The sequence below is a fragment of the Myotis myotis genome, unplaced genomic scaffold (assembly GCF_014108235.1).
Source record: "Myotis myotis isolate mMyoMyo1 unplaced genomic scaffold, mMyoMyo1.p scaffold_m19_p_6, whole genome shotgun sequence".
Lineage (NCBI taxonomy): Eukaryota > Metazoa > Chordata > Mammalia > Chiroptera > Vespertilionidae > Myotis > Myotis myotis.
In genome coordinates, this window is record NW_023416368.1 from 32,642,705 (window position 1) to 32,712,938 (window position 70,234).

Genomic DNA, 70,234 nt, shown 5'->3' on the forward strand with positions numbered 1-70,234 from the left:
GGAACTGGTAGTTCAAGGTCGATAAGAGATATGTCAGAAAATGAATCAGAACCACAGATTGAAGTGAGTGCTGCCTCGGAGAGCCCGATGGTCCCTAGCTTTAAAAACACCTCTGTCGCCATTTCCTTCTCTCCACCTACCGAATCCAATTGTAATTAGATGCTAAAATCTAGGGAGTGGGGGCCATAGCCCACAGAACACTAACTTATCCAGAGATTCAATTTGCTAACCTATTAGCAACAGAATGGCAGTTGTGGCCTGCACGTTAAAGAAGGTTTGGGGGAGGGTTGGCTAAGGAGGTGTTTAAAGGAAAACTCACCCAGATCCACGTGAAAGCTGGCCGTTTGCTCTACATGCCCATCAGCATGTTATCTTCTGTAGCCTATACCCTGTCCCTGCAGGGCTGGGGAGGGGAGTGGGCACCTTGGGAATTAGCATCGCCACCCGAGCTCATAGAAGGCTGAGGGCCCTTCGCTCAGCTGCCTAAAGCAGCGGTTCTCAACCTGTGGGTCGCGACCCCTTTGGCGGTCAAACGACCCTTTCACAGGGGTCGCCTAAGACCTTCCTGCATATCAGATATTTACATTACAATTCATAACAGTAGCAACATTATAGTTATGAGGTAGCAATGAAAATAATTTTATGGTTGGGTCACAACATGAGGAACTGTATTAAAGGGCCAGAAGTTTGAGAACCACTGGAACATGTTTCTACCATCAACAGCATGTGGTCCTAAGGGCTTAATATATACCGGTTCATTGCGTGGCTACCTTGCAGACATGTCAGGTTTATCACCCTCACTTTAGAGAGGAGGAAACTGAGGCTCGGCAAGGTTAACTAATTTTCCTAAGGCTACATCTGTACTAACGAAAGGATAATGTGCTAGTTAGACCGGAAGACGTCCTTCTGGACAAAGCCATGGTGGTGGGGACCGAGATAGAGGCGGTTAGGGGTGATCAGGCTGGTAGGGGAGGGCAGTTAGGGCAATTGGGCCAGCAGGGGAGCAGTTAGGGGCATCAGGCTGGCAGGCAGAGGCGGTTAGGGGTGATCAGGCAGACAGGCAGGTGAGTAGTTAGGATCCAGCAATCCTGAATTGTGAGAGGGATGTCCAACTGCGGGATCGGGCCTAAACCAGCAGTTGGACATCCCCCGAGGGGTCCCAGATTGGAGAGGGTGTAGGCCGGGCTGAGGGACCCATCCCCCTGTGCACAAATTTCGTGCACTGGGCTTCTAGTATTTAATAAGTGGCAAAGCTGAGATTTGAATTCTGGTCAACGTGACCCCAAGGCCCTGCCCTTCACCACTGTGCTATAAATGACCTTGAGAGGACAACCCAAAAGGACAGTAACAAAATTGTTGGCCTCAAAGAGTCCAAGAAAAGGTTTTCCCTAATAAAGATATTTAGGAGCATTTGATAGGGGTGTGTGTTTGTGTCCTGAAATCCTACCACAAAGTCAGCCACCTGCGTGTCTACACAAAATGCTAGACCTGGGCTTCCCCATCCACTTGCTCTGTGTCTCAAGCTCCCTGCTGCTTGCCCAGCTTCTCCCCAAAGAACCCCCGCCCCTCAGCAGGTTCTGGGCAGGGCAGTTCCTGGGCTGCTGGGTTCCATACTGCTATAACCACTCCGTCTTTGTTCACTTTTATCCCCACAGAATTTTTCCTGTGAACAACCGTGCAACCAAACCACCACAGGCAACACACTGACGTTTCTCAGCAGCCTCCTGGGAGTTTTCCAGAAAGAAAGGATGAGAGGCAGAGCATAAAGATAAAAAATAGTATTTATTCTATTTATTGAATTTTAAAAGCCTTCTCTTTAAGTTGTTGCAGTTTAAAAATTAAGTAAGCCACGCTAAATCAAAATCAATTGTTATTTTTTTTATAATTAAAAATATATATTTGTTTAGATTTTTATATCTTTATTTTGGAATAAATATATATGAAAAAAAGAACACATCTGGTCTCCAGGTGCTTATTCCCACCTTGCTGCTCAGAACAAAGAGCAACAAGCTCTGCCCAAGGGCTGAATGGCTGCCGGGGGCTGAGGCTGTGGGAGGAGCTGAGGGGTGCTACTGGGGGACAAGGGCATGTCTGAGGCGCCCCAGCTGTGGGTACTGGGGGAGGCAGGGTCAGGCATCGCCAAGAGTTTGGGGCCCTGAGAGACTAATGGTGGGAGAAGGCAGCAGCTTGGCAAGCCCAGAAGTGGGGAAAGCACTCAAGAATGTGGATATGTTTATGCACAGAAAGTGCTGGGGCTGAGCCAGGAGCAAGTTGTGGAGCAGGCCCTGGGTCAGAACACAAACCAGAGGAACCCTGGGATCCCTGCAGCCAGCCAGCACCTCCACTAGCACCACCACGGCCGCACAGTGCCTGGCTGGGTGCAGAGGAATTGGGGTGGTATGACCATCAGAATGGCCCCCTCCCCTGCAGCCCGAAGGCTTCAAGCTTGGGGAGAGCTTAGAGGCACCTAGGATGGGGACTGTTTTTCTGGGTACAGTCAGAAATAGAAGTGCTTCCCCTGCCTATTGGGCTAGGCTTCCTGGGTACTTCCGACCACAACGATATGGGACGTTTAGAGCATCAGGAGACAGAATTTCTCCAAGGGCTTTGCTCAGCTTTTATTTTCGACCAACTACAACCTCAACAACAGCCCATGTGACCTGCACTGCCAACAGCCCTTGGCCAAAGTGAGGTTCTCTGATGAGCCCAGTGGCCGGGCCCCTGGGGCTGTGCAGCTCCTTTAGCGAGGGGGCAGGCACAAGTGCGCCCCCCACCTCTCCTGCAGCCCAGCCCCTTCCACAGAGGAGAAGGAGGAGGAGGAGTTTTCGCAAAGGAGGCCCACGTCAGGGACAGAAATTGTGGGTCCATGATGATACTCAATCATACTTTTTAAAATCTTAGTTTGGACTGAAAGATAAATTTCTCAGCGATTAGTTTGCAGGGATGTGTGTATCACAGGATTTCTAAGTCTAGAGGCACCCCTGGGTTAGCCTTCGTCCTCCCTCAGCGCTAAAGGCCACCAAGCATTTTGCAGGGGACACAGACCTTCAGACAAACAGATAATCGTCACAGTTTGTTGATCCACCTGCTTCTCTCGAGAGGTGACAACGTGGTGTGGCAGTGGTGGGTGACTGGGGGTGGGACGCAAGCTCCAGCACGGTTTCCTGGGTGTGAGGATTTGTGTTGACTAGCCTCTCCCAGCATCTGCTACATGGTTTCTTCCCTGAGACTCTGGGCACTGCCCTCAGCGCCCTCCCTCTTCACCACAGTGACTCCTGCACGTAGTACCCAGAGGGCTGTCCTGCCTGTCTCCCTAGCTTGGTTGTGGATTCCCACGGACAAACTGAGAAAAAGGCCTATCAAACTATACACTTGTTATTATTCATTAATATTGGCATGTCCTATTAAGCACTTACTCTAAGCATGCCTCCTCCCACTCAGTCCCCCCGTGGCCACGGGGCGGGAAACAGAGGCTCAGAAAGGCGGAATGATTCCCGGGGCCCAGCTGGTGGGAGTTAGATAGGACGGGCCCCAGCTGTCTCTGATGCAAAACCCTTGCATTTCCCTTCTGCCCTTATTCCGTGAATACCAGCTGACCGTGTTGTGCTCACTGACTGCAGAGGGTAAAAGAGATTTAAAATAATAGGAACCCACACACCCATAACCAGAGACCTGGGCCCGGTCGTCTTCAGCCGGCAGTCCCTGTAGCGGTTTAGGAAGGAAATCCACAGTGCACACGTCCTATGTTACATAACACCCAGGGCAGGGCCGGGGCAGGATTCCGTCATTAAAGCCATTAATATTCTGCAGCCAACACAGGAGCCACCACATGAGGTGATCAGGTTTGGCAGCCAAATGCGTCTCCACAAACGCTGGGCTCTGGGAGCTGTTTGGACACAGAATTGTGCTGCGGGCTGAGGGCCCTTCTCCGTCCGGCGCTGCCCCCTCACAGAGGGCTCTCCCCTGCTTACCTGGGCTGGGCGTCCCCGGAGCGACACAGGCTTCAGCAGCTACCGGATAGCCCGCCACGTGGGGTCTGGGCCCCGCTGCAGGGCCTCCTCCCCTCTCCTCCTCCTGGGTTTTCTGAATGACTGTCCCAGACGCAGCTGTGTCGCGTTACACACTGTGGTTGACAGGCCGCAGTGCCCGCTTCCCCCCTCTGCAAGCGCGCCCACGCTGAGATCACGGCAGGGGCAGATGCTGGCGATTGGGCTCAGAGCAAACCTGGGAACGCAATCGCGTCCGCAGAGGTGGGCAAAGAGAAGAGCTGCAACCCACGCCACGGATTCCTCCCCAGCAGGGCTTGGTGGTTTCCCGCAGCTTTTCTGCAAAAGCTGTAAAACCCGCAGGACCCACCCCTGTCTCAGCCTTAAAGCCGCCTTCTCCCTGTGCCCCGAGGGTTGAGATTTCTCTAGAAGAGAACTCACCTTTACTGAGTGTTTACTGGTACCAGGCACTGCGCTCAGCATGCTTTGCGGAATGTACAGTTGGACCTTTACCACCACCACCCCTTGAGATAGGTACAGAATTATTTCATATAATTATTCCCAGCGCACAAATGAGGAAACCGAGGTGCAGACAGGTTACGTACTAATAACTTGCCTGGGGCAAACGGCTTACAAGTGGTAAAGCCAAGGTCCTAACTCAGGTACCAGGCTCTAGACTCTAGAGCCAACTCCTAAATCTGACCAACAGGGGCCTGCAGCTGCCTCCTCCATGTTGCTAGGACCCAGGCTAAGTTGTTTCCAGGGGAAATTCCTGACCAGGCCACACCACTGCTGGTCGAAGCCACACCCCGATGCTGCCAGCCTTGCCGCTGACCAGTCCACATGCACCTGTTTCTCTATCTTCCCAGCCATCCAGTGTGAAACGGGACGGTATTGTGAAGGCTCAACCCTGTGATTCCTTCCCCACCCAGACCAAGACCGCTCTCCCTCTGGAAAGGGAGCCCTCAGCAGAAATGCAAAGACCATTCTCCCATTTAAAGTGGCTAATTCAATGGCTTTTACTATAGTCACAGGGTTGGGCAACCATCACCACAATCTAATTTGAGAACATGTCATCACCCCTGGGAGAAACCCTGTACACACCAGCAGCCATCCCCTCTCCCCCCTTCCTCCGGCCTAGTCAACCAGTGATCTACTTCCTGTCTCCATCGATCTGCCTCTTCTGGATTTTTCCTATAAATGGAATCACGCAATACACGTTTTTCTGTGTGACTGGCTTCTTTCACTTAGCATGGTGCTTTGAAATTTCATTCATGTTGTAGCCTATATAGATAGGCATTTGGGTTGATTCTGCCTTTTCGCCATTCTGAATAGTGCTGCTATGAACATTCTTGTAAAGGTTTTGTGAGGACATATGTTTTCACTTCTCATGGGTTTACATCTAAGAGTGGAGTTGCTGGGTCACATGGTAATTCTACCTTCACTTTTTGAGGAACTGCCAAACTGTTTTCCAAAGTGGCTATACCACTTTATATTTCCACCAGCAATGCATGAGGTTTCCAACTTCTCCACAGCCTTAGCAACACTTACTATCTATCGTGATTATCGTAGCCATCCCAGTCCGATTATCTCGCTGTGAATTTAGTTTATTTTCCTAATAACTAGTGTTGCATCTTTTGATGCATCTTTGCGTGTGCTCAGTGGCCACTTATATTTCTTCCTGAGAGAAATGTCTAATCAAATACTTTGACCAGAGAGGAGCATGGACGTGTCATGGAGCACAGCGGAGAGGCCTGGGTTGGCAGACATGGCACACATGGGCCATGTGGCCAGGGCCAAATGGGAATGAAGCCGCTTCCACAGAAGCCACATGGAGGAAAGACCAGGACTTAGGACTAGAGAGGGGGGATGCCAGGTACGGTGATGTATCTCCCAAGAGACAGAAGCTTCTCCTATACCTCAAACCCCCAAATCTAACGAAAGCAGTGGTTCTCAACCTTCCTAATGCCGTGACCCTTTAATACAGTTCCTCATGTTGTGGTGACCCCCAACCATAAAATTATTTTCGTTGCTACTTCATAACTGTAATGTTGCTACTGTTATGAATCGTAATGTAAATATCTGATATGCAGGATGTATTTTCATTGTTAAAAATTGAACATAAAGCATAGTGATTAATCACAAAAACAATACGTAAATATATATGTGTTTTCCGATGGTCTTAGGCGACCCCTGTGAAAGGGTCGTTCGACCCCCAAAGGGATCGCGACCCACAGGTTGAGAACCGCTGATCTAAAGTCACTCTCAGGGCAGGGAGAAGGAGAAAATCCTGAACTGACTGCATTTAACCTGTAATTTCGGAATTTTACCCTGAAATGGCAAAATTACTTTTCATGCCATGAGGTAGAATGGATGCTTGTAAAAAACTAAATCCAGTTAAAGTTCATTTATTATGTACACACCTGAAGCTGTGGTGAGTCACTCAGCAAATACCAATGAAACCTGCAGGGAGCGCCAGGTGCCGACCTCAGCACAACAGCGAACACAGCAGCATCCTCAGAGTCTGCAGGTGTGTGTGGGGGAGACTGGCCTTCGCTGCTGGGAAGCAGAGGGGCAGGGCACTAGGGTGGGTCTTGTGACTGGCAGGGGTGACTGAGCCCAGAGAATACTGGCCCCTCCCCACATTCATCCGGGGGTAGGGGTCGGGGGTAGGGGGGGAGCAGTGATCCTGTGGATGGCTTTTCTGGATCCGAGGTGCTTATGGGCTGAACTCCTCTGCTGGACAAAATGTTTCCTGGAAATTTCTCTGATGTCAGTCTGAGAGAGGGGCCAGAACCCTGAAGGACGAGAATCAATGACTCGTCAGACACCCTGGGGACAGAAGGGCCATATCAGCATCTGCAACCACCCCTCCCCAAGTACACATATCAGATGTTCACGTATCGGTCCAAAGGCCTAGGAGACAGGCATCTGGAGCTCTCGGGGTTTCACCTGCAGAGACGAGGCCCAGGCACCGCCACAGCCATCCTGTGTGGCCCCCTGAAAATGCAAGCACCCCAGATGCACAGAGAGGAAGGCAGGCCAAGAAAAATCCTAGGGACCCACCCCTCCCCGACCATCTCTAACCCCTATGTTTTGCATTTTACAGTTTAGAAAACCACTTTTGCACTTGATTCTTATGGAAGCCCTGGAAAGTAAGTAGGGATACTCTGTGTGGCCATTTTACAGATGAGGAAACTGAGGCACAGCAGAGGCAAAAGCTTGCCAAGGTCACGCAGCTAGCTGATGACAGACCTGGAACTAGAACCCAAAGCAGAGGTCTCCCTAGTCCAGTGATGGCGAACCTATGACACGCGTGTCCGAGATGACACGCAAACTCATTTTTTTGGTTGATTTTTCTTTGTTAAATGGCATTTAAATATATAAAATAAATATCAAAAATATAAGTCTTTGTTTTACTATGGTTGCCAAAATCAGAAAATTTCTAGATGTGACACGGCACCAGAGTTAAGTTAGGGTTTTTCAAAATGCTGACACGCCGAGCTCAAAAGGTTCGCCATCACTGCCCTAGTCTGAGGTTCGTTCCACAGAGAAGTGAAAGGACAAGAAGGGAGGCAGGAGACCCAAAACACAGGAAGCGGAGTTACAGGGCCCAGACGCTCTCATCACCGAGGCCAGGGTCACCAGCCACCCGAAGCCTATGCCTGTGCAGGATTTAGTTGACCTCTGCTGCCACCAAGTGGTGATTCTGCAGCTTACCAGCCAGGAAAGCCTTTGGTGACAGATTTCTTTTTGTGGAGCAGCCTCTCAAAGGGGCCCTGGGGTCAAAACAATTGTCATACCAAGTATAACATAAGATGGCATCCGCCCTTTTCACTCTCATTTTCCCACGAGTGTGCAAGGGAGCTTTCCACAGGCTACGTGGCAGCTGGCACCACAACAGATTGAAAGCAGAAGCGTATGGGGATCCGCCTGTCCTCTAGTTAAGCCAGAAGTTAGGGAGATCTGCAAAAATGTAACAGTGCAACTCTTTCATTATTTATTTTTTGGGGAAACATAGCTATTTTCATAAAAGTGTTATTATCTTAACATGTAATAGGGTTGTTACGCTTTATATAAATATTTTTTAAATTCTCTTTTAATTTCTGGTAAATGTTACAATCTGCATAAACAAAAGTTCTCTGTAATTTTGAAGAATGAACGGGACTGCTGTTGAGAACTGCTGTGACTGAGTGCCAACAGATGCTTGTTGGCACCGATTCAATGCCAGCAAGAATCCCCTTTGGGGATGCAGTGAAGAAGGAAACTTTACTCAGTGCAAACGCGGCTGTCGGACAGCTGAATCGTGATGCAGCGGGGCTGTGAAAACAGCACAGCTGTACAACAGCTCTGGGGCCGGGGTCCTGGGGCCAGGCCCCTCTCCAGCTAGACAGCTCTGCTCTGCCCATGCTGGCCTGCTTCACTCTGCTCTGGCAAACCTTAGTGTTTCAGCTCAGCCAGGGAGATGAAGCTTCATTCCTTTTTTTTTTTTTTTTTTGAGACAGAAGCATCAATTTTTTGTTCCACTTATTTATACATTCATTGGTTGATTCTTGTATGTGCCCTGGCTGGGGATGGAACCCACAACCATGACGTATGGGGAACAATGCTCCCACCAACTGAGCCACCCAGCCAGGGCCCCAGCTTCATTCTTATGTAGACAGAAATCCCTGCCCATAGTCCCTGATTGGTCCATCTCATGCAAATCAGGGCTCCAAATCCTTGCAGTTTGATTGGCCCCAAAGGCACTGTCCTGATTGGTTAAAACAGCCACTCTGACTGGTCACAGCTGTGCAGCTCTGATTGGGCTGGGAAAGCCTCAATCCTACTGGTTGAAATAGAATTTCAGGAAACCTTATAAGGGCTGGCTCAGATGGCAGGAACACAGTGCAGGCCGGCAGTTCAGCACAGGGTCTCTGTGAAGAGCAGGAATGGCTGCTACGCTCTGTTTTTTGTTTGTTTTTAAATATGAGCCCAGTTCATCACCAGGAGCCCTTCTTAGTAGACGTCTTCCCCACCCCCCGCAGGGCTGACAAAGGTAATGGTAATTGTTACTTTTTTCTCTGATACCAGAAATGCTCCCTGTTCATGGAGGCAGGACAGCCTGGAGGGTGGCGGTCAGACAGGAGCTGGTCCCGTGGGTTTGTTGGATACTCAGTCATTCCTTCGACAAACATTTAAATACTCACACGGGCCTGGTATTGGATGGGATGGGAAAATGGTTGGCAGTACGGGGAACCTGGGACAGAGCAGTAAGAGGTGAGGCTGGAAGAGCAGCTCTGATGGGGATTGCCAAAGGCCTTCACTGACCGTTCAGGACTCTGTACGTTACACAGGTGGTGTCCCAACCACTTTCTCTTTCCCACTATGAAATGACGTTCCATGGGCTGGACAGCAGGGAGCAGTGTGGCCTCAAGATTATCAGATGGAACTGGAAGTACATTGGAGCCTCCGTTTCTCCGCCTGTGAACTTGGTCAGCAAGGCCTCTTTCTGTTTACCTCCTCCTCTCATGGAGCAGATCAGAGAACACCAAGAGGAACTGCGAAGGATTCTGACACCTGAAGAAGGTTGTTTCTTGGATCTCAGCCTTATCAGCGCGTCCAGCAGACGCCTTCTGCTGGCCTTGTGAACACACCACCACTTCTAGACAAACTGGGCAACCGGGACCAGCACCGGGAAACGGTCTCGTTGAGGCCGACGTACTAGTAAAAACACACTTTAGACCGCGTTAGAGGAAAGACCTCAGGTTCACTGGGAAGGGACTAGATGACAGTGGACATCTCTTCACCAGTGTCCACAGTGCCTGCCCAGGACCAGTGAAGCTGGGTGGGCCGGCCCACCTGTCCGTCAGTAGAACCATACACCAGAACGGAAGTGCTGCTGTCCCCGACACAAACGACAGAGTCTGCACGTAGTAGGTGGTCAACAAATGCTTGATGACGGGTGGAGGGGGTGTGTTGGACTGCAGCCCGCAGATCGGCCCGAGGGACCCGCCATCGCCAGGGGCTGTGAAGCAGGAAGACCAAGGAGGGCACACTAAGGGTTTATTTCAAGGAGGGAACCCTCTGCTAAAGCATCAGGATAAACAATGAGGCTGAACACGTTCAACTTCTTTATGCCTTGAGCAGCGCTGTGCCTTGGTGCTGGGTCTGGTAGGGCAGGGAATTTCCAGAAACATGCTCTGAGTCACTCAAGGGCCGTGGAAGGGGGCAGGAAATCACAGGGGGCGGGGAGGGAGAAAAGAAATCTAAGGATATTTTCACCACCAGGTTTTAAGCCAGGAATGGCAACTAGATTCCTTTGTCTGTCACTGTGGACCGGCTGGTGGTGGCTGCTCAGGGCACTGTGCTGAGGAGGACTCTGACGCTGCATCCGGCTCCACAGGAGGGGCTCCCTGCCTGATTAACGACGCCTGTTGTCGGCACGAAGAGTGGGAGTGACATCACGGACACGAGCAAGGGCCTCCCCACATGGCTCGAGTGAGAAACACAATGTAGAATCATGACATCATTCTGGAAACCGGGCTGTGGACAAAGTATTTTATTTTGCTTCATTTTGTTCTCCATGTGAAAATAAGGCCCAGAGAACGCCCACCCCACCCGCACTCAGTGCCCCGGCCTCTGGAGCGTGACCTGCACGTACTGCTGGCCGCGGGGGGTAGAGCGCCTACAGGGCTTCCTCCCACTCCGTTGCCCACCTCAGGCAGCTGGGAAAAGGGAAGTGAGACTTCTCACCTGCATGGAATGGCCTCTTCTCTGGTGACATCTACAGGGGTCTAACAGAGGGAAGAGTGAGGGTGGCCTGTGTCTCTTGGAAGCCAGGCAGAAGCATCCGATACAGAAATGACCTGAAGAAGTTTTCATTGTTTTTATTTGGAAACTTAGAGACAACTCCAGCTCCTCTGTGAATTCCCAGTGAGTTTACAGCAGTCGTGGGAAACAGGTCTATTTCGCCCCACTTTTTGCCAGGTGCCAGTGCAGATAAAAAATAGGTGGCGGTTTATCAATGGTCCAGCTGGGAGAGGGGGAGCAGAGTGCTTGCAATCCGAAAGAAGGGGTTCGGAGGTGAGCAGGTTCTGGAGAGGCCTCGCCCTGCAGGGAATGAGGCCCTGGTCCATGACACCAGCCCTGGCCCTGCGGAAAAAGGAGGAGAGGTCAGGCTTTCATACAATCAGTCAGCAAGATCTAGCAGTCAAACAGCCCACTTAGAGCTGCTTGGGCGAAGCAACAACTGGTAAAGCATCACCACAAGAACAGGCTGGTGGAAGGCTCTGAGGTTGTCTAGGTTACAGTCAAACCTTGGTCCTCGAACGAACATCTCCCATCTCCAACAGTTCGCTTCTCAACCTGACAACCCTTTCATGCTGATAGCTGTATGATCCGTCAAACATTTCTCAGGCGACTAACAAAGGAGAGAATGCGTGAGTATGAGTCAGTTTATTGCTAAACTGCATGTTGTTAACATCTCGGGAAATTGTGCTGTGAATATTTGTGTGTGTTTTTGTTCTTATTGCTGCTTATTATTATTAAATTTTCATTTTTTACTGTACATTTCATTTCCTTTTTGTTAAATTTTCATTTACATTTCATGTCCTTTTTGTTTTAAAGTGTTTATAGATTAAACAGTACATTAGGCATGTACTGTATATAAGTATTATATATTGAGAGTATTATGATGAGTGAAATAAGCTAGTCAGAGAAAGACATGATCCCACCTATAAGTGAAATCTAATGAACATAATAAACTGATGAACAAAATAGATCCAGAAACATGGAGGTATAGAACAGACTGACATACCTTGGGGGGGCAGGGGGGGGCGGGGGGGGGGCGGGGAGGTGGGTGAGAAAGGGCAGGAGGAGACAGGAAGAGATTAACCAAAGGACTCATATACATATATGCATAACCAAAGAGCACAGACAATAGTGTGGTGAAGGTCTGGGGTGGTGTAGGGGCTGGGAGGGGGGTTAAGGGGAGAAAAATTGGGAGACATCTGTAATACTGTCAACAATAAAATAAAATTGTTAAAGAAAGGAAGATTACTAGTAAAACGGAATTATTTGGGGGTCTGGAATGAATTAATTCAATTTACATGATTTCTAGTGGGGGGAAAGATTCGGTTTCCAAACAGCCTTCCAGAATGAATCAAGTTTGAGAACCAAGGTTCCACTATATTTGCATATTTTCAAAAAAATGGGTGGGAGGGAGACTGTATCTACTTCTCTTGAAAATGAATTTCCTGACATCGAAAGTAGACCAATGAGGTTTGGAGCACGAAAGTCATGGCAGGGGCAGAACAGCATTATTTCTGGAAGGTTCTGGATGTGGGGGATCCAGATGGACAGGTAGGAGTGGTGCACTGGATTCACAGGCCTCAGACAAGCCCAAGAACTGACCGCTGACCAGTGGCTGGGCCCCCTTTCTATCACCAAAGGTCATCTCCCTCGCGTAGTCTGAATCAGGTTTCTCCGTACGAACAGATAAAGCCACATCATGAAACGACCACCTCGTGCTGCATTCACTTGGGTACAAACGGTCCGTGGGTCACTCTTGTGTTCGCCTGGAGAGACCCACTGAGCAGGTGGGTGAAAAGGAGGTGTGGGAGCCGGGAGCGCCCTGTGTCTGGTTGTTAGATGGAGGCTGGGGCTGGCTGTGTCCTGCAGGCACCTGAAGACAATTCCAGGGATTCCCACTGCCTGCACTCGGCACTTTTGAGATGTCACCATCCTACCACTTCCCTAGTTCTCTAATGACATCATCTCATTGTCATCAGTTTACCAGGGGTCCTCAAACTTTTTAAACAGGGGGGGCCAGTTCACTGTCCCTCAGACCGTTGGAGGGCCGGACTATAGTTTTAAAAAAAAACTATGAACAAATTCCTATGCACACTGCACATATCTTATTTTGAAGTAAAAAAACAAAACGGGAACAAATACAATATTTGTATTTGCATGTGGCCCGCAGGCCGTAGTTTGAGGACCTCTGGTTTAGACCATGAGGGAGGCACTGGTTTCCATGTGGTCAAAGCGTGGATACTACCTTGGCCTGAACCATGACTGGCCCGAGATCTCAGAGCAGGGGGTAAGTTCAAATCCAAGATCTGTTAGAGGGCCTTGGTGTTCTTGGGTCAGAGCAGGAGGCTTGTTTAAGATGAGGCTCCGGAAAAGTCACTGGGAACCCCCTCCCCAATTCCTGCTGGGCGCACCAGCCTCCTCCCACCCCAGCTGGCATCTGTGCCCTTGTATGGTCAGAGCACTTTCAGGAAGAAACGCTTCCAGTCAGGGTGTGTGTGTGTGTGTGTGTGTGTGTGGGAGGGGGCGGGAGGTGGGGGTCACTGTCCTGAACGGCCAAGTCTAAAACAATCAGGGTTTGGCGTGCTAGAAACTTCTTCCTTCCTCCTGAAGTAGCCAGTCACCAGGGTGGTCACAAGTGACAGATGGCGACAGCTCCGGCAAGCGTCCAGCCACTCTGGGAGCGGCCAGGCCTTGGCATTAAACCACCTTGCGGCTGAAGATTTAAGGACATGGGAAAACGGTCCTGGACTATTAAACAGGAGAGATTATTAAACATTGTGGGAAGTAGGATCCCTTTTCAGAGGTACACATAAAAAACACTTAGAATAGAAAGGTCTTGGAATTATAGGGTTTTTGTTGCTGTTCTTTCAGTTTACTTCTTTCCCCCCTAGTTTTCTAGAATAAATTGCATTGATTTTATTATAAATTTTTTTAAAGGGGGGAATGGCCAATATCTGAGCACAGCTTTAAGAACCAGGCCTCCCTTCCCTGCCTTGGACATAACCCTAGTACAGTAACTTGTCACCCAAGATGTTTAATTATGCAAAATGCATTGCTTCCCTCTGCCTTTTATAAAAGAGGGCAGAAAGCTAGGGAAGCTGTGAATGTGGGTGCTTTAGTAAAGAGCTAAAAGCATTTGCTTTAAAGTGGTGTCTAGGGCTATCCCTGGCTTATTCTAGCCAGCTTGATCTGCCCTGCCCTCCCCCTGGCCTGTCCAGGCATCCCACAGGGCTCAGCTTCCTCAGGGGAGGGTGCAGGGAGGTTTGCTAAGACCTTCCTGATGAAGACCATCCTTCCTGAGACAATCTGCAGTCACCACAGCCAAAACACATTGGTTTCTGGGTAACTAGAAAATTCAGCGACTTCCTCCACTTTGTCTCTGAGCTCTGCAAGGGACCAGTTTGGGCCAGGGGAGAAGAAACAAGAGAGGAAAAGAAGAGAAAGAACTGAGAAGATATGGAAGTTGATCATCCGGCCACTTGGTGATATTTGTGAGTGGCCATTCATGTGTCAAGCTGTGTGAGGAGGCACAGGCCATCGAGGTGAAATAATAGCCACAGTTCTCCTGGGACTTCCACGCTGGCTAGGAGTGAGGCAAATCATCAGGCAGTTACAATGCAGGGGGATGTGGTAGGGGCTGAGCAGGGGTTGTGGGAGGGAGCCTACAGCAGGCACAACTCCTGACTGAGGCATCAGGGCAGGCTTCCTGGAGGAGGAGACTTCCAGACCAAGGCCTGGATGATAAAGAGTTGAGGAAGCCAAGGACAATGGGAAAGGTGTGAAGCCAAGGACAATGGGAAAGGTGTGAAAACAGCTTGGGGACAGCATGCCAGGCAGGGGCAGCATTGCAAAGTCACAGAAATGAGAATGAGGATGGTATACTTAGGATGGTGGTGAGGATGAAGTGGTTAAGGACTGATGCTTTACCTAGTGGGTAATGGGGAGCCACTGAAGGCATTTGAGCAAGGGAGTCTCTTACTCAGATTTCTGTTTGTAGATGCGTTGGGCCAGTGATCTTTCTGCAATGAGGAAGGGAGAAGGAAAGGGTGTGGGGGGTGGAAATGGGGCAGAGGCTGTTCCCTAGAGTTCTGGGAGCCTGCTGGTGGCTCTCAGACTCAGGCACTTAGCTCAGTTGGAAGGTTGGAAGATGGTGCCTGTGTGACAGGGGTGGGTACCCTGGTTTGAGTCCTCACTTCTGAGCCTGGGTCATTAAATTGTACAGTGAAACCTCTCTCCAAGGGCCATGGATGCTGCTGAGTGGAAAAACAGATATGTGAGCTTACTATACAGAGGTCAGTTGTGTGCCCACCCAGCTCACCACCAGTCACAGGCAGGCATTTGAGAAGGGCTTTCGATGACAAGAAGGGTGGCGATCCAAGTCCCAGGATCAACACAGATTAGATAGGAAACCAATGCAGGGAGACATTTTCATGGCTAAGAGGAGAGTTTCAAGCTCTGGGAGGTGCGACTGACCTGGCACTCAGGGGCTGGCCACCGGGTAGTTCCCTCTGATGGCCCGCAGCGAGAGCTCGTACCCCAGGAACATGGCTGCGCTCATGGGGAAGCCCCGCACAGCATTCACCGTGATGCCTCTGAAAAACACCTGTGACAGGGAACGGCATTAGCACAGGGGACTGACCGCACCTCTGTAGGGCCACACCGGAGGGCAGGGAGAGGGCTGGTGGTGATGCCTGCTCAGGCCCGTCTCAGGCTGGGCCCTGCAGAGCCGGAAGGACCTGTGCGGGCAAAGGCTGCCTGGGATGCCCAGCCATGCCCTGCCCTGACCCAGGTCATGCCGGATGGCACTTCTCCTGCCAGGCCTGGCCCACATGCACTGTGACAAAACTGTTGAGTCCTGTGAACACCCACATCTCCTTGCTTAATCGCTGCTCTCTCTTGTGAGCACGCACATACACACATGCACACACGTGCATGTGCACACATGATTTCCAGGAATCTAGAAGTCAGAACTCCCCCCTCCTCTTTGCAGTGGTGGACAGAGCACCAGCCCCAACCAATACAGTGACAGGTGCTTCCTGGGACATCCCCAGGGACCAGTGGGGAGAACTCAGGCCGCGTGAAGAGGGCAGACACAGAGTTGAGGCACAGCTTTGCCATTTAGTAGCTGTGCTATTTGGGCAAGTAGCAGCCTCTGGAATCTCAAATTTTCCAACTGTAAAACGGGGCGATCATGCCATTGACCCGATACAGCTATTGAGGGAATAAATGAGATGACGCTGTGGAGCACGGACACAGTGCTGACGAGCACATCACCATCCTTGTTACCTAAAGTCATCGCTTTGGACAGAGTGGCACCGAACCTTGATCATTAGTGTGAGTGCCTCAGGGTGGTGGCCTGTTGATGAGCCGCTAGCCTTGGCCTTAATACAAGAAGACTATGTTTGCCTTCCATCCCAGGGAATACGATAAGGTGCTTTCCTTCCTCCCTGAATCCTCTTGCCTGGTGCAAGGAGACACTAACCGATGTGACCTAGTTCCAGCCCTCGGAAAGTTTATAACCTACTAAAGGAGCGAAGCCCCAGTCAGGAATAATCACAACATCACGTAGAACCACATCATGTGGTGAGAATAGATAAGGGCTTTGGTGGGCAGTGGGGTGGAGAGGAACTGTCCTTAAACGTCCTCCCTGGACAAAACATCTAAAGGCAAATTCCTTTCCAAGCATAGATGACCTGGTAACTGTCAGGCATAAGATGCAACTCTGTCACCTGACTCCTGTATGATTTACTACGTTTATGAATTAGGGCTGGTATTGTAATTTTAAGAAAGTGGAAATCCAGCCCTTTGCATTCCCTGTTTGCTGAGTAGTCGGGCACTGTGGTGTCAGGTCAGGTGCAGGCCACTGACAGGACGTCAGAGGACCTTCCTTCAGGAGCGGTGCCTGCATCTTGTCACTCTGTGGCAGCCTGGGAGATGCAGCTGGATGGGAAGGGGAGAGGGGGCCTTGTGGACTTGGGAAGCCTGGGCCTCGGGGAAGGGAGCTGATGGACAGGATCCAAGAGGTGAGCAGGTGGCTCCTCCAAACCCTGGAGCAATTCAGGTAGGGGGCAAGTGGGATCCTCGCGACACTAGCTCTCCTTTCTCATGTCTAACCTTTCTGGAATTCCACCAGCTCACCCAGAGTGACTGAATAACAGCCAGGAACCGGGTCAGGCTCTGGAGGGAAATTCCATGCGAGGTGCCCCAGAGGCTCCCCTGCAAGGCAGGCCAGGCAGATCCCCCTGTCCCACAGCACTGGGCCCTGCAGGAGCCCTAGGCCACTTCAGACAGACAGACAGACAGACAGACACTCCTCCCTCCAACAGCTGCAGCCACTCTGCCTCTGCTCTGCGAGGCTGAAAGGTGGCTAACAAAACGCACACCTTCTGGCTTTTACTGCAGCTCTCAGAACACAGAAAACACCAGACTGAGTTGTTCCTCATGAAGCCTCAATGGCTCCCCACTGCCCAAGGTCAAGTGCACACCCTTCCCTGGCCTGTCAGGGCCCACACCCTCTGTTCCTGCTCTTTCCCTGGACTGCCTCTTACACCTCACACCTGTCACTCTGGGCAGTCTAAAAGCCTGTCATTCCTCCTAAGGGACCAGCTCTCTTCACCACTGGGCCTCTGCTGGAATGCTCCCAAATCTGGCTGCGCCCTCTAGTAGTCCTCCCAGGCCACCCTGTGCTGGACTATGGTCCCCTGCCTTCTGTGCACTCATCTCTGCCATCACAGCACTTATCACACCCGTGCCAACTGCCCGTGACTGGCCCATCCTCTCATTAATAATCCCAGTAAGGGCAGTGGGAGCAGGGCTGTGTGTGTGGCTCATCTCCGAATCCCCAGCACCTGCACTGTGCCTGGCCTAGAGGACCCTCTATAGCAGCAGTCACCAACCTTTTGGACCTCATGGACTACCAGTGGTCTGTGGACCACCGGTTGCCGATCGCTGCTCTACAGATATATTAAATGAATCAATGGATGAGAGTAAGGAAGGGAGGGAGGAAGGAAGGAAGGAAGGAAGGAAGGAAGGAAGGAAGGAAGGAAGGAAGGAAGGAAGGAAGGACTCGTTGATACCAGAAGAATGGTTTCTGAGCTGAAAGAGTCCCAGTGTGATGTGGTAGTGGGGGATTCCTGGAGTGGAGAGAAGGTTCCAGACCCCCCACATTGCAGAACCAAAGAGCAACCAACCCTGGTGCTTCAGGAAGCTTTCTACTACAAATGCTCCTCTCTGTCTCCCCTTAGAGTTAACCACTCTTGTCCTACTGTCCCAAATCCCTTCACAAGGACACCAAGTCACTCCTCCAGCATCCTATTTCAGATGACAGCTCTCCAAGTATGAGCCATGGCCCATGTGGCCCACAGCGATCCTCACAGCAGGCAGAAGATGGATCCAAAACTTGGTAATGCCCTGAACCATGGACTTCTAACCCCCATCATGAAGGCTGCTTTACCGCTAATCATAAGAGAGTTGCGAAAAGGGATACGAACATTGAACACTGCCATCATTATTTTATTGCTTTCCAATTCTCTCTTACCACTGAGTTCTTCTCCAAGGGGAAAGTGGAAACAGCTTAGGGCTTTGTACACCCCTCTGCGAGCTGCAGTAAAAGTGTTTTGGAGGGGGTATTCCACAAAGCAGTGCCCAAACCAAGTGAGAATGGAGCCATCCTTCAGGCCTGGGAAAAGGCGTTCCTCCTACTGCTACGAATATGACTGTGAGACAACCCAACCTTCCGGGACTGTGTGGGAATTTTTGCTACCATATGTTATTTATGTTACTTATATGCAAACTTACATACAAATATACATAAATATCCATACACATATATATATGCATGCACAGGCTGGGAATATTTTTGGACTATATCACACGAAATAACAGTAATTGCCTTTGAGAAAGTACTGGAAACCACCAGTGATATTTAGACAATATATCTTCTTATACCTTTTGAAACACCCTATGTTCATACATAACCTTTTTTAACCTTCTAATAAAAAATTTAAAAATTAACCTCAGTCAATGAGGTGATTAATCAAGCTGACTATGGCTATCTTTGCTTAATACCTATCTCTGACTATAACTATGGACCAAATGCAATTGAGATTTAAAAAGTGATCATTTAAAAAGTGTCCTCAAGGACATTTTTTTTTTTTTTTTACTGAGCACCATAATTTTTGGAGAAAATAATATCAGCAATATATTTTGCCTCTACAGGCATTTTTAGAATTGTGACATTAATATTTCAGATAACAGACAAAAAAATCTCATATAAAAACAGAACATCCCCATTTGAATCTTTCTTATGTGTACTCAGTTGAATCACAAACTGTGCTTCTGCCAAAAAAAGAAAAGACAATTGAGGTGAGAATTCTAGGAAGATGGCAGAGCAGGAAACACAGGAATCCATCTCCCTACCTACACAACAATTGTACAAGCAGAATCTGTCTGATTTTGGAATTCTGGAGTTTACTGAAGGTTTGGACAGTAAATTGTGATTAATTTCAATTCTTAGCATGGTGGCAGCTACCCACCTTCCACCCAAGCCCTGAGGGAGGAAGCTGTGCACTGTTCTTGGAGCACCTGCACACAGCTTGTGGGAGCCAGGATAGGCAATAAGGACCCAGCCCCACCCCCTCCCCCCAATATCGAAGCTGGTTCTGATCACCGATTGCTGTTTCTGGTCAGTGAGGTACCATTGTTGTTTCACCCAACCCCACCCTCCATTGATACAAGCTCCTCCCCCTCTGGCTGAAGGGACTTCCAGGGGACTTAAAGGGCTAATGCCCTTCCCCCTTCATTTTTCTCTATTTCCCCTTAAAGATTAGGACATTCAAAAGCAACTGCATGTTTGGGGAAAATTAGAAAGTGACTGAACGTGCCCAGGGAAAGCTGCCGGCTCAGAAAGGACCTGAGAGGATCTATATTCACACCTGGTCCTGGGCACAGAGACAGCCTGCAGCAACCAGAAAATCAAAACAATAAACAGAGGCAATGACAATAAACACTACACCCTTGGAAAAGAGAAGAATCTGATTTCCAGAGTTACCTCATTACTGTATTAGATTCAGAAGTCTAGTTTTTAACCAAAAAAAAAAAAAAAAAAAAAAAAAAATCACAAGGCATTCAAAAATAAATAAATCGGCAGAAACTGTTCCTGAAAAAGACCTGATAGCAGAACTACTTGACAGAAACTTTAAAACAACTGTCTTATAGATGCTTGAAGAACTGAAGGAAGATGTGGAAAAAGTCAAGAAAATGATATATGAATGAAATTGAAATATCAGTGAGGAAACAAAAAACTCAGAAAGAAACCAAACCGAAATTCTGGAACTAAAAAGTACAATAGCTGAAATTTAAAATTCACTAAAAGGATTCAAAGGCATATTTTAACAAACAGAAGAATCAGCAAATTTGAACGTAAGACAATGAAAAGTATTGAGGCCAAGGAACAGAAAGGAAAAAGATTGAAGAAAATTGAACAGAAACTAAGGGACCTGTGGTAAACTCTGAAGCCAGTCAACTTATGCTTTGTGGGAGTCCCAGAAGGAGAAGAGAGAAAAGGGCAGAGAGAATATTTGAAGTAATACTAGCTGAAGTAATCCTAAGTCTGATGAAAGACATGAATATAAACATCAAAGTCTCTCAATAAATTCCAAGTAGGATGAACTCAAAGAGACCCATACCAAGACACAAATAAACTTTTTAAAGACAAAGAAATAATCTTGAAAGCAGCAAGAGAGAAGCAACTCAGTGGACAAAGGATACTCAGGAAGATAATTTTAGAGGCCAGAAGCCAATGAGACAATATATTCAAAGCACTAAAAGAAAAAAAAGTAGTCAGTTGGGAATCCTATATCAGCACCACTATCCAATCCTACAAGAATAAGGGAGAAATTAAAACATTCCCAGATAAACAAAAGCTGAGGGAGATCATTACCACTAGACCCACTCTGTAAGAAGTACTCAAGGGAGTCCTTCAGGGTGAAATGAAATGACATTGGACAGTGAAGAAATTAAGACCTCAGTAAAGGCAAATGCACAGGGAGAGTGACGTCAGCATCGCAGCAGCACAAGACACTCCTTGCTTGGTCCCCACCTCACACAAAAATTCCGCATCCATCCATGAACAGAAGTGCCTCTGTGGGAGTTGAGGGATCCAGCACCATACACCAAGGGACCCAAGAGCAATGGGTCCCCTTTGTACATCAGGTAATAGGCAGACAGACCTCAGTACTGGCAGTGGAGCCTGCAGGACCTGTGAACTGGCTCCAGCCCCTGTTGGCCATGGCCCACGAGCATCTGGAGAATTCTGACTAAGGCAGTCTCCCACAGATGAGACGGCCTTTGTGGAAGTCCAGGCTTTGAGAGGAGAAGTTCCAGTACTCCATTGGAGCAAAACAAATAAAAGTTTGGATGCATTGGAGTGGGCAATTAGTAACTATTGGAGGGCTTGGGACAAGGCAACTACATGAAAAAAAAAAAAAAAAAGTCCAGAGATCAGTAGTAACATTTAAACTAATAAAACTCCTAATACTAATGACAATGACAAATGGATAACTTTTTCTAAATGTTCTCTATGTGTGATGCATTAAGCTAAGCACTTTTTATATGTGCCATTTAATTTAACCCACAAATATCCCTGTCGTTCATGGTAGGAATGGTTATCCTTGGAGAAACTGAGGCCCATAGAGGTGAAGCAACTTGTGTGGATTGCTCCAGCTCACAAGTAACCAAGCTTGGCTTGGAACTCAAATCGTCTGATTCTAAGAGGCAGGTCAAGAGAATCGGGGGCCTATTTGTGGGAGAGCAGACAAGACTGTTTCTTTGGAGGGTGTTCGGGGTGTCGGGGAGGCAAGATAGACAGGGATGAATTTGTTTATAACCTTGGGTGCCAGATATGGAAGTCTGGTCTTCATTCTGGGACAGTTTAGAGGCAGGAAGGGGCTTGGGTTTAGGACAAGACCCTTGGGTGCAGGGAGGAGAAGCGAGGAGGAGGGAGATGAGGCCTGGTTGGAGGCTGCCTCGAGAGCTGAGACCAGGGGGGAGGGGGTCTGTACTTGTGTGGGCGGGGGAGTTGAAGACAGATGGGGAGCTGGAACCTGTGAGATGTGATGACTGAGGTGGTTCTGGGACTTCCCACTTGGAGGGGGGAGGGGAAGGCGCTGAGCAATGAGTGAGGAAGGACCTCTAGCCCAGCGGTTCTCAACCTGTGGGTCGCGACCCCTTTGGCGGTCGAACGACCCTTTCACAGGGGTCGCCTAAGACCATCCTGCATATCAGATATTTACATTACGATTCATAACAGTAGCAATATTACAGTTATGAAGTAGCAACGAAAATAATTTTATGGTTGGGTCACAACATGAGGAACTGTATTTAAAGGGCCAGAAGGTTGAGAACCACTGCGCTAGCCTATCTCGATGAGAAGGCAAGCGCTGGTGACACACAGATGTGGGTCTGGGTCCCGGTTCTGCCATGCAGCAGCTGTTTGACCTCAGGTGGGTTCCTAGTCCTCTTTGAACCGCTGTCAGGTGGGGTGTACACCCACCTCCTCCACCAGCCCGGGGCAAGGACCAGATGAGACAAGTTTCTCTTGGAGTGCTTGATAAATGGTAACCACCTGCACCTCAGTTTCCCTTCTCTAGACTCTCACAAGCCCCTCAGCGTGTGACCCGCCTTCTAGGAACTGAACTGACCCCGCCAGGTTATTGTGTAAACACAAAAACTAGCACATTCTTGGATGGGGAGAGAAAAACAAACTCGTGCCAAAGTTCAAAGTACTGCTGTGGGCTTACTTTAAGACCGTCCTTCTGGTAACTCTGGGAGATACAGTCCAGGACACCTTTGTATTTGTTTATATAAACCCCATCAGCCTGGAGTCGACTTTTCACAACATCCATAGGAGTCGCTGTCCCCCAAGAAATTGCTCCTGTAAAGAGAGAGACAAACAGGAGTCAGGGGCTGGCTGGTTGGGGTCTGGAGGGGACCCTGCAGCTTCCTGCCACTCAGAAGCTTAGTCATCTGCTGAGGGAAGTGGAAAAGTTCAGGGTCGGGGCCCGTAAGGGCTGTTCCTGAGCCTCCCTTGAGACTTGCTGTGGGACTTCACAGAATTATCCTACCCTGCGGGCCTTGGTTTGTCATCTGTAAAATGGGGCAGCAGTACCTGTCTTCATGGGGTTGCTATGAGGATAAATAAACAGATGCATGTGAGGCATTTAGTGCAGTGCCAGGCGCATAGCCAGTGCTTCGTAGGCGGAAGCCTTTCTTAGCAGCTTTTATTGGAGAAACAGGAACAGGCTCACCAGTGCTTGCAGCACCTTTCCAGGCCCCAGGGGAGGCCCAGGCTGAGTCTGAGGAGGAGGGCTCACAGCTCCCCAGAGGCAGGATCTACCCTGAACACACAGAAGCTAAACAAGCACTGGCCAGCCTGGGGATTGGAAAGAAAAGCAGGAGCAGGTCTTTGGAAAGCTCTTATCTCTTCCAGGTATTTGGAATAAAAGTCTTAGGACCTCACGCCCTGGCTCATCCTGGTTGGATATGCTCAGGTGCGCTGGTTTGGGCGCTTTTGTGACTTTCAGGGACTCTGGGAAAACAACACCGGGTTATTGTGTAAACACAAAAACTAGCACATTCTTGGATGGGGAGAGAAAAACAAACCTGTGCCAAAGTTCAGGGCAGCTGGTTTGCAAGTTTTGTAATTGCTGCCAAGAGGCTCCCCAAAGAGGCCTTTGCCTGCCCCAAACTCGGCTCATCCCGGCCTCCCTCCAGCCCCTGTGGCCACGGTATCAGGGCGCCCTCTGCACCTCTCTTTTCTGCCTCAGGTCAGGATAACTGGCCACTCCCCCTGGCACACTCCCTGTCCCTCAGCCCAAGGGCAAGGGTACTACAGATGGAGGTTCCCCTGCCAGGCCACTCACACCTGCTCTCACCAGAAATGAGAGCAGGTGGGGCTTTGTTTGTCCTCAGCCAGCTTCCTGAGCACATACTAGGAGTGGCCAGCCTCAGGCAGTGGGGCGGTCCGGGCGGTGGGAGTGAGGGAAAACACTGGTGTTTGGGCTTTGTTATGTGCTGGCAGAGTTTCACACACAGCTCATTATGATGAGGAGAAAAGACAATTTTCTTCTCTCCGCAGCAAAGGCCATGTTATCAGCCTCTTAAAAAGCATTCTCCATGTTCAATATTGACCAATGTCACTCCAATTCATTTAATAAATAAATAAAAGCATTCTCTCCTGACTCCCACGCCCCTCTAGCTATGCTGCACTTCTCTCTGCCCTGGTAGAGCACAGTCAAGTCCCTCCCAGGTGCTGGGTTCTCCAATTTCCTTTATCCCACCCTCTCAATCCCACTCCAGTCAGGTTGCCACACCTTCTCTTGACCAAAATGGGGCTTGTCAAAGTGCCTGGTGGCCTATATACCTCGCAGAGGTCCTTGGTGGGAAAGAGACAGGGCAGCCCACAGCACAAAGACCAGTGGGGCTGGAGCCCAGCAAGCGGACCCAGGAGCAGAGAATGAGTGCAGACGGGTAACAGGCAGCCCGGTCGCAGAGGGCCTTAAACACCGCTGCAAGGACACGGACTTCTACCCTACGTGACAGGGGGATGCAGTGTGAGTTCTGAGTAGGGAGGTTAAGTTCTGGTCCATGGTCATGAAATGAGTAAGTGGGGATTTGCACTTGGATCTTTCTGAGGCAGAGTCCCTGCTGAGGTCTGCACGGGCTGTGTGACCTTGGGTTGGCCACTTAATTTCTCTGAATCTGAACTTTCTCATCCTAAAAAACGGGGAGACTGATTCCTACCTTCTGGAGGTAATGAAATCCCCACACGAGGAAGGTTTATAGTGTGCCAATATTAAAATATGGTGAACCGTAATAACCAATTTCCTTTGAAAAGCTCAGTAATAAAGTGCTCAAAATGTATCTTCTGACTGAAAGTTCAATGAGCCCAAATAGGGACTTGCCATCCCCACAGGTCCAGTGGAGAGGAGATGGAAGAAAGGGAGGACCATTCTGCATTCCTAGTCCTTTCTCTGGCACATAGTAAGTACAGTGGGGCTTTGACTTACGAGTGTCCCGACTAACAAATTTTTCGAGATACGAGCCGTCTCTCGGCCGATTTTTTGCTTTGAGTTGCGACCTAAAATTCGGGTTACAAGCCAGCTTCAGATACCCCACTGCTAGTTGGCACAGCGAACGTCACAGTGAACGCCACAACATCAGCCCAGCATCATGTGTCTCACTTGTTCACTGTTGATTTGACATACGAGTAATTTGAGTATCGAGCTCCGTCACGGAACGAATTAAACTCGTAAGTCAAGGCCCCACTGTATTTAACATGGAATTGTTGGATGAGGGAAGAGTAGGGCATGGTAGGCCCCCCAACTGTCCCACTGCGGTGGCCAGCACAGGGACAGGTATCAACACTGCTCTCTTACCTGCCACGCCACCTGCCAGCCATACAGCATAGGGGCTGGGGTCTGCACAGGCTTCAGGTGTGAACCAGTTGGTCAGGAACACATACGGAACAAAGTAGAGGCAATAGCCCGGGACGTCCCTCAGCATCATGGCACCGGCACCCCGGTATAGCCCCGCCAGGCCCTCAGTCCGCACGATGGTTGCAATGCAATGCACAGGCCCCTGGTAGGCTGGCTGCTCCCCGAGAGCCACTGCCCTGTTCTTCAAACTGAGGCTGGCTGCAAAGACAGGGCAGGCAAGATAACAAGTGACCCAGGGGGCAAGAGACTGGCCATTCTCTGGCACTAGAGCCAGCCCAGCCCACTGACAATTCCCTCTCAGGTGGCCCACTGGATTTTACCAAACCTCTGACCTTCTTGGCAGCTCAAACCAGGATTCTGGAATCCCAACAGAGAGCCCTGCCAACATGAGCAGCCAGACTGGAGACAATCTATCCAGGTGATAAAGTACCAGTTGCCTTAGAATGTTCAGGGGCTGCTGGTCAACCATCACTATGTCTCTCTAACAGATGTGACTGTAGAATGCCTAGGATCAACTATGAGAAGGCATACCAAGCTCTTTCTTGAATCAGAGACTGGAAAATGCAGCACATTATGCGTGTGTATGTGTGTGTGTGCGCATGCATGTGTGTGTGTCCGTGTGTGTACTTGTGGTAAAAAAGTACACGAGTCCTGGCTGAGTGGTTCAGTTGGTTGGAGCTTCGTCCTGTACACCAAAAGGTTGTGGGTTTGATTCCTGGTCAGGGCACATACCTAGGTTGTGGTCTGACCCCAAGTTGGGGCATGGATGGAAGGCAACTAATCAGTGTTTTTCTCTCTCTCTCTTTCTCTTTTCTAAAAAATCATTAAAAAGCATATTTCTTAAAAAGTACATGAGATTTGGACCCACTTCCAAATCCTGGCCCCACCACTTACAAATATTAGGTCCTTGATAGGCCACCCTTTCCAGCCTTTGTTTCCTTATCTTTATAAAGAAGACAGTATTGTACCCTTTATACAGAATACAATACTGTATTGTATATTGAAAGTTGCTAAGAGAGATTTTAAAAGTTCCCACCATATACACACCCACAAAATGGTAACTGTGTGAGGTGATGGGCGTGTTAACTAACCTAAACTTGGTAATCATTTGCACTATACACATATATCAAATCACATTGTATACCTTAAATTCACACAATGTTTACATTAATTATCAATAAAGCTGAAAAACATTTGTTCATAAAAGAAAAGGAGCACAGACTTTGTGAGTATAAATAAGGCAGTAACTATAAAGTTCCCAGCACAGTTCTAGGAACATCGTGGAGGTGCCGTAGATGGCCGACAGGTTATTACTAAGACCGAGGTTGACTGGCACACAGCAGGTGCAGGCTGTGCCGGCTGGAGGGCTGGACAGTGCTCCCTGGTGCCATTGGCCCCTCCAAGACCAGGGTGCAGGGCTGCTGTCTCCTTGTCTGACTTCCAGGGTCAGGTCACAGGTTGTATGTCTAGCTTCTTCTAGGGGTGTGCGTAGCCACCAAGCAGTGACTCTGGCTCTCAGATTTAATCCTTCCACCGGCTCCCCCGGCTCCATCTCTGATGTTCATCTCCTCTGCACATGGACCCTTTAGCACAGCTTTGACTCATGGCCAGAGAGACCTCCCTGTCCCCATGCAGGTAAAGCAGACTTAGTCTCAACTTGTTCCTATCTTAAAGAACTACCATGACATGCCTAGGAAGGAAGCTTGCCTATTTTGCCACCATGCCTATTTTGCCACCGGGGTTTAACTCCCAGAATGCACCATTTCTGATTTTCCACACCTGGCAAAGAGGAACATCAGTTTCATTATACAGTTGAACTTCCAAGTTCCCCAAATAGTTCCATCTTTATTAGAGGAAAGGTCAGGACAAGACATTCGGCTCCATGGTGCCATGGTCCAAACTGGAGATTTGGGGGTAAAGTGCAACCTGTCCTTTCACGCATCCCAGAGTAAGTGAGGTCAAGGAGAAGGTTTCCATTTTCCTAGGAAATGTGCTTGAAAAAACTAATCCTGCATTTTCCTTTTGTGGGGTGGGGAGTGGGGACGAGCACCCACAGCCACCCATGTTCAGACAACTGCAGTGTGGGCAGGAGACTGAGTCCCACTCACTTCTACAGCCGATCCCACAGGAAGTGAGTTACTTTTAGTGGCCACTTTTGGAGGGCACAGGGCCCTCTGAGCTCAGAGCAAGATCAGACACTGTGATCTTTTAAAGCCCACTGAGACGTCACTGGACACCCCTTCCTCTCCCAAATCTACTATAACATGGCTGGGGTCATCCGGGGATATTTTGGCATGAGGCAAACTAGATGCAATTGTCCCGACATAAAGTTTGCCTGGCCACTCAAGTCCAAGTGCAGTGATCTGAGTAAAAGTTTTAATGAATCAGCGATGGAAATGAGGTGGCTTTCTGAAGTTACTGATTGAAGGAGCGCGCCTGATAACATCCTGCTGATTCAGAGGATGGATGTTGAAAACAGTATTTGCCCAAACCTCCAACTGGCCCTGGGGATAGAGAACCTGAACTTTCCTTTTCTTTCCAGAGTGAGCAATAAGGAAATCCTCCCCAGTTCTCCCAGTTTGTTACACAAGCAATCTAGCTTTTATTGCTTGAGTATGATCCACTTATGACTATTACAGCAGTAAAATTGCCATGGTGATGACCATCATCTGAATACTGACTCGAGCCTGAACTGGCGGCCAGTGCCTTCTGGGCACAAGTTGATACTATGAAGGCCTTGGGACTCCACCGGACTCCCTCATCCCCATGTAATAACAAGTGTTGTTTAAAAAAAACAAAAGACTTATTTGAAAAAAAAAGACAAAAAAGAAAAAAATTGTATAAAGAACACCCTTAATATTCACTATCCAGATTCGCCTGTTGTTAACATTTATTTTATGGTTTGCGCACTCTCCTCCCCTACCCCTTCTCCCTCAAACATGCGCATGCAATGACTGAGCAGCTGCCACTGTCCCCGTGCCTAAACCTGTCTGGGCTGTTCTTCTCCAGGCAACAGTGACCTGACCTGGGGTCAAGGTTTCACATGTCAGCTATGGGTATGATGTGGGTTTCAGGACTTACAGATTGGAGGGCAGTATCTGATAAGGTCCTCCTTGTCTGAAGGTGTCAATGTTGGGAAAACACTTGCCAAACCTTGAACCAGCCTTGTGAACAAGACCCAAACCTGCACTTCTTTTCGTTTTCCCCAAGGTAAGCAATAGGAAATTCTTTATATATGCATGCATATATAATTTTATATTCTGAACCATTTTAGGGTGAATTATATACAAAATGGCCCTTTACCCTTAAATACTTCATGTATTTTCTATGGTATGTAGGGTGTTGTCTTACATACCATAGTGCAGTTATTGGTTTCATAAGCTACGTTGACAATACTGTTATCTAATGTGCCGTCTATGTTCACATTGTCATTTGACCTCATAATGACCTTTATAGGATCCCTCTCCTTCCCCAGCACAGAATCCAGTCTACTCAGGTGTTGCATTTAGTCATCATGTCTCCTTAGCTTCCTTTAATCTGGAGCCTTTCCACAACCTTTCTTTGTCTTTATGACACTGACATTTTTTTGAGAACTCACCGCCTCCCTTCTTGTAAACAGAACTTTCCTCATTTGGGGTTTGTTTGATGTTTCCTTGTTATTGTGTTGAGGTTATGAGTTCCTGGCCCAGCCTCCTCTCCATTCTCACTTCTTTTCCCCTGAAGAGTAATAACTTTCAAGAGCCTTCTCTGCCCTCCTATGCTTGTTTTGCAGTTTGTTTGGGGTTTTTTTGTTTTGTTTGTTTGTTTTTAAATATATTTTATTGATTTTTTTACAGAGAGGAAGGGAGATGGAAAGAGAGTTAGAAACATCTATGAGAGAGAAACATCGACCAGCTGCCTCCTGCACACCCCCTACTGGGGATGTGCCCACAACCAAGGTACATGCCCTTGACCGGAATCGAACCTGGGACCCTTGAGTCCGCAGGCCGACGCTCTATCCACTGAGCCAAACCGGTTAGGGCTGTTTTTTAATTGAGGTATACTTTACATTCAATTAAAGGTATAGCTACTAAGTGCACAAAAGGAGAGTTTTGACAAGGGTCGCTACACCCTACTGAGAAGATGACATCTTATACTTAAACTATTTTGGTTTCAGCCCACTCAGGCAGTGCAAAAATTCCAGATCTACCTACCCTCTCCCGCTTTTCAAGGTGAAGAACTCTGCCCATCCACATCACTCAATGAGAAGAAGCATAGCTTTCTTTTAGGCGATGGTCGTTCAGGCCCATCTGCATTAGCAGTAGTGGTATGGACGATTCATCTGGGACCACAAAGCAGAAACTGCTATCAGTTGCTCAGAACACAAGATGCTCTGTGGCTGGGGCAGGGAGGTGTGGCCCTGAGAGGTAAAACCAGGGAGCCTTGACAGCTAGACACAGAAAAGCACTGAGTGAGAGTTCTGGGTAACACTAGCAGTGGACCAATTTTAGTTTGTGAAAAACGAATTTTGATCCCTAAAAACTGACTTGGGAGGTTGCTGGCAAGCAGTTCTTAGAAATATGCACAACGGAATTCCATGGCCTCCCCTGTCATTCCTGCAAGGACCCCGAGGAAGGAGGCCAGGTGCTGAAGCAGTGCCATGTGTCTTCACTTAACACCAACGATAGCCCGGCCAGCGTGGCTCAGTGGTTGAGCGTCGACCTATGAACCAGGAGGTCATAGTTCGATTCCTGATCAGGGCATGTGCCTGGTTTATAGGCTTGATCCCCAGTGGGAACATGCAGGAGGCAGTCAATCAATGATGCTCTCTCATGATTGATGCTTCTACCTCTCTCTCCCTCTCCCTTCTTCTCTGAAATCAATAAAAACATTAAAAATTAAAATTAAAAAACAAAACACCATAGATAGACTCTAAGCAAAATGATATGTAAAGAAACTACTTTACCACAAGCTAATTGATATAAACAAGAGTTAAGTTCCGACAGCAAGTTTCTGGTCACAAAAACTTCTTCAAACTTCTAAATAAGTAATCAAAACACTTCTAATATTAAACATTGAAATAAATGCGAGCTATATGCACATTTAAGAAAGATTCATAGAAAACAAGAAAAAGAATTATTTTCCAACCCGTTTATTCCAATTCAGGATTTCAGGTGGCCAGAGCCTCTCCTAGCAGCTCAGGGTGTGGCATGACCCACGCTGGACACACACACACACACACACACACACACACACACACACTCTCAGACTAGAACAACTTAGACACGCCAATTCACCTACCATTGGGATGTGCAAGGAAACCTGAGGACCCAGCGAAAAGCCACGCAGGCATGGGAAGAATGTGCAACTCCACACAGACAGTGGCTGCTGCCTGGAATTGATTTTTCTCATCGTTGTTATAAAATGACATTGAACGAAATGATGTTCTTCAAGGCCCCACTGTACTCAGCTCACACTGCACCACTGATCTCAGCCTGTTGTTCCTGAACTGTCAGGACTTGGGCCGAGGGGTGTACACATGCATGTGAAGGGATTCACATTAGGTTTTGTTATTTTGAAAAGGTGAAATGTATTTTGTTTCTCTAATTATAATTTTTTGCTCTAAAATGAGAATAAGATTATGAGTCAAATTTTGCTCATTTCTTATCATGAGTTCTTCCCTATTGGACCATTTTTTGCTGTGCTAAGTCAAGAGCTATGATGACCTTTCACAATGATAGGTATGGGTTATAAATCTCAAATGCTCATAATGCCTGTGTTTTTCTTTGTTTTGCCCAAATTCAGTTAGGATCAACTCAAGCGCTCTATACCAAGACTGGCAGGATGTTCAAGGTCAATGAAATTGGCTCCCACTCTGCTCCTAATTTTCCCCTTGGAGTGGAAGAGGGCCTACAAAGTTCTAAAAGACCCTCCTCCAGACCCCTCCCACCTTGTCTGGAGCGGCCCACCCCCTACATGTGGCTCTGACCTCACTGCCCTGCACCAGTGGCCAGTGCCTTGCTTGCCTCCTCCCTGGCCAGGAGGTCACTTTGAAGAAGACTCTGCAGAGGGTGGGGGCTTCCAGGTTTGGCCAATCATAAAGTACCATGCAAGCACCTCTTGGGGGTCTTTCCAGACACAGGTCAGGGTTCCCACAGACCTGCCACTACTGCTCCTCTTCTCAGAACCCAGGACCACACCACAGCAGCCACTGTGCCCTTATTAGATACAAACAGGGAAAGTTCCATTTCTTTCCCTTTCTTAGACAATGCCTTTCAATTTCTTCAATGGACCATCACCCTGCAAACAGGAAAGCTCACTGAAACACAAAGGCTGGTCACTGATTTACAGAGGGCCTGGCCCTCAGCAACACAAAGGCCTGGCCACTCTCTGGAAAGGAAAGCACCACCAGGCTGCCTCTGTATGTGAGCACATAGGGGGTCACTTTCTATAGAAAATCCCTGGCAAATTGGCCACACATAGACGAGGCACTGCTGGTCGCCAGTCAGTGACGTGCGGGTTTACCAAATGTCCTGTGCTCAGATATGTCCAGGCCGTGGGGCTCTCAAAAGGAAGTGGCAAACATGGAGTTATTTCAACAGACACAAGAATCCGAGAGCACTGTAGATGGAGAGAACCCCTGAAATATCTGACACATACATTATGGCCATTTTTTTCCTCATGTGTAGGTGCTATTATGGAGAATAAAAAAATATTTACTTAAATATTCTAACCCACAGTAGCTTCTTGTCATACGTGTTTTCTTAACCCATGAAAACGGAAAGGATAGTTGCTGCTCTATAGGCTGGACCCCATTTTACATATAAAAAGAGACTCAGAAGAAGCTGGGAGCCGCCAGCCCATGCCGAGGCTGTACCCCTGTTATGCTCTGTCCTGGTTGCTGCTATTTTGCTCTCACTGGTATTTCCTGCCATCGGTTAATTTCCAGATGGCAGGGATCACACACTGTGGTGTGTCCCGGGCCACTGTAACCTTGTACCTGACACTGCGCCCCATGTATGTGCTTCAACATCCATGCAATGAACACCCGAGCATCTGATTGAGCAGACCTCAAATGTTCACCTCCCATCACCCATCTTGGCATTCATCTGAGCCTAGCCCTATCTGGTCCTTCTGCCAGAGGCTATATGAACTAAAAGAAAGTTAGAGCACAATCCCAGGAACCTGGCTGTGGATGGCTTAAAGCTTCAAACAGGACACCAAGAGCCAAACTTGGACGCCATCTGACATTGACTGGCACAAAAGTACCTCCTGGGAGGCCCGAAATCAGCATATAAAAACAGTTAGCCTCTCCCTTCCTCTCTGAAATCAATAAAAAATATTAAAAATATAAGATACCTAGGAATAAATTTAACCAAGGAGGTAAAAGGCCTGTATTCAGGAAACTATAGGACAATGGAAAAGAAATAGAGAAAGATACAAACAAGTGGAAGCATATATCATGTTCATGGATTGGGAGAATTCATTAAAATGTCCACACTACCCAAATCCATCTATAAATTCAATGCAATCCCAATTAAAACACCATTAGCATACTTCACAGATTTGGAACAAATATTCCAAAAATTTATATGGCACCGTAAAAGACTTCGAATAGCCACAGCAATCTTGAGAAAGAAGATCAAGGTTAGAGGGATCACAATACCAGATATGAAACTACAAAGTCATTGTAACCAAACAGCCTGGCTACTGGCACAAGAACAAGCATATAGATCAATGGAACAGAACAGAGAACCCAGGACTTAATCCATGTCAATATGATCAATTCATATTTGACAAAGGAGGCAAGTGCATGCAATGAAGTAAAGGCAGTCTCTTTAATAAATAGTGTTGGGAAAATTGGACAGGTACATGCAAAAAGATGAAACTAGACCACCAACTTACACCATAAACAAGAATAACCTAAAAAATGGATAAAAGACTTAAATATAAGTCACAAAACCATAAAAATCCTAGAAGAAAACATAGGCAGTAAAATCTCAGACATCTCTCATAGCAGAATTTTCGCCAATACATCTCCTAGGGCAAGAGAAACAAAAGAAAAGTTAAACAAATGAGACTATATCAAACTAACAAGCTTCTGCACAGCTAAAGAAAACATCCTCAAAGTGAAAAGGGAACCCATTATACAGAAGAACATATATGCCAATGATATATCTGATAAGGGGTTCCAAATTATATATGGAACTCATACAACTCAACCAAAATAAAACAAACAATCCAATTAAAAAATGGCTAGAAGATCTGAACAGACACTTCTCCAAAGAGGACATACAAAAGACATATGAAAAAGTGCTCAACATCACTAATCATCAGAGAGATGCAAATTAGAACAATAATGAGGTACCACCTCAGCCCTGCCAGAATGGCTACCATCAATAAATCAACAAACAACAAATATTGGCATGGATATGAGGAAAAGGGAACCCTAGTACATTGCTGGTCAGAATGCAGACTGGTGCAGCCACTGTGGGAAACAGTATGGATATTTCTAAAAAAAGTTTAAAATAGAACTTCCATTTGACCCAATGCTCCCACTTCTGGGAATATATCCTAAAATCCCAAAACACCAATCAGAAAGAATATATGTACCACTATGTTTATAGCAGCATTATTTACAACAGCTAAGATCTGGAAACAGCTCAAGTCCCATCAGTAGATGAGTGGGTTACAAAAGCTGTGGTATAGTCCTGGCTAGTGTGACTCAGTGGTAGAAGTTGGTCTGAGCACCTACTGAGTTCGATTCCCAGTCAAGGGCATGTACCTGTGTTGCAGGTTCATTTCCTGGCTCTAGTTGGGTGTGTGCAGAAGACAACCAGTCAATGTCTCTCTCTCACTTCAAGTCTCTCTCTCTCTCTTCCCTCCCTCCCTTCTACTCTCTCTCTCTAAAAATCAATGGAAAAAATATCCTTGAGTGAGGATTAAGAAAAAAACATGTGGCACATTTATACCATGAAATACTATAATACTATGCAGTTGTAAAAAAGAAGGATCTCTTACCCTTTGTGACAGCTGGATGGACTTGGAGAGCATTATGCTAAGTGAAATAAGCCAGTCAGAGGAAGACAAATATCACATGGTCTCACTCATATGTGGATTCTAATGAAGAAAATAAACTAAGGAATAAATAGGTCCAGAGACATGGAAGCATGCAACAGATTGACAGATCTCAGAGGAAAGGGGAGGGGACAGGAAGAGATTAACCAAAGAACTTACATGTACATGTGCTTTACCCATGGACACAGACAATAGTGCAGTGAAGGCATGGGGTGGGATGAGCTGGGAGATGGGTGGATGGGGGGTTAAGGGGGGGATGGGGGACATCTGTAATACCCTCAACAATAAAAAAAGAAAAGAAGGAAGGAAGGAAGGAAGGAAGGAAGGAAGGAAGGAAGGAAGGAAGGAAGGAAGGAAATAAATATCCAAATCATGGTCCCAGCGACTGCGTAGTCCCAGATGCTTGGAGGCACCCAATAATGTGCATGCGCCTCCTCAGGCCTCAGGCTGGGCATTACCGCCGTGGTCAGGGCTGGAGCAGGCTGTGTAACCCCTCGTTCGTTTCCCCAGGATATTACCAACTGGCAAACTCTTGCCTAGTTCCTGTTTCCAAAGAGTCCAGCAGTTTCCCCATGATCTGAAGGGTCCAAAGTATGCAGACAGTTTAGTGGAAAGAACCCTGCATTGGGAGCGTCCGGGATTTGCTTTGCGACTTGGTGCCATTTACTGTACAACCTGGTGCAAAGAAGTCCACACGGGGCCTCAGTTTCCTCATCGTCTATAAAAGAGGAAGAATAAGTGGCCTGTCCACATCGTTTGGTTTTTGTGAAAACTAAGGGCAAATGTTGGCAAAGGTACTTTACTAAAATGCATGTTGTGCAAATGTCCTTTCCTTGAGGCAAATTGCTATCATTCCTAATTTTATGACCCTGTCCTGCTGTGACTCCGGATTCCGGAAATGCTGGACCTGCCAACCTGAGGCGCTGTGGCCTGCTGCCAAGGCTGCTGGGAGAGATTGTGAATTCCCGCACGGAGCCAAGAACTACCAATACTAATGTCACGTCCAGAAATCAGGACAATACTTGCTCTTGTCAGTTGATTCAAAGAACAAATAGATGTGTCACCAACATACGTTACTTCACAATGGTGTGTTCTGTTGTGGTCACCTTTGTTAATCTCTGGTAGCTTTGTGGGGCCACAGTTTGAAAAAGACTCAATCAAACTGACCAGAATTCAAGGACTCCTGTAGAACGACATGACTAAATGCATGGCCTGTCCACAATCCCCCTCCGTCCACTTCTGGGCTGCCACTGCTCCCGCCCTCACTTCCTAATAGCAGCCAGAGCCTGTGTGAGAAGGAGGCCTAGGCGAACCTATGACACGCGTGTCAGAGGTGACATGCGAACTCATTTTTTTGGTTGATTTTTCTTTGTTAAATGGCATTTAAATATATAAAATAAATATCAAAAATAGAAGTCTTTGTTTTACTATGGTTGCAAATATCAAACAATTTCTAGATGTGACACGGCACCAGAGTTAAGTTAGGGTTTTTCAAAATGCCGACATGTCGAGCTCAAAAGGTTCGCCATCACTGGCCTAGGCTGTGTGGTCCTGGCTTGTCTCCACTTTCTGTGCCCCTTGTCATGCTCTGAGGGTTCCTGCCTTCCCACACAGGCTTCCCTTCGGGAAAGTTAGCATCAGTAAGTCCTGCCCTGCACTAGCAAAGTATTGGAAAACCCATTGTATCAGAAGGCTGCTCCTTCCAAGGCCAACCTGCCTAGGGAAGGTTGTTTATCTTGGCAGTCACACATCTTTATAGCAGCAATAAAACCACGCTGCCAAAGAGACCAACTGATGTATGGAGGGCTCTGAGGCACAGCCAGTGATCTTCCCAGACAGACACTGCTGAAGATGCGGGGAAACTGGAGAAGTGCTTTCACCCCAGTGGTCAGCGTGGGGATTCCTGGGCTCAAACAGGCTTTGTGTTCTGGGTGCAGTGGGCGACCTCGTCCAGATCCGCCTCCGCACTGACCTCTCTGCTCTGACCCCGCAGCCCAGCTGGGCTCCTCTTGACACGCCCGGAGACCAGGACTCTTTCTTCCTCCAATCCTGGCCACACGCTGCCCCCTTTATTCTATGCACATTATCTTGAACATGGTAGAGGCCAGCACCTTCCCTTCCTTCCCCTTGCCCTCAGAATTCTCTCTGAAATGTCTCTTTCCTTGTCCTCTCCCAACTTGGAAAGAAAGCCTTCTTCCTTCTCCACCCCTTGGTCTCTGCCCAGTGTCACCCCTACTTCAGCAACCCTCCCTTCTCTCTGCTGCCCGGCGCTGCTGACGGGAGTCTCTTGGGCCTCTGTGTCCCCTGCTGTGGAGCTGGGTGGCCTGGGCAATGCCCTGTCCCACCTGAAACAACTGAGTGAGCAGGCAAGCCACCTAACCTGAGCCTCAGTTTCCCCGCCTGTAAAATAAAGAGAATGGCAGTACCTATTCACAGCTATGATGATTTAATCACTGAAGGTACGTTAGTGTCATTATAGCTCTCTGCTCCTTCCCAATTTTTTTTACTGTTTTCTCATGGATGTCCAGCCTCTGCTTTTTTGCAGCTTGCCTTGACATTGGTACCTGATGTCATGACTGCGCCTGTCACTTCTATGTCTGACATTCCAGCTGTGGTCCCACAGGCACCTCACACGTGAGCCAAGCCAAACTCATCACGCCCTCCCTCAAGCCTGCCTGCCAGCCAGTTCCCAAGCAGCAGCGATAAGCACATATTGATCACCTCCTCTACGCCAAGCACTGTCTCACACACGTCATTTGCCATTTAATTCCCAATGTGGGAGGTTCCACTCAACAGTCACCCAACTTTGAAATCCCCGGGCCATTTTTGACAATTTCTTCTCTCCTGCATGGCTTGTTGGTTCTACATCATCGATGCCTGCTGCCCCGCACCTGAGCCCATCCTCAGCTAAGAAAGCCACACTCTTCACAACTCACCCGCATCTTCCCCTCCCTGCACTGCACAGCCACACTAACCAAGGCTCCCACGACCTGCCACGTGCCTGCCTTTCCTGCCACCGACTCTTTCCCTACACTGCGCCTGAGGCTGAAACACCTCTCCTTGTCCATACCCCATCTCTAAGTCCTAGCCAGTATTCAAAGACCCGGTCAACAGCCACTTCCTCTCTGGAGCCTCCTGATCTACAGCGCCAGGCTCCAAGGTTCTGGCGTCCTCAACGGGCCCTGCTCATTCCATACATCTGACTTCCCACCAGCCTGCACTCCCTGAAGGCAGGGCTGTGGCCTGATGCCTCTGATTTACCTGCTGTGTTTGGCTCAGAGCAGGGATGGGAAATGCCTGTGAATGAGCGAGTCAGAGTGAACTCAAACAGGTGTGGCAGTCAGCCCGGTGCCACCTGCTGGGCCTGGGGAAGTCACCAGGATGGCCAGCACAGAGTTAATGCCCAGGCCTCTTCTAATCCCCCAAAATCTGCCCTCTGGTGGTATTGAGGGCTTTCTGATCTGCATATTGATTAGGCTCTTACTGAAAACACAGACCAGATCGGGGAGGAATGAGTGCTGTTGGCCATCGGCCTCCAGGCTGGGACTTGGCCAGCAGGGCTCCCCGTGGGGCTCATGACTGTGCAAAGGGTAATGATGACTCTAAAAGGGAGGGTGCCTTTACAGGTGCCCGCTGTCAAGGCCACGTCCCACTGAACTCAGGCCAGCTCTTCCTTGTTTGCCAAGTGGCAGAGGCCCAGGAGGAAGAGTTTATGAGGGATACTGCTGTTCTGGACGCAATGGCAGTCAGTGCCAATGAAAACTCTCTCTGACCTCCAGCAACCCCAAATGTAAGCTGGCAAAGCCCTTCTGTATACCAATTTCACATGTACCACAAATCTTAAAAATGACCATAGCCTTTGACCCTCTCAGGAATCAAAGAGCCCACACATTTAGGGAAGTAATCCTCAATAAAGGCAATTCTTTATGGAAATGTTTGCTGACGACATCACTATTGTTAGAAGAGGAAAAACTGTAAACCACCTAAATGTTCATCACTAGAATGACTGTTAAATAATAAGTTTACTAAATCATAGCACTGGTTTCGACTTTTCAGTGTGTTAGGACCTTCATGTATAACATTATCCCATTCCATCCCAGATGCAAAATAGCTGCTATTATGCCTGCTTTGCAAATGAGTAACCTGAGGCTTGGCCATGTTAGGTGAGGCGTCCAAAGTTTCTTGACACTGGCAGAGAATTAGAAGCAAGTAGTCTACCTCCAGAAACTAAATTGTGACCACACACATCAGTCTCCTCAGTGTGTGTGTGTGTGTGTGTGTGTCTTTGCATGCGCGTGTCTATTTGATGGAATATTGCACATCCTTTAAAAATATTATCCATCTATTTTAAAATAATTTATATGCTATTTTAATAACAAAAATATTTGTTATAATGTTGAGCTAAAAACAGAATATGAAACTGCCTAGGTAATATGAATATAACCTCCTAAAATATTTAATCTATGTGTATAGAAAAGGAAAAGGAAATGTGTGTTAACAGTGATTGTAGCCCAGATGGTATAGCTCAGTGGTTGAGCGTCAGCCTATGAACCAGGAGGTCACGGTTCAATTTCCGGTCAGGGCACATGCCTGGGTTGCTGGCTCGATCCCCAGTAGGGGGTGTGCAGGAGGCCGCCAATCAATGATTTCTCTCTTATCATTGATGTTCCTCTCTCCCTCCCTTCCTCTCTGAAATCAATTAAAATACATTTTAGAAAAATAACCCAGGGATTACATTTGGGAGGAAGGGCATCTTCTCCCTCTATAGTCCATGCTCTGCATTTTCAGCCATGGGTCACCACCAATGGACAATCAGGCTTTAGTAGAACCACTGGCTTTATGTTTGCAAATCCGCCAAGTCGTGACCTGAGCTGCAGAGAAGCCGGAGGCTTCTGGCACTTGACTTTGGCACATGGGCGTAGTCTCCCATGGCTCAGTGTCACCACCCAGGAAGTTCATGGGCAATTCAGGGGTAATGCCACAAGCCATGAGCAATCCCACAAGCCCTGTTCAAGGCTGCTGGAAACGCCCCCCTCAGCCCAGTCACCATGCAGAGAGGGCCTGACCCAGAGCAGCGGCCACAACTTGCAGCCAGCCCCCGCCTGCACTGTGCTTTGGGCTGTGCGGTGTCATGTTGTGTTTGGCTTTGTTTTTAATGGAATTATCTAATAATTTCCAATTGAAAGACCCCACAGATAAATCTAGCTTTCTGCTGTCTCTTAAAAATCAAAAGATCCAGGCCCCATGGCAACTGTCAGCAGGACCTAGCCACTCCCTCGGATAGGATGTGGGCCCACCACTCCCCACCGCCTCCAGGTGCGCAAGCTGATACACTGCTTCAGCCACTGCCTTTCTAACAGCAGAGTGGTGTGGAAAGGGCAGGGCGTCTGTGTCCGTGCTAAATGGAAAGAGGAAAATGAAGCGTAGGCTAGGAGGGCTGTGGGTAGCAGCCAGTGGAAGAGGTTTCATTCTCCGCTCACTTCTGTTACCTCCCTGGTCCCAATGAGTCTGAGTTTTCTCCCTCTGGCCTCAAGGGTTCCTGAGCAACAGTTCAAGGCCAGTCCCGGCACCCTCCCGCTGGGCAGGGAGGGCAGGCTGAAGACCCGCTGGCTGGGCTGCTCCTGTGCCAGCTCTGGGAGCTCAGTCAGTGGGCGCACGGAGTCCACAGGGTCACACGCAGCAGGCTGCCGGGGAGAGGGGTCTTCTCCACGGGGGCAGTCAGCCCCGTTGGATGCCTGAGGTGACAGGAAGGGTCACGAATCCAGCCCTCCCATTATACAGAGCGGGAGGCTGAGCCTAGGAAGGGGCAGTACCTTCCCTGAGGAGACAGAGTGAAATCAGAGCCAAGACCCAAACTCCAAGGTGCTGAAATTTGTCTTCTAAGACCCCCAGCTCATCCTTTTAGAGCCGGCACCTTCTCCTCAGCACAGGAAGTGCCTCCCGGTACCTTCCCTCCTCCTTGGTCAGAACCACTCCCAGGAGAAGATGCGGGAGCCTCTCAGCAGGAGGAAGTGACAGGTGCAGGAGTGGCCACAGGGCACACCAAGAAACGAAGCTTTCACTGGAGTGTCAGGGGCGAGGAGAGCAGCAGTCCCCTCACGCCCCTGCGGCCTGTCCGGGTGCGAGGCACAGGTACATGGGCAGGTGTGGCTTGGAGACCTATGCCCCCAGCCTGGCTTACTGCTCTGCTGTTACCCTTTTTCAATTCTTAATGATTTTGAACAAGGATCCCACATTTTCCCTTTTCACTGGGCGCTGCAAATTGCGTAGCTGGTCCTCTCTCACAGAGATCAATCGTGTCCCCGAATTAGTGCCTTGACCTCTGGGAGCCTCAGTTTTCTCCTCTGTAAATGGAAAGGGTGATAGCATCTGCCTCACAGAATGGCCATAAAGACGAATTAAGGGAACACAAGCAGAGCTCTCAGCAGTGCCCAGCACGTGGTAAATACGTAACCAGTGAGAGTTCCTATCCAGGTAAAGGAATAATAATGACAGACTATTACATGACCACATAGACGCCCTGCTCAATAGAAAGAATGCTATCCCCGCACCCCAAATCTGGCAAATGAGGAGGGAGTCACAGGTGCCCAGACACCAGGCCCCTCCCAGGCCTCTTACTTTCCCGAAATGCCTGTGTTTGCATCTGCAGGCGGATCTTGATGAGGTCCACAGGCGTGCCCAGTCCGACGGACACCACGCCGGCCACCATGCTGGCCAGGAGCAGGTCTGACAGGGTGTGGGGCGGGCTGGCCTCAGGCTCCCTGCTGTGGAGCTGGCTGAGGAACCTCTGCGTGTTACTGAAGACCCCAAACACCACCGAGTTGTACACGGCGATGCTGGCCAGGGGGAAGGACATGCCCTTGAAGAAGCCGAACACCTGTGGGGAAACCGGGAGAGGCAGCGTGAGAACTGCAGGCGGCGCCAAGCTCCCCACACTGTCCGGGGCACAGACCTGCCCTCCCGCAGGCTGGTGGGGAGACATAAATCCATGTGCCAGTGAAGAGGACACAGGCAGATGCAAATGTGGAAGGAGATGGTGGTGAGGACATTCCTGCCCTGAGGAGAAACCAGTTTCTGCGTAAAGTCTTGTTGACAGAGGGTGTGTCCTGGGCCTGTAACCAGTATTTGCCCCTGGATGCTGTGACAGGAAGGGACTGGCAGCTGTCTTAGGCAGTGTCTGAGGGGTCTGTGGAGCCCTAGTGGGTAAGTGGGCTTGCCAAGCATCACACACACCCTCCTCATTGCCACTCCCAGGAAAGCATTCTCTGGGCACTTGCCACACACGTGCCAGGCACTGGGGCCAACAATAAGAAGGAAAGTTTCCCTGAGTTCAAGGTCTGGGGGCGGAGTGGGGGAGGGGTGAATCTGGATGGACAAAGCCTATATAATAAAGAGGTGATATGCAAATTGACTGTCACACCCTCACAAGATGGCTGCCTACAACCAGGCCAGCAGGGGGGTTAGTGAGGGACAACTGAACAGCAGGCTGCATGGGGCGACCAGGCCAGCAGGGGGGTTAGTGAGGGATGACCAAACAACTGAACAGCAGGCTGTGTGGGGCAACCGGGGGGGAGGGGGGCAGTTAGGGGCAATCATGCCGGCAGGCAGGTGAGTCATTAGTAGCCTGTGGTCCAGGATTGTGAAAGGGATGTCCGATCCCTGGGGGTCAGACAACCCCCAAGGGGCCCCAGATTGGAGAGGGTGCAGGCTGGGCTGAGGAGACCCCACCCCCCCACCCCCGCCATGCACGAATTTCATGCACCGGGTCTCTAGTGAAACTGTAATGTGCTATGCTGTGGTGAGGGACTAAGAAGAGGTGCCACAGCCCCCAGGGACACCAGGGCCAGCCTGCAGATGGGTGCCCCTGATCAGGGGTGTCTCTCAGAAGAAGAGCTCAAGGAAAGAGCCCCAGGAAAAACAGCATGGAAAGGCTTCTGCATGCAGGCAGGACACTGGAGGCTGCGGAGAAAGTCCTTCAGACTGTAAGCTCGGTGAACAGCACAGCTGCTCTGCAGACACGGGAGATCCCATAGCCTTGGAGGAGTCAGGGAGGTGGCTGAGCCCCACCCCACGCCCAAGGTGAAAATCCTGGAAGCCGTCGCACAAACCCAGGCCTCATGAGGACCTGCTAATCCCAAACGCGTGCCTGCACCTTATGTGCCAGAGATAGGACACCTCCCACATGCACGTTGGCTCACACATGCAGCAGACACACACACACGCACACACACACACATGCCCTGCTTCCCCTCTTCCTCAGGTCACCTGGGGCATTGCTAAGCCCTGAGCCGCTGTGTCTCAGAGGAACATCCATGGTCCCCACAGAAACCATGGAGCTGACACTGGCTGGCAGGCACGTGGGGAACATGTGCCAACAGGGAGAGTCAACAACCACTCCCCGGGCACGGAGGGATTGCGCATTAGCCTGGAACAGTCAGTACCAGGCTGGTCGGACTCGCCCAGTTCTAAAGCAGCCTATCAGAGAGATAGAACAACACCCTGACACAGGACACACTTGATCTGAGGAGAAGCTCCAGGTGCGGGCGGAGGCCCCCCAGCTCCAGGCCACGTCCCACGGGGACAGTGGTCAACAATGGGGCCACATTTCTGGTGACTCGAAGACAAGCCTGGGACTGCCATGGGGCTAACACCTGGCCATTGCTTTAAATCAACAGGTCATGTCATCCTAAATTTTACAGTTTATTTTAAATCCCCCAAAAAGAGGCCTTAGATAGTCTCCCTAAAGCATCCGATAATTCTCAAGAAGGGCACCTGATGCATCTTCCATAAAACATTATTCAGCCTTTCTCCATTTGCAAAGAAAGATCTTGGGGGCCTCGAGCTGTGGTTCAAGCCAGCCGTGGGCGTGTGATGGCGCAGCGCCTGGCTCCAGCGCTGGATGAAAGGAAGCCTGTGAGCACATGGTGCCAGCCACTCACTCGGTTTTGAAAACCTGACAGGTCACCCTGTTTCTTGCAGGAATTTTCCACACTGTGTGAATTTCTCCAAAGCAGTTATACAAAACCAGGTTTTTTCTCCCATAGCATCACACGAGGTGGCAGGGTTAGGTGGTGTGAGCTGGTCAGGGAAAATGGAGCTAAATGTGATGAATGGGAACAGACGGGCCTCCACCCAACCTGCAGGTGGCAGGGCTGTGGCCACGTCCCCAGGCCTGGATGGGCTTCACCCCATTCTGTGGGAGGCCCTGGTGGGTGTGGCTCCAGCGCCCACCCGCCCGCCCGCCCAAGGGGCACTTACACTCTCCTTCCTGTACACCATGCGGATGCAGCTGAGCGTGTTCCCATAGCCCACGCCGGCCTGCAGGCGAGTCTGCAGAGAGAGGCAAGGGGGTGAGGCCAGGGAGAGGTGCTGAGCGTCCAACACTGGGGCCCCCAGCAGGAACGAAGGCCCTGCCCAAAGTGATCCTGGCAGGAGGGAGGGCTGGGCTCGGTCTTGGACAGGCTGGCCCTGTCCTCCTCTGGGCGTCCCATGCAGACCTTCTCCTGGTCCAAGAGAAGAACAAAGGTCGGTTTGTTGAACAAACATGATGCTTGTTGGGGACGTCTGATCCCTGCCTCGGGTACAAAAAGCTAACTGGTGTTGTGGCTCTGTCTGTCACTCTGCCCTCCCAATATTCCCGGGAAGTGACCTGCTCCTCTCACCTCCAGAGCCCTTCACCTCTCACCGGCGTGATGGCCTGGCCCCTCCATGGCCCCTGCTCTCCCTCACTCCTGACACAGTCAGACTGATCTCTGATGGTCTGATGAATTGTGTCACTGCTGCTTATGGCTGTCCAGGGGCCTCCTATCAACTTAGAATAGACTCTGTGTTTAGTCCGCACCCAGGAGGCCTGGGTGAGTGCACAAACCTATCTCGCACCCCACCCTGACATTTCCTCCATCCTCTGCCTCTGCCCCTCCGTGCACATTCCCTGAAGCATCGGTTTTTCCCGCCTCCAGAACTTTCCACCTCTGTTCTTACCCCAAAGGCTCTTCCTCCAGCACCTGCTCATCTTTTTGGTCTGAGTTCAATGTTGCCATGGTAACATTTGTTTGCCTGTTTACCGAGGGTTTGTTTGCACGCCTCATCTCCTACTGCCCTCTTGTCCTGGAGCCAAGTGGGCCCTTGCTTCTGGCCCCTCTGCACTGTCTGAGGTGGAAGGTGTAGTGTCCTCTAATGGGGGCTGGCCATGGTGACCAGGGGCATCATGAGGGTACAGAGGGTCTGAATAAGCCCATGAAAGTGTCCAGGGCGCCCTCTATCCTGGTCTCAGAGGGTTCTACTTCTTTTAAGATGTGTGGCCTATAATTCCCCATTACAATACTTCTTGCCCTGGCCGGGTTTGCTCAGTAGTTAGGGCATCAGCCCTCAGACCAAAGGGTCTTGGGTTTGATTCCTGGTCAAGGGCATGTACCTCGGTTGTAGGTTCCCTTGCCCTGGTACACACTGCATCAGCATAAACCATAAATGTACCTGCTGTGCCAGGAGCCAGGTGAGAATCCAGGCCCCAGCCCCACTGTCATCAAACAGCAGTGACAAGGAAGCTGCAGGCAGGGCAAGGAAACTTTGACCCAACTCAGCACCCAGGTAGGTCTCCTTGCTTGGCTCTCCCATGGGCCAGTCTGGGGCTTGAGACACATCCCAGCGTATGGCCCACTCATTGCTCTACCCTCAGTGCTTTCTGCCCATTTCACAGACGAGGGCACCAAGGCTCAGGGAGATTAAGTGCTGTGCCGTGGTCCCAGGAGAGTAGGTAGGGAGGCTGGACTGGACTAGGGCTATTCTGACTCTGAAGCTCTGCCCAGACCTTTGTCAGTGGAAGGGAATCTAGAGAAAATGTCAGCCAGAGGAAAGAAGGAGGAGGATGTTTTGGGGAGAAATGGCCCTGGGACACCCCCTGGGCTGGACCCAGAGGCTGGCCATGTAAGCTGGCATCACCAGGCTGCACCCAGCAGGGTGGTTCTCAGGCTGAGCAGACACTGGCTTTTACGAATCAGAAAGGGTCCCCTCCAGATGCTCAGGGGACAGAGTGAAGAGAGGAGGAGAGCTCCAGCCTTTTCAGGTGACATGTGGCCAGACCTGCCTATGCAAGGGGGGATGGAGGTTCCAACAAGGCCCACCCACCCCTGGCCAGCCTGGGGCAAGGGAAAGACACTCTCCCAGGAGACGCAGAGCGTCTGGAATTATAGGCTGGCAGGGTAGGGTGCGACGTAGGCTTGGGAGCTCACCCAGGCCTCCTGGGTGCTGACTAAACCCAGCCTTACATTATAGGCTGGAAGGCCCACAGGGCAGGGCTTGCACTTGCTTGGTCCAACACCAATGCCTTGCCATCCCCACGGCACCCACACAAAGTGGTTGCTGTGTGAGCAGAAGGCAGAGCCCGAATGAGGAACACGAGGAGTCAAGAAGGATCCTCCACTATTTAAGACAAGTAGACGAACCTCCCATCCAAAGGGAACAGGCCTGAGCTCTGACCTAGGAGGGCCCCTGTCACACAGGGAGGGGAGGGGGGACGCAGGGGCAGCAGCCCTGTGAGAAGGGCCTCGAGGCTCCTCTTTGTGTGTGACCCGAGCAGAGCTTTATATTTGGATCTGGATGTCACTGTTTGTGGCCATGCTCCCAGAGTATGGCTCTGAGTCCTGCTCGCCACTGGGGACAGGTGGTAGGGGTGGGAGTGGAGTCAAAAAATGCTCCTCTTCCCCTGTCGCCGCAGAGTTACGCAGAGGCGGAGGCTTGGGTGCGTTCAAGATTCGGCTCTACCCATAACCCACTGCCATGGCCGAGGAAGGCATGGCTGCTGGGGGTGTAGTGGACGTTAATACTGCCCTGCAAGAGGTGCTGAAGACCGCCCTCACCCACCACGGCCTAGCGCGGAATTCTTGAAGCTGCCAAAGCCTCAGACAAGGGCCAAGCCCCCCTTTGTACGTGCATCCAGCTGTGATGAGCCTATTACGTCCAGTTGGGGGAGGCTCTTTGTGCTGACACCAATCACCCTAATTAAGGTTGAGGACAAGAAACTAGGGGAATGGTGGCCTCTGTAAAGTCGACAGAGAGGGAAACACCGTAAAGTGGTTGGTTGCAGCTGCGTGGTGGTTAAGGACTATGGCAAAGAGTCTCAGGCTAAGGGTGTCATCAAGGAGTACTTCAAATGCAAGAAATGAACAAATAAACTTGGCTTTTGTTTATTAAAAAAAAAATGCTCCTGCCCGGCCGGCATTGCTAGTGGTTGAGCATTGACCTATGAACCAGGAGGCCATTGTCCTATTCCCGGTCAGGGCACGTGCCTGAGTTGCAGGCTCTATCCCCAGCGTGGGGCTTGCAGGAGGCATCCAATCAATGATTCTCTTCATTGTTGATGTTCCTAGCTCTCTCTCTCTCTCTCTCTCTCTCTCTCTCTCTCTCTCCCTCTCTGAAATCAATAAAAAAAATATTTTTTAACAAGTGCTTCTTGTAGTAGCTCACTCCTTGCTATGTGACCTGAGGCCAACCCTCCCTGCTCTGAGCCAGCTTCTACATCTGTGGACCTAGGGGCTGAGTGACCCCATGCCAGATGGCCCTGCTGGCTCCAGAGTCCTCACACCACATGAGCTCCCTCAGCTCCTAACGGCTTCCCCTTCCCAGCCCAGGTCCAGAGTCCTACCCTGACACCCAAGGCCTCCGAGGGCTGAGTGCTGACCTCCCAGTCCTGGCTTCAGATCCGCAGCTGCTGTCAGAAACCTGGTGTGTCAGCAAACTGGCTGTGCCGGTCTTTCCCAGGTACGCCCCGCGAAGTGTCCCCAGCTCAGTGCCTCTTTTTCATCACCTAGTACGCAGCCTTACATTTGGGGCTCAGAGGCTAAGTCACACTTGAAGTCTTTCCTGGTTCCTTAGTCCCCAGGGGCTTATAGGACTCTCGCCAGTGCCTTCCCCCACCCCCACAGTTCATGAGAGCCTAGAGGCAGAAACGAGACATTCGTCAAAACAAAATCACTGCCAAGCAATGAGGGTAGAGCCATTCCAAACCAGGCCTCCTGGCACCATACCCCCATGAACTGGCACAGAGAGCCTGCCGTAGGCTGGAGACGGGATCAGACACAGCAGGCAGACTCACTCCAGGCCCTTTCCAAGAGGTAATGATGAACAGGGCCATCGTACCTTGACCGTGTCCAGAGGGTAGCCAACAATGACACTGGCTGCACCTGTAGATGGAAGAAGAATACCTGGTCACTCAGCCTGCACTTGCACTTGCTGGCTCTTGGGATAGGACAGAGGGCTCAGGCACTTACATTCACTTATTCTAGCAATGCCCACTCACCAGAGAGGCCTCGCAATGTGCTAGGCACTGGCCAAGGCATGGAGAAAGGCAGAGAAAAAGTGGACCAAAACCCGGTTCTGCCCTAAGAAACAAGCGCACCCTCCCCACCCCCCACAAAGGGCAGTGAAGGTGCTGGGATAACTGGATATTTACATGCAAAAGAATGAAGTTAGACACACTAGCTCCTACCATATACAAGATTAACTCAAAATAGAACACAGACCTAAATGGAAACCTTAAAACTATAAAAGCCACATACTAAAACACAGGGGGAAATCTTCATGACCTTAGATTTATAGTAGATTCTTAGATATGACACCAAAGGCACAAGTAACAAATGAAAAAAATAGATAAATTGAACATCATGAACATTTTAAACTTTTGTGCATCAAAGGATACTATTAAGAAAATGAAGTCAACCTACAGAATGGGGGGAAATATTTACAAACCATATGTTGATAAGAACCTAGTATCCAGAATATGTAAAGAACTCTTACACCTTAAAAAAAATGGGCAAAGGACTTGAAGTAACATTTCTCCGAAGAAGAGATGCAAATGACTAACAAGTACAGGAAAAGATGCTCCACATCATTAGTCATTAGGGAAGTGCAAATCAGAACCACAGCGAGATCCCCTCCACACCCACTAGGATAGCTACCATTTAAACCAAAGAAGAGGAAAGTACATGTCATAGAGTATATGAGGAAATTAGAACTCTCATACATTGCTGGTGGAAATATAAAATGGTGCATGCCTTGCCGGCGTGGTTCAGTGGTTGAGCGTCGGCCTCTAAACCAGGAGGTCACGGGTTCGATACCCACATGCCCAGGTTGCGGGCTCGATCCCCAGTGGGGACATGCAGGAGGCAGCTGATTGATCACTGATTCCCTCTCATTATTGATGTATCTATCTCTCTCCCTCTCCCTTCCTCTCTGAAATCAATAAAAATATATTTTAAAAAATAAAACTTAAATAAAAATAAAAAAGAAATATAAAATGGTGCAGCCACTGTGGAAAACAGTGTGGCAGTTCCTCAGAAAGTTAAATATTGAATTACCAAATGACCCAGCAATTCCATTCCTAGGTAAATATCCAGAAGAAATGAAAACAGGCACTCAAACAAGTACATGTGCACACATGCTCGTAGCAGCACTATCCACAATGGGCAGCAGGTGGAAACAGTCCAATTGCCCATCACTGGATGAATGGGTAAACAAAATGTGGTCTACCCATACAATGGGATGTTATTAGGTATAACTAGGAATGAAGTTCTGATACAGGTCACAGTGTGGGTGAACGTTGAAAACATGAAAATAAAGAGGCCAGACTGATTCCACTTATATGAATTATCCAGAATAGGTAAATCCATAGAGACAGAAAGCAGACTGGCAATTGCCAAGGCTTGGGGAAGGGGAAATAGGAGTGGCGGCATGGGTCCAGGGGCTTCTTTGGGCCTGAGGAAAATGCTCTGGAACTAGATAGAGGTGATGGTTACAGGGCACTGTGAATGTACTAGATGCCATGGAATCGCACACTCTAAAACGGCTAATTTTATGTTATGTAAATTCATCTCAAAAAAGGGGGAGGATATGAAGAGAAAACCTAGAGACTTTTCAGTTACCTGCAGGTTATTTAACTTAAGCTGTGTAGGTGGAAATAATATTAGCACCTGTGTCACAGCCCCACTGCAAGAGTAAAACGAGGTTATGAATGTAAGTGCCAGCAAAGAGCCTAGCACTTACAGGACATTCAAAAAGAGATGCTGCTGCTATTGATTTCATTATTTTATTTTTAGAGAAGGCCTCTTTGAAAAGGTGATGGATACTCTGGGTCTTTTCACAGGAAAATGCCTACCCATACACATTCACAAGACTGGAACCATTTTGGAGGGAAGGTTCCTCTGAGGTCATGTAGCTTTAGCAGCCCTTATTGGAGAAGTCAGTGGTGATGAGATTGAAACAGGAGCCTAAGACAAATTCTTCATCACAGTGATGAGGAAGAAAGTGTCTCGGCTAGAAAGTGTCTCTGCTCACCGGGTAAGGTAGGAAAGGGGTACTAAAATATGAGATATTTACAGGGAGAGAAACCAGCTCTTGCCTAGAACCTCCTGATCCTTCACAGCCTCTGCTTCCCACAGAATTGGGCAGAAGCAGAAAGGTGATGGACAGCTGGGAGCTGGAACATTCACTCCACATGAACCCTTCCCAGCGGGGAAGGAAGGAGTCTGGTCCTCAGGCTCCAGCTGCTCCCTACCCCAGTGAATGCATCCTTCACTATGGGCATCATTCAGGACCACGCCCCAGATCCAGCCCTGGGCCAGCATCTCCCTGTTCCTTTAGCTGGCCCATCTGAAAGCAGTGGTGCAATATAAGAAATCAGACTATCAGGCCGTGGGACTCTACAGACCAGTACAATTTCAAACAAAATGTGAAGGATGTAATGGTGAAATTTTACCATGCGAGGTCATTAAGAAAACAGCACAGACAAGCACAGGGGTTAAAATGGCCCTGATGCCAGACTGCCTGGGTTATTCCAGTGCTCACGCCACAGGAGGGCCTTGGGAAAGCCACTGAATTTCTCTGTGTGTCCTCATCTGTAAAATGGGGATGTAATAATCGTAGCTACCTCACCTAGAATAATAAAAGGGTAATATGCTAATTAGACCGTATGTCTTCCGGATGTCATTCTGGATGTCCTTCCTGATGAAGCCAGGGCTGGAGGGAAGCCAGCCTGGGTCCTGGGTGCCTGAGGGTGGCCCGAGGGAAGCCAGCCCAGGTCCTGGTGCCTGCTGGAGGCCGGAGGAGGGAAACCTGGGTCCCGGGTGCCAGAGGGAAGCCAGTGCCGGCAGCCGGGGGAAGGAAGGCCTACTCTTGAACGAATTTTTGTGCATCGGGCCTCTAGTTGGAATTATAAAGAAATATACATAAACAGACACAAGACCACATATTTTTGGTTCCATTAATATAAAGTGTCCAGAGGAGACTAATTTATAGAGCCAGGAAGTAGGTTTGTGGCTGCCCAGAGGGTAAAGGAGGGGATGGGGTTTAACTGTAAATGGGTACAAGGATCTTACACGGGGTGAAAATGTTCCCAAACTAATTTATGGTGATGGTTTCCCAACTTGGTGAAGTTATTAACAATCACTGAATTGTACACTTGAAATGGGTGAATTTTATGATATGTAAAATAACCTTAAAGTTATTTTAAAAATATACACAGAGCACTTAGCACCTGGTACCCACTAAGTATTCACTGTTACTACACTCACCATTTCATGGAAGCACAAAAAGTTAACATCAACAAAATACGCACATTTACAGAATAAAGGGCACTCCACCACTTGCTGTGTGCACTGGGGAGGGTCTCCGTGTCATCAGGGACTTATAAAGGGCACTCCACCACTTGTGTGTGCACTGGGGAGGGTCTCCGTGTCATCAGGGACTTATAAAGGGCACTCCACCACTTGCTGTGTGCACTGGGGAGGGTCTCCGTGTCATCAGGGACTTATAAAGGGCACTCCACCACTTGTATGTGCACTGGGGAGGGTCTCCGTGTCATCAGGGACTTATAAAGGGCACTCCACCACTTGTGTGTGCACTGGGGAGGGTCTCCGTGTCATCAGGGACTCGGAGCTCCTCTGACAGCGTTAGGCTCCAGGGGGTTTCTACACCAAGCCTCCAGCAGCCCTGCTGAAGCTGTCTGGCTGGAGGGAAGCGGCGGAGGGAAACCTTTCCCTGGGAATGGCTGAAGGGCTGTCTAAAGAGGGCCTCCAGGTGCAGCCCCCCAAGTGGGAAAATTAGGAGAGGCAGGTCTCAGCCAACCCGAGAGAGCCAGTGTCAGCTTAGAATTGCCCACCCTGAAAGGAGCCACCTCTGCTCAGGAAGGTGAGAAGCAGGTGCCTGCAGCCATCTGTGGGGGGCAGTGTAGATGCCTCCTAGGTGGGAGGGGGGTGCCAGAAGGGGAAGGACCTGGGATGCTATCTGGCCTGTTGCCCGCTCCCCTCCTTCTCTGTTTCCTACAAATCTCCTGGTCTCCTCCATACCTAGAATGCTTGCGGGGGGGGGGGGGGGGCGGATGGGGGGGGGTCACAAAGGCACCATATCCTCTGCCTCAGCACCTCAATATTTATTTTGTCTTTGGGGAGGGGCTGCATTTGCCAACATCCCTTTGCCGATGGTCCTCTTAGATGGGACCACAAGGGAGATATTTTACAGTAAGTCCCTCAAACCTTCCCCCATATTCCCACTTACATCTGAGAAATGGAGGGACTGACCTATCGGGAAGAATGGAGAAGGAAATGGATGAATCTCCTGAGCAAGCAAACGCATCTCAGACCCAGCAGAGCGTGGCTCCTGCAGGGGTACAAGGGACCACAGTGCCAGGAGGGGGGCTCTGACAGTTGACAGCGGCTGAAGAGGGGAGGGGTTCCTACTATCGGCTCCCTCCAGCCAGGGCACCCCTAGGACCAGCCTGATCACGCAGTGGGGCTTCCCATTCTGCGCAGGGCCAGAGGCCAAGCGCCACCCTCACCCACAAGTTCCTGCGAGCCGCGTCCCCAAATTCAGGTGCGCCCCGGGCCACCAAAGGGTGTGCACGCGCCGAGACGCTCCATTGGCTGTCGGCTTAATCATTACCGGACCAAGCTCCGCGGATCCTAGCTTGGAGGCAACTCGGGAGCTCAGGTGAACCTCAGTGAGCTCAGGTGAACCTCAGTGAGCTCAGGTGAACCTCCGTGAGGCTCGCGGAGTTCAGGCGGGCAGCCCGTGGGGAACTCAAGGTCCCAAGTGCGGGCGGCGGGCTCTCCCCGCAGCAGGTGGCGCGCGCGGCGCGGGCAGGACCGCAGGCACAAGAGCACCCTGGTCCGGCCCGGGGTGTAAACTCAGCCCACGCGGCTCCCGGCTCGCCTCTTTCTGTCTCTCGGACCCGGGGGCCTCCCTAAAGCACACACACCTCTTGGGGGCCCCTCCCATCCATGGTGGGCTCACCTCCGATCCAGCCCGCCGCAAAGTCTTCCAGCTGGAAGCTGCCCATGGCCGGGGCCGCGGCAATGCGACCGCCTGGGCCGGGTCGGTGCCCATTCAATGTGTGAGGGGCGTGGCCCGCGGGAGGGGCGCTCGGAGGAAGAGGAGGAGGAGGAGGAGGAGGAGGAGGAGGAGGATAGCAGAGCTCCCAGCGCCGGCGGCGACGCCCAGCCCGGCCTCCAGCCGACAGCACGCCCCCAGCGGACCTTAAAGGCGCAGCAGGCAGGCGGGCACCGCGCACCCCAGGGGAGATGCCAAGGCCGGGGCGACTCCCTGAGTCCCACCTTCTCCCGCGGACCTCTCCCTTGCACCTGCAGGACCTGGGCGCCTTGAGGCAACGGTGTCCGCTGGTGCCTGTAATTGTTCACATCGCGTGGGACACTGGGAGGAATTCAGGGACATTTTTGCAAAGTTCATTACAAGAGGGAGGAAAGGATGCTATATGGTCAGGAAGACTCATCCTCTTTTAAGCTAAAACAGCACTGAAATAATTCTTTTTTTTATTTTATTTGCTTCTAGGCTTTTTTTTATTGCTTAAAGTATTACAAAGGGTATTACATATGTGTCCTCCCCCCCCCCCTCTTGACAATCCCCTGGCCTCCCCTACCCCCACTGTCTTATGTCCATTGGTTATGTTTATATGCATGCATACAAGTCCTTCGGTTGATCTCTTCCCCCCCCTCCCTCCTGCCCCCCAACCCTCCCCTGAAATAATTCTAAATGTCCAACTAAACCAGACTTCTTGAGTTGGTTGAAAGCCAGGGGGCAGTTTCGCTATAAAAAACACAGGACACGCAATGTTCCACGCCATTTTAGAGGTTAGGGGCGCCACCCCAGGCTGCTCACCACATCTTCCCATAGCCTCCAGGTGTCAGGAACCTATCTATTCACGAAACACTGACATAACGTGTGGAAAGCACCCAGTCCGGGGTAGGCTCCAAGACAGCTCTAAATAAGTACTGTGACTAACAGCCGCAGTTCCTGCGCACTTTAAACCATGCCCACGCACTGGGCCTGGGCTGCTCCCACAGCAGCCCTGTGAGGCGGGGCTGTCCTGACCCCCATTCCGAGGTAGGAAAGTGCCTGTTCAGTGTATATAATGTGTGTGTGATCTATAGACTTGAATCTTTCAGAAAACTGGCCCAAATTAGGTGAAAGCTGTCACCCCTGAGCTGTAGGCTTAGCTGTGTGAGAACAGCCGAGCTTCTGCCCAAGGACCTGGCTGTCTCCGTGGAGAGCCCAGGAGAGCCCACACCCAGACTGAAGGCCCTGCAGGAGGCGCACAGCCCCTGCTGAGAGCACGCTGGCCCGGTGGGAGCTCCCAGACCCCGAAAATTCTCAGCCCGTCCCTGGCCAGGCCTTAAGGAGGGGTGAGGCTAGTCTGGAAATTTCCTTTGACAGCTGCTTGGGTGTGGGTTTGGGTGGACAGACAGCACACTGTGCCTTGCAGGTCCCAGAATCCATGGGGCCCACTCACCCTCCACCGCTCTGGGCCAACTCCTGCCTGGTACAGACAAGCAGGCTCCAAACCATTCTGCCACCTTGTCTGAAAAACTTCCTACCACCCCCTCCCTCCACCCCTACCCCTACACACACCCCTGCCTCTCTACCTGCCTGCTCCAGACAAGCAATGGAGCTGCTTGCCAAGGATATCCTCAAGCCGAAGCCTGTGCTGCAGGCTTTACGCACGGCCCCACTCCCTCCTCCCAGCAGCTGTGAGCTAGCACCAGGATCACCCCACTGATGGTCAGTGTTGTGTGTCACCTCGGCTGGGTGACAGTCCCCGGTGATTCAATCAAACACTAATATAGGTGTTGCTGGGGAGGTATTTTGTAGATGTGGTTTAATCTACAGCCAGTTGACTTTAAGGAAGGAGCTTACCCTTGAAGCTCATCTTGGGCTTCATCTAATCAGAAAAAGGGCCTCAAGAGCAAAGGAGATTTCCCTGAGGAAGAAGACACTCCCCCTGTGGAATGCAGTGACTTGCCCAGCCAGTCCCCACAATACATACACACCCTGGTTCCAGGCTACAGCAATAAAATGAGTCAACATTTTTGCTGGTGGAAGGGGTTGCCTTCAGTGTGTAAAAGACGCAACATGCTGAAGTGCAACAAAATGAGGTGTGCCTGTGTCTCCTACGGTTCTGCTTCTCCGGTAGAGCCCTGACTGTGTTCACTTATGAGACAGACATGAGGAGACCCAAGGCTCAGTGAGGCTGTGAGACCCTATCAGTCAGGACGGTCAGTCCCACAGCTGTGAGATGGGCAATTCTAGGGACAACCTAGTCCAGCCGTGGGCAAACTACGGCCCGCGGGCCGGATCCGGCCCGTTTGAAATGAATAAAACTAAAAAAAAAAAGACCGTACCCTTTTATGTAATGATGTTTACTTTGAATTTATATTAGTTCACACAAACACTCCATCCATGCTTTTGTTCCGGCCCTCCGGTCCAGTTTAAGAACCCATTGTGGCCCTGGAGTCAAAAAGTTTGCCCACCCCTGACCTAGACCTTGCTCTTGTTCCCTCTGACCTCCCCCCACACCTCTCATCCTCCCCCCCTTCCCCATCCAGCTCCCCCTCCTGCAATGGCGCTTGCTGGGTGCTCACATTCCTGGGGCCTGTGAGGATGGTGCTGATCCCAGCCAGCCGTGGGCTCTCTTCCCCATCCCAACTTTGGGCAGTGATGCTTGTTGCTCTTGTTCGCTGCAGAAGGGGCACAGCCGACAGCACGTCAGGCGGAAATGTAAGAGCGTGAAAGTTCCTGGAGGCCCAGGGTCAGGCCTAACTTTCAGGTAAGTTCTCCAGGGGCCCAGCTCCCTCCAGGCCCAGGCTCAGCCTACACTGTCTACCCTGGGCCACCCTGGAAGAGGGCTGGTCCTCTCCCCCTCAAACTCTCTCTGTAGACAGGGGCTGCCCCCAGCTAGGCCCCGGCTGGAGGTCCCTGCTCGCTGGGGGTACATGGCCTGGTGGCCTGGCCAGAGGAAGGTGCTTTGGCCCAATGGGAGCTCCCTGCACTCCCTCTGAGGAGCATGACTTGATGTCCTTCACTGTCCTGCTAGTCTCCAGCGGGGACCCGCCCTGGCACCCAGAGTTGTAGAGAATGGTGAGGGGTATGGTCTGGAGGAACGGGCCTGTGCTGGGCCCGCTCTTTTCCCACTGGCACATGCATGACACATCTTCCAGGCTGTCACACGGCAGCAGCCAGCCAGGCCTCCTCCATCCACAGAAAGACAGAATGCGACCACTGAGGCTGCTCCTAAAAGGGCTGAGAGGCCTGCTGGGGAGGTGATGGGGCAGGGGAGGGGAGGAGGTCATCACCGATGCCCAGGCTCTGCCATGCCATGCTGGGGTATGTGCTGAGACAGTTATATAAGAAATTAAGGGGCCCTAACCGGTTTGGCTCAGTGGATAGAGCGTCAGCCTGCAGACTCAAGGGTCCCAGGTTCGATTCTGATCAAGGGCATGTACCTTGGTTGCAGGCACATCCCCAGTAGGGAGTGTGCAGGAGGTGGCTGATCGATGTTTCTCTCTCATCGATGTTTCTAACTCTCTATCCCTCTCCCTTCCTCTCTGCAAAAAAAAATCAATAAAATATATTTTAAAAAAAGATAAAGGAAAAGAAATGAAGGGTCTCCAAAGAGTGGCCCTTTTTATCAGTTGACAGTTGGAAGGAATGCGTAGGTGGGAAGTCCGCCAGTTCTCCAAGTTCTTCTCTTCTGGTGGACCCCTTAATGGGTGCCAGGCAGATTGTCATTCCCTGAGTCCCGTGTCAGCATGGGACCAATTGGGAAGGTTCTGAGCTGTCAGTCAGTGACCTGGCAACCCTGGGATGGAATCCTGAGCCCAGAAAGCTGCTGCTTGTCCTGCTAATGAGCTGGAGCTGAGAGGAAGGATGGCTCCTTTCCAGAGTGAGCCACTGCGCTCCATTCCTAATGTGCGCCCTGAGGCTGCCCGAGAGGCACAGCACCCGAGGGAGACTGCGCTCCCTCCTCTTGCCTTTCTCAGGGCCACCCTCTACCCCTTTCAGGCCTTGCAAAGAGGCCTCTCCAGACCCGTCAGCCAAGGTCAAGACCTCGTTGTCCCTGCACTGACCTCAGACAATGGGGGCTCTGAGATCCCTTTCCTGAGTCCCAGGGGAAGGAACGTATATGATGATTTTCAAGGTGCTATATGAGCTTCTTACTGGGGGCTGCATGCCTTCCTTAATTGACAGTTCTTTGAGAAAGTCTATTTAGAGCATATCCAGTTGTATTTGGCCCAGCATCCATTCAATTCAACACTCCAAGTTAAGAAATAAACAGAGCCCAGCCAGTGCAGCTCAGTGGTTGAGCATCAACCTATGAACCAGGAGGTCATGGCTTGATTCCCAGTCAGGGCACATGCCTGGGTTTTGGGCTCGATCCCCAGTGTGGGGCATGCAGGAGGCAGCCAATCAATGATTCTCTCTCATCACTGATGTTTCTATCTCTCTCTCCCTCTCCCTTCCTCTCTGAAATTAAAAACAAACTTTTTTTAAAGGAAAGAAACAGAAGCAAATGATGCTGGAGTGAGAGGCAAAGCAGCCGCTGGGCTGCCTGGGCTCTGCTTCTAGGGCTGCTGCTGACTCACTGGGCACCTTGGGCAGGTCCATGCTTCAATTCCATCCCCTCCCCCCACTCAACCCCCCCCCCCCACACACACACACACACACACACACACATCTTTTGAAAGGTAGAAATGGGTTCCCTTCTAGGCAGTGTCATGAAATCTGAAATTCTGGGCCAGGCCATGGAGACACCAGCTGTGGGTGTCTTGTCAAGCTACACCAGCAGAGGGCGCCGCTGCACAGCACTTGGGGCTCTTGGGCAGAAATGACCAGCTTGGCTGCCCCAGAGGGAGAGTTTTCTGGCCATTTCCCAGCGCTGGGCTGGCAGAGTCAGACCCAGTATATGCTTGGGCTATGAAAGAGGTGCTGACCTGGAGGCTTAGGAGGAGTCTGAGGTGACAGAGTGGACCTCTGAGAGGCTTGATAAGAACCTTCCTGGGGCTTCTTGGGAGCTGACTGTGTGTATTTAGAGGGAGAGCAGCCCAGTAGAGAGGTAACCCCCCAATCTCTTCACCTGCCTTGATTCCTCAAGGCCTCAAATGGTACCAGGCTCTTTTCCACCTTGGGGTGCCAAGCTAGCCCAATGCTACGTGCTCTGCCTACACCATCTCACTGAATCCTGAGAGGCAATTCCCATTTTACAGATGAGAATATTGAGTCTCAGGGAGGTTAAGCAATTTCTCCAAAGCCACACCACCAGTAAGTGGAGGATTACAGACTCACACCTGCTGTTTGATGCCAGGGCCCAGCTCTTAACCATCACTGCCTCCTGGCCAAGACTCAGAGTGGAAGTGACTTTCCCAAAAGTCCTTGCTCCACCCCACCCCCTGTATAAATGTCCTAAGTTCTTTGCCTCAGTTTCTCTACCATCAGTGAGATGGTATTAACAATATCAACCGCTCTCCTATTCTTAGGTCCCCTGGGCAGATGCCTGCAGTCAGGGGTGCCCTGGGATGACTTCTGTCCTCGGTTCTGACAGGCTCCTGTGGGCCGAGCTGGTTCCTGTTCGCATCTGAGGACACGGCAGCCTGGCCCTGCTCAGCCTTTTCTCCTCACTGATAAGTGGGCTGGTGCTGAGGACACGTGGAGGCATGCAGGTCAGGGGACCAGGAAACCTGGCTGAAGAGATCTGGGATTGAGGGGTTCCTGTAGAAGAGGGGTGTGGGGTGGGGGTGGAGGGAGCTGTTAAGGTCACTCTAGAAGCCCCTGCTGAGTGCCTGCTGTGCACTCGCCTGCTGGGATGGAGAGAGCTTGCGATGCTGACAGGAAGAGTGGTCTCCTCCACGTGGGTTCACAGACATCAGCTGCAGGAAACCAGGAAACCTCCCACCTTCCTGGCCTGGAAGGAAGAGAGGCCAGCAGGACAGAGACACGGTCAGGAGGGCAGCCTGGGAAGGAGGTGGTGGAAGCGAGGTGGACAGAGGGGACAGCCTGAGTGACGCCAGGCGTGAAAAAGCAAGGGAGCACGGGGAGCTTCGCTTACCCAGAGCCCGCTGCTGAGGGAGAGGATGCTGAAGGCTAGGAGTCTGCTGGCAGAGGACCTCGGTCGGCACAGGAGGGCTAGGAAGTGACTCTGTGCTGCTGGGATCTGCTGGTTACCGGCGGTCCTCAGTCCCCCTGCTGCTCTGTGAGTGGATAGGGAGCCATCTCAGGGTCAGCTGCCTCTCGCCTGGACACACCATCCTGGACCACGCTGAGGTGGGCTCAGGCTCCATGCCCTGTGGGGACCTCAGGGGAAGCTGGCGTCTGTGCTGGCCCAGCCACTCAAGAGGCTGTGACCTCCCTCCCCCACTGGCCTGAGGACGGTCTCTGAATGCCCTGTGGGTGAAGGTGGGGTCGGGACTGGGACTTGGGGTATGGGGGTCAGTTACTAGAAGTATCAGTCCATTCTTTCCACTTGCTGTGGGTCTTTGGATGCACTGTTTCTTCTGGCCCCAGTTCTCCATCTATTAAAAGAAAGGCCAGACTTAAGACCCCCCACCTTGAGAGAAGAGAGAGAGGGTGCAACAAAACCATCAGCTCTGAGCCCTTGCACCCCACTGCTCTCCGCTCTAGGGTCAGCGTGAATGTGACAAAGAGCAAACACCCTGTTTCCCCTAAAGAAATAGATTTTAAAGGACTTCCAAGACATCTCACTTTTGATGCAAATACAAAGAAAAAAATTTAAAAGAATAAAATTCCCAAACCATATGAGTTAGATTTTCTCCCAGACAGACAGATTTCCTAAGTGACAAAAGCTATGCCCAAGGAGGAGGCTCAGAACCAGACTAGAATGAAGGACAAGCCCACTTGGGGTGGGGGTGGGTGGGGGTGAGGCAGAAGGAAATGGCCACTGTCCAAGCCCTGGCTCTGCAGGCAGGACTCCTGGCACCACAGCTGGGCCCCCTCCCTGCTCCCTTCATCCTGACGCCTCTCCCAACAGGGACTCTGCCCGAGGCAGACCCACCTTCTCCCCCGCAGGCCCCCCTGCCCCTTCCACCAGGGTCTCCACAGTGACTGAGGCGGCCTTACTGTCTTCCCACCCTCCTCCCCCCACTCCTTCCCCAACTTTGGGCTCCATATGACACAATGTGCTCCCTTTCCTGCCTTTATTGATGATGCCTCATAGTCTTCTGACAGTTAAAGCCTGAGGACCTACTAGGGACCAGGCGTAGAGCTGGGTGCCGGGCTCAGGCCTCCCCAGGATAGTGCTGATGCTGCCTCCGACTCCCCACCCCAACTCCAGGGCCTGCCTTGGTGGATGAACTCTCTCCGTGAATCACCAGAACTTGGCAATATATCTGGTGTCTCATACTAGAGCATGAGGGTAGCCAGTCCCCACGTGGCCCCAACGCTTCTCACCATTCATGTCCTTGTGAGGCCTCTTTCCACAGTGAATTGCAGCTGCTCTGTGTGACCAGCAGATGGTGTGGCCAACATCTAACTTGTGTGCCTTCTGAGGCTCAGCTGTAAGCAGCATTGCAGCTTCTGTGTCAGTCGCGGGGGGAGGGAGGGGGCGTCCCCATGCTGTGAGGCTGCTCGAGCCCGTGGAGAGGCCCACACTGAGGAACTGCATCCCCTTCCAACAACCAGCACCCATCGGCCAGCCATGGGAGTGAGGGGGCAGGTCTTCTGCCCCAGGCGAGCCTTCAGATGCTACAGCCCTGCCAACGCCCTGAGGCAACTTCACGAGACTCAAGCCAGAGCTACCCAGCTAAGCTGCTCCCAGATTCCTGACCCCCAAAACTATAGGAAAAAAAGGGGTTCATTTAATGTTCATCATATTCTAAACATAATGGTTGAGAGCAGGACTCAGAGGAGTTCGATAGTGTTCTCATCCTGGCTTCAGTTTTCTAGCTCTGTCTCTTAAGTTCGTCCTTTAATCAGCCTGTGCCTAGACCGTCTCACCTGTGAAGTGGGGGTGTCAGCTGTAGCTAAACAAAGTCATACTTCACTCATCAATGCAGTGAAGTGCTCAGCAGCTCGACAAACGACGACGTTAGCTCTCCCCATTGTATGGCCTGGGGCCCGACGTGTGTGTTCGTGTCCACGTCGGCACAGAGTAGCTCCTGGCCAATGCCAGCTGCGTGGACCAGAGCAAAATGCTCTTCCACTCAGCCCAGCCCTTCCCCTTCAGCTCTCTGCTCCCGGTTCGCCCTGCAGACTGCTCCTGCAAGACCTCAGTCCTGAAAAACTTGAGAGTCCTCCATCCCCACGAGCAAGTGAGGTCCCACCAGCTCCCTCGGAGGCTGGCAGGTGGCTGGGGGGCTCCCGCCCTGGATGTCACTCACACGGGAAGAGGGGCCCCACCGCGACCCAGCTTGGACTGCGCAAGGAGAGAGTGGCCCCAGTTTCGAACATACACCCAGGCACCCCCAACCCCAGTCTGCTTCTTTGAGGGAAGTGAGGGCCCAAGGATGCCAGCTCCCACCCCCAACCCCGTGGAACATGAGAGGGACCAGGCCAATCCCGAGTCCCCTCCCAGAGCACAGCCCAGGTGTCTTCCGGCCACAGCACCTCCATTTCTCCCATCACACTCCAACCCACAAGTCACCTGCCCACAGGGAAGTCGTAGACGTGCCGCCGAAATATTAGAAAGATGATTTTTCAAGAAGAAATTCTTCAGTGTCGCTGAAGTGTGACTGATTTCTCTCCCCTCCTCCTCAGCATCTGTCCCCCAGAAGAGCAGGGAGGTGAGGGTGTTCCCTGGTGAAGGAGCAGGAACCCAGCCATGAGGGGTGAGCAGGCCACAGGAAGGGGACATGGCCCAGCACCACAGGACGGCGTGGCTGTGAACGTGAGGCACACGTGCATGCCTGTTTCATCCCGGACCCAGCGTTCACAGGCTCAGGAGCGGACGGGCACACGCTGTCATTGTCCCCCGTGCTTCAGCCGCAGGGCTGTCTGCTGCGATGTGGGGCGAGCCTGCAGCCGGGGGGTCAGGCTGGGGCACCAGGAGACACGTCTACAGAGTCCAAGAAGGCAGGGCTCGACAGCCTGCTGCACCACTGTCCTCAGCCCGCTGCCCAAGCGGCAGGGAGCCTGGGAAGGGAAGGCAGAGGAGCAATAGGAAAAGCAGGGTGGGCTGGGTCCAGGCCCGCCCGGGGGCAGCAGCTGGCTCTTCCCTTGCGTGTGAAGGCTCACTGAGGGGCTGAGGCATTCAGGCCTGAGACCAGACAGAGCTGGGCACGAATCCCAGCTCACTGTGAGAGCTCACGCACACGAGGCCTGTTTCCTCGTCTGTAGAAGGGAGGTGACACCAGGATCTCCCCCTAAGGATTCTGGAGATGGTCTCCGTAAGGTGCCTGGTATATAGCAAATGCTCCATAAATGGAAGCTGTGAGCATTTCTCCAAGCATTGAATTAGTGCACCAGCTCCAACCCTTGGAGTGAAATGATTTATTTACAAACCCTGCCTCTGGTCTCGGCATCCCTCAGCTGTCCAATGGACCCTGCTCCCTCCGCCTGGGTTGGGTAGGCTACAGCAAGACCGATGGGAAGGTGTGAGCGCCGGGCCAGGCAGAATCCCCTTGTGGAGCCTCATTGGGCAGATTTTCCAGCTCAGAGAGCCAGGTGGGAGCAGCCCCTCGTGTTGGGGTCCCTTCCTGGGTGGTGTGGCTGATCACGGGCACAGCCGAGCTGCTTCCTTCTGTTCCTTGAGAAAGGCAAACCCCAGGCCTGCTGAGCCGAACGTCAGCATGGAGCCACACCGCGGCCAGCACAGCGTGTTCTTCCCTGCCCAACTCAGTGGGCTGAGAGGGGACCGGAGAGCCTGCCAGCTCTGCAGGTGTGGGCACTGTGGCGGGGAGGAAAGGCCAGAAGGCTCTGGTCCCAGGGCAGCTGAGCTCTGGGAGCCTTCTGTCCAGCCATCTTGGCCCTCACTGATCAGCAGGGGCTGGGGACTCAACTCTCGCTGCTGCCGGCTTTGGGTCCTTACAGTGTGGCGGCACCGGGCCTGGGCACCTGCCCTGTGGCCTCTTGGCCACCCGCAGAGAGTCAGCAGGCCCCCGGCTGGTGTGCAGCTTCTCCTCAGGGGTTCTGTAGTAAGGCATGAATCCTGAGTCACATAGGGTGTGGCCACTGGGGGCAGCATTGCTTGAGAAAGTGATGTCCAGGCTGTTGTCATGGGAGTGCCCTGCAGAGACCAGCAGGATGGTGCAGCAGATGGGTGAGGACTCAGAGACCGGGTCCAGGCCTGCCGAGGCAGCCTGGTCAGAGGAGACAAGGTGGTTAGCCAGGCTCCCAGGTTCAGTCCAGACCCAGGACTGGCCTGTGCCTGCACCCCCAGGGGGCGGTAGGGGAAGGGCCCATCCCACACTGGAGATCACTCGCCCCTCCAGGACTCCCAGCTAGAAGGGGTGTGTCTGGGATTAGAGCCCCTCATCCTGCCCCCTCCATCTCTGCAGTCATGGGCACAGTGCCCCGCTTCATGGTGCTGGAGGTGGCCGTTAGTAACAAGGCACGGGCTTGGGGGTCAAATCTCAGGTTTGTTCTTGGTAGCAACTGTGCCCTTGGCCAAGTCACTTAGCTTCTTTTAGACTCATTTTTCTCATCCATAAAATGGGAATAATAATCAGAATTATCTCATCAGACTGTTATTAGGATAAGTGAGGTGATACATATGAAGTGTTTGGGTGCCTAGCAAGCCATAAGGGCTACACAGATGCCTCTGTAGGGGAGCACCAGCTAAGCCTGGTGTCACAGTCACATTATTATGTGTAATTTGCACAGTGGCTCTGTGGCTGGCTACTACTTTATCTTCATTTGACAAGGAAACTGAGACTCGCCAGGCTCTAACACATTCCTCAGGCCACTGTACTATTAAGTGGCAGAACTGGGACTGAGTGAGGTAGTCTGCCTCGAGCCCCTGTCTTAACCAAGGCCACACTGCTCCAGGAGCCCTAGCAACCCTGGGGGTGGGGCGCTGGCCTGGCCTCTTGGGGCCTGAGCCCTGGGACAGAGGTCTGAAGGAGGCCAGGGGCCCAGGGCTGCTCCCCACACCCTTCTGTGGCTTCTCACGGAGCCTTACGCACTCACAGAGCTCCCGCTGATGACTGTCCTGTGGAAGCAGCCAGCCCGCGCCTCCCTTCCGGTGGGCGGGTCTTGGAAGGCCCTAGAAGAAAGGCTGGGAAAATTCTCCTCTTTGGAGCGGTAGTAAGGGAAGAGCCCACCAGGTGGTTCAGAGTCCTCCCAGGATGGCGCCTCCCTGGTACTCCAGGCTCCTCCTCGGTCCCTCCCAACCTCTGGCTGCAGGGCCGACTCCTCAGTCAGGAGCTGCCCATAGGTGCGGAAGAAGGGCAGGTACTCCAAGTTCACCAGGGGCCCATGGGAGCGGCCAGAGTTGCTGATGGGCTCACTGCCCGTTAAACTGGAGGCCTGCTGTTGCTGGGACAGAAGCCCCGAGTCCTCCTCCTTCTCCAGGAAGTTCTGAGAGGACGAGGCTCCAGGCTCATCCTCGAAGCTCTGCTGGGACGTCTGGGAAGAGAAGGGTACTCCATCTGTTACTGCACCCCAACTTCTCCAGAGACCCTGAAGGCCAGGGGGGTCTTTCCAAGTGCAAACCTGAGTGTGGCTCTCCTTTAAAACCCAGCTGATGGCTTCCAGCCAGGGATAGGTTACCCATGAGCCTGCCAGCACCTGCAACCTCCTCTTACATCCTCTCTCCCTGCTTGCTCCACTCGGGACACGCTGGCCTTCCTATCGGTCCTCAGTCACACCACGCTGGTCCTGTTTGAAAGCCTGTGCCCAATCTGCTCTCCCATCAGCTCAGAGAAGCCTTCCCAGTCCCCACTCTCCACCCTGTGACTGCAGATCACTTGGCCCTTCACTTGCTCCCACACTGAAAAGTTCTCGGTCTGTGGCCTTCATACTGCGTGTATGCAGTGGTCTTGTCTGTCTGGTGCTCCTGGCTCGTCGTAGGCACTCAGTTGTAGTTTTCCAACAAATGATTGGTCTAATCTGCCAATTCTCAGCCCATCTCCTATTCCAGTGGTCGCCAGCCTTTCAGACCTCACGGACCACCAGTGGTCTGCGGAACCCCGATTGGCGACCATTCCCTTCACTCTGTTTGGTCTGGCCACACAGACCTTCAACATGCCAAGCAGACTCCCAACACAGGGCCTTTGCACATGCTGATGCTCCTCCCTGAAATCTCTTCTCTCTCCTTTTCCCTTTATGACAACTCCTTCAGCTCTTGGCTCAAGGTCGCTTCCGTGGTGTAGCTGCATCACAATGTATTATTGATGCCCACCACCCTCACCCACAGCAGCCATTCCTCCCCTGTGAAGCGTTCATAGGCATGATGATTAGTGTCTCTTATCCCCCAGTTATAAATTCCACCGAGGCCAAGTCTGTCTGTCTTCTGTATCCTCAGGGCCTATAACAGCCCTGGCATGCAGTAGATACCAAACACTGGAAGAAAGGTCGAGGGAGGGAAGGAGGCCAGGAGCAAAGTATTTGCCAGACTCAATGTCGATGGGAGGGAGAGGCCGTGTCTTGGGGGGAGAAAGGGATGGAAATAAGGAAGTACTTCCTAGGCCCAGTGGGGATAGAGGCCCAGAACACTGGCTGTAGAAAAGCCAGTGCATTCTCCACCTTTGCCTGTCCGGCCAGACCCAGAGCCCCTGGTACACATGGTGGACTCTGCATCCCATAGAACTATTGTGGTCTGGCCCCAGCTTCTTGATCCCTGCTGGAGCCTCTGGACCTTAAGTGCCCTCCTCCACCATATGTGTTCCTAACTCCTTGAGGTCACCTCAGTCCCAATCTTAAATCCTAACCTGCAGTAAGTCCCAACCTGTGCTCCCACGGGCTGCAAGCTCCTGGAGAGCAGGGACCAGGCCCCGCACCTGAGTCCCAGGGCCCAGCTCAGGCCAACTTGCTGAGTTTCTGCCAATCCCCTTAAGGTTTCCCTTAGGCGGCCTATGAGGACGGACTTGCCTTTCCAGCTTTGCTGTAGTGAGGACACAGGACAGGCTGGTGCAGCGCTAGGGTTTGAGCCCACGTCTGCCCTGCTCCAAAGCCCGGGCCCTTTTCACTGTGATTTACACGGACTGTGGGCTGAACCGTGTCCTTCACAGATTATCGAAGCCCTGACCCCTGGTATTTGTGTGTGTGATGTCATTTGGAAACTGGGTCCTTGCAGATGTAATCAAGTTCAGATGAGGTCAGACCGGGGTTGAGTGGACCTTAAATCCAGTGACTGTGCGCTTACAAGGCCCGGGAAATCTGGACACAGACACAGGGACGATGTTATGTGACAATGGAGGCAGATCAGAGTGATGTTGCCTCCAGCCAAGAACTGCGAGGACCGCCAGCCACCACCACAGGCGGGGAGCGAGGCCAGGAGCAGGGTCCCCCTCTGGGCTCCCGAGGAGGAGCCCTGCCCACACCTGGTTTGGGGCTGTGGCCTTCAGATCTGTGAGAATGAATCTGTGCTAACACCCCCTTGTGGGGCCTTGTTACTGCAGCCTTAGGACCTCACAGGCTGGTTGGCCGCCCTGTGGCTGACGGGATTCAGCACAAGGTGAGGATGGCAGGGCTCTCCCAGCCCCACCAGTGGGCAGCTTGTGGGGAGAGACCCATTGCCATGACTGCGGTCCCGTGTGGGCTGGGCAGGCTAGGCCTTACCCTTCCTGCCATCAGTGGTGCTGGCCCAGGGCAGCCCCTGGGCTGGGCCAGTGGCTCCCTCACACCTCAGTCTTCCCCGCCTGGGCCCTGGCTCCACTTCACCAGCGAGTCCTGGATGGAATGGGCCAGATGTGCCTCCATCAACTCCCCAGGCGCTCAATGCCACTCATGTTGCTCCTGAGACACGGCCTCCAGGTCCGCTCTGGGGTCAGCGATAGTCCCGAGGCAACACGATCAAGCCTAAGCTAACTCTGGCTGAAAAGACCAGGCCTCTCCCCCATGCCCCACCCTCCTGGACTTCTCTTCTGCTCGGCCAGTCAGAGAAGATTCCAGCATGAAGTCACAAAACCTGCTGTTGGGCAAGAAAGTCAGATGGCTCCGTTACCATGGAGGCCACTGCCCAAACACCCAGTGCATCTGTGATCACCACCTGCCTCTAATTCATCCTAATCCAGGTCTCCCCCAAGACTCCTGGAGACAAAGGGAAGGCAGACGTCTCTGGAACCAGATCAGTTCTCCCGAAGGGGCGAGTGGGCTCCCTGGGACCTGCACCCAGACACCAGCGGAGGGCCCCAGGGCCTTCTGGGAAGGTGAGGGGGTGGCTCCATGGGTCCTTCTGCTACCCTGGGCTCCTTACCTGGTGCCTCAGTTTCCTCGGGGCTGGTCTCTGCTCTTGTCATTCAGCGTCAGTGGCCTCTCCTGTGGTTCTTCCCAGGCATCCTGAGCCCGAAGTGGGACAGTCACAGGACTGGTTACGCCGAACGCCGGCTTTCTCCTCCACTGCTGCGTCTCTCCCAGGTCTGGCGCTCCGCTCCTGCTCAGCGGGACGCGACCTCCAAAAATGCCACACGAAGTCCTGGCTGCAGACTTCAGGTCAGGAGGGGGCACCGCTGTTCTGCCAGCGTGCAGGTCGGAGAGTGAGCCTCAGGTCTCGGAGAGCCGGAGGTGAGGCCTAGAGTCCATCTTTAGCTTCCAGATTATTAGCCCCAAGTAAAGAGGAGGTACAGTAAGCCCTTGATTTTGTGGACCTCAATGTAACAGACTTCGGATTTATATCATATGTGAAAATTAACACCCGTTAATTTTAAAATGCTTTAAACTGGATTTGCTTATAATTAAATTAACAGGTTATTTTTCTGTTATTAATTCACTGTTATTTTTAAGAAGTTTTAGCAGATAGGCAGGATGTTGGAAAAACACTGTAGTAATTTTGTTGACGCAAATAAATATTACATAGCTGCCGCTGGAGTCTACATATTTAAATCCAAGAGTCAGTGCTCATAAACAATGTTCGGTGAATGATTAACTGGCGATCCCACCCCATCACGAGGGCTGATTGGTTCTGTTGTCACGTGGCATGACTTTCTGCAGCAGTTTTACCACGTGCTATCAATGTTCCCACATGCGCGGAGTCACATCCCACCCCCACCCCCCACCCCGTGTGCATTTGTTTACTCCCAATGACTGGTGAATGCACACATTTACTAAACCTACTCAGTATAAATTTAAAATTACTGTAATACATATAGAAAACTTTCTGTGAAATTAAACTTTTCATAATACTTAATTTTAATTACACAAACTAGTAAAAACACGTTAACAAGTTTGTCAATTTTTTAACATATGTATTTAGAAAACCTACTTTATTACATAATGGACTTTGGGCTTTAATGGACACCCCCTCGCCTGAATCAGTCTGTTATATTGAGGTTTTACTGTAGTGAGGCTTAACGAGGTTAAGGATTCGTTGAGGAATAAATGGCCAGGAGTAAAATAGCAGAGCTGCAATTCAAATTTAGGCAACCAGCCTCTGAAGCTGAAGTACTTAATTACTTTGCCATTGAAAAATGGCTTTAGCCCGGCTGGTGTGGCTAAGTGGTTGAGTGTTGACATATGAACCAGGAGGTCACGGTTGATTCCCCATTAGGGCACATGCCCAACTTGTGGGCTCTATCCCCAGTAGGGGGCGTGCAGGAGGCAGCCAATCAATTATTCTCTCACTGACATTCCTATCTCTCTCTCCCTCTTCCTTCCTCTCTGAAATCGATAAAAACATATCTTTTTTTTAAAATAAAGAAAATGAGTTTAGGTGACACACAGGTGAACAGTTTTCATTTTTAACAGCAAATATATTTAATAGAATGTATATTAGAAAAAATATAATTATTGCATCACAGCCATGATTTTACAGATATTTTTTCTTGGGACAAGGGTAAAGTGGATTTCTTTTTCAGTAAAAGATGAATTTTGTAAATACCTATCACGAGGTGTAATCAGATACGGTCAGACCATACAGGACACTGGTTTGGTGACGTTCCTGGCTGGCCTCTGTGGTTGTGTATCTGTGGACGTAGGTGAATTTTACACTGAATTTTATGTAAAGGGAACCATTCACCACAACTTGCTGTCTCCAGTCCACAGCAGGTGTTAGCTTTTGCCCTTCTCCTCACTAATAGAAGCTAAAGCCAGCCCCTCAGGCCTTTCTGTCGGGCGGATGGTCTTTACCTGCGAGAAGTTTCAGGTGACTTTCAGGGAGCCATCTCCCCAAGCCGCTGCGCAAGTCCAGGTCCCGGGGTTTCCTAGCAAGCCCTCAGAGACCCCGGCCAGCATAGCGCCCTGGAGAAAATGCACCTCGTTCACCTGTCAGCGGGGCTCACTCAAGCTGGGGCTCAAGCATTTGCTGGGCAGAACCCCGACCCTTGCGTCCCTGTCCCCTGGGCTCCAGGCATGGGCCTTCCATGGCTCTACCCAATCCTCACTGGGCCCTCACACCCATGGACCAGTGGGTATGACTGGGCTCAGGGTTGCAGAATGTGGAGCCAGGACTCAGCACCAGGACCCTTTAAATGTACCCCACAGTAGGCAGGGGCGGGGATTCGGGGCGCCATTCTGGAGATGAGGTCAGTGTGGCTGAGGGTCCTGCTTTAGTCCCTGCTGTGCAGGAGGAGAGACCACTGTCTAGATGGGGAGGGACAGCAGGCCCAGCACGCCTCACCTCCCATCTCTGCCACAGGGACCACCTGCCTGTCCTGGCAGAAGCCAGTGAGGTCAGTGAGGGCAGGAGCTTCAGAACTCAGGCTGTCCCGGGCTTCCAGGGCACGTGCTCCCTGCACTGCCCAGTCCAGTTGGAGAAAGCAGAGATTCTTGAAGGCTGGAGTGGTCAGGGAAGGCTGCCTGTAGGAGGCAGGAGGGCTCAGACCTCCAGGTCTGAGGGACAAATGCCCCTGGAAAAGGCAGCCGAGGGAACAGCTGGGACAACACCCAGGGTGCAGAGGGAAGTCGGACTAAAACCTGGAACTCAGCTACAGGAAGATTCTCTCCCGGCAGCCAACTTGGTTTCCTTTGTTGGACAAAACCTCCACTACGTTTGTGCCTCTGCTGGTCAAGACGGCCCTTGGCGTGTCTGAGTGACACACTTACCACCGGAAGCAGCTCTCTGGGAGAAGCGGTGCCTGGTGCCTTGGGCCACGAGCCATGAGTCACTCGCTCAGGTCCACCCAGAGGTAGACCCCTCCTCACTCTCCCACGTGCTCCCAGTGGCACCTTCCCTCCCTTCGTTTCTCACTTTCTATTGTTTTCCAGGGAAAGCTCCAATAAACTCTGATTCTAAATCTCCTCAGAGCAGGAGCAAGCCGAGGGTTCTGCAGGTAACACCACCCGGGGATTCTTCCTTAAAGGACTGATGATGTGTTCAACTTGCCCTTCTGCCAGGACACCAGAAGCTGCTCACCACCCCCGCTGCCAATTCACATAAGAAGTCTGCAGTGTCAGGCAAACGATGCACTTAAAAGTGCTGTCTGCTTTTCATGCTGGCAAATCAAAGACACACTTTTAAGGATAGCAGTCACAGTCACGGACAGTGTTACTGGGCGGGGGTGAGGGGGAGTGTCTTACAGC

General features: G+C 50.9%; 3 protein-coding genes and 1 pseudogene across 8 annotated transcripts in view; 2 read left to right on the forward strand and 2 right to left on the reverse strand.

Annotated features, from left to right (window-relative positions):
- Positions 1-1,766, forward strand: part of IL9 (interleukin 9) — a 3,450-nt gene extending 1,684 nt beyond the window's left edge. The window contains exon 5 of the mRNA XM_036312602.1: positions 1,656-1,766. Coding sequence (XP_036168495.1) covers positions 1,656-1,766 — 111 coding nt within the window. The remainder of the gene's footprint in view (positions 1-1,655) is intronic.
- An 8,136-nt stretch (positions 1,767-9,902) lies between these two features.
- Positions 9,903-54,561, reverse strand: SLC25A48 (solute carrier family 25 member 48). Of its 6 annotated transcripts, none has more exons than XR_004968285.1 (8): positions 52,610-52,754; positions 47,465-47,508; positions 43,589-43,660; positions 40,949-41,207; positions 25,214-25,471; positions 22,577-22,710; positions 10,722-11,120; positions 9,903-10,511 (listed from the first exon to the last, which is right to left on the reverse strand). XR_004968285.1 is itself a non-coding variant. In XM_036313753.1 (8 exons), the coding sequence occupies exons 1-7, from the start codon at positions 52,653-52,655 to the stop codon at positions 15,259-15,261; spliced, it is 936 nt and encodes a 311-aa protein (XP_036169646.1). In that variant the 5' UTR covers positions 52,656-52,753; the 3' UTR covers positions 10,984-11,120; positions 15,252-15,258. The 6 variants fall into 6 exon arrangements, 5 of the variants coding, with proteins under 5 accessions (XP_036169645.1, XP_036169644.1, XP_036169648.1 ...); XM_036313753.1 differs by lacking the exon at positions 9,903-10,511 and adding an exon at positions 15,252-15,381 and having other exon boundaries at positions 10,984-11,120; positions 52,610-52,753; XM_036313752.1 differs by lacking the exons at positions 9,903-10,511; positions 52,610-52,754 and adding an exon at positions 54,527-54,561 and having other exon boundaries at positions 10,513-11,120.
- LOC118658337 lies at positions 45,920-46,491 on the forward strand (annotated as a pseudogene).
- Positions 54,562-62,586: 8,025 nt separating the features above from the next.
- On the reverse strand, positions 62,587-66,349 carry LOC118658166. Its single transcript, XM_036313269.1, has 3 exons — positions 66,338-66,349; positions 63,746-64,183; positions 62,587-62,916 (listed from the first exon to the last, which is right to left on the reverse strand). Exons 1-3 carry the CDS (start codon positions 66,347-66,349, stop codon positions 62,587-62,589), a joined length of 780 nt encoding a protein of 259 aa, XP_036169162.1.
- Between the last annotated feature and the right edge of the window lie 3,885 nt (positions 66,350-70,234).

Bases quoted from the DNA above. Each gene is read 5' to 3' on its own strand.
- SLC25A48 (XM_036313751.1), bottom strand. From the start codon at position 52,655: ATGGGCAGCTTCCAGCTGGAAGACTTTGCGGCGGGCTGGATCGGAG. The intron at 41,208-43,588 runs GTAAGTGCCCCT...GTTTCCCCACAG, and splicing joins TGGTGTACAGGAAGGAGAGT to GTGTTCGGCTTCTTCAAGGG. The intron at 11,121-22,576 runs GTAAGCCCACAG...CTTTTTCCGCAG, and splicing joins ACCAGAAGGACGGTCTTAAA to GGCCAGGGCTGGTGTCATGG.
- LOC118658166 (XM_036313269.1), bottom strand. The intron at 62,917-63,745 runs GTGAGTGCGTAA...TCCTCTGACCAG, and splicing joins CAGTCATCAGCGGGAGCTCT to GCTGCCTCGGCAGGCCTGGA.